This window comes from Lichenostomus cassidix, chromosome 1 (assembly GCF_008360975.1).
Source record: "Lichenostomus cassidix isolate B80296 chromosome 1, HeHo_3.0, whole genome shotgun sequence".
Classification (NCBI taxonomy): domain Eukaryota; kingdom Metazoa; phylum Chordata; class Aves; order Passeriformes; family Meliphagidae; genus Lichenostomus; species Lichenostomus cassidix.
Genome location: NC_139479.1, coordinates 103820555 through 103877029, shown reverse-complemented (window position 1 = coordinate 103877029; position 56475 = coordinate 103820555). Strand labels below are relative to the sequence as shown.

The 56475-nt window shown below is 42.0% G+C and overlaps 1 protein-coding gene across 2 annotated transcripts; it reads right to left on the bottom strand.

Annotated features, from left to right (window-relative positions):
• Positions 1 to 31602: 31602 nt before the first annotated feature.
• On the bottom strand, positions 31603 to 50792 carry C1H21orf91 (chromosome 1 C21orf91 homolog). Of its 2 annotated transcripts, none has more exons than XM_085074770.1 (5): positions 50498 to 50792; positions 49963 to 50092; positions 36934 to 37449; positions 33685 to 33747; positions 31603 to 32631 (listed from the first exon to the last, which is right to left on the bottom strand). In XM_085074770.1, exons 2-5 carry the CDS (start codon positions 50084 to 50086, stop codon positions 32471 to 32473), a joined length of 864 nt encoding a protein of 287 aa, XP_084930896.1. In that variant the 5' UTR covers positions 50087 to 50092; positions 50498 to 50792; the 3' UTR covers positions 31603 to 32470. The 2 variants fall into 2 exon arrangements, with proteins under 2 accessions (XP_084930896.1, XP_084930904.1); XM_085074778.1 differs by lacking the exon at positions 50498 to 50792 and adding an exon at positions 50466 to 50485.
• Positions 50793 to 56475: the final 5683 nt, after the last annotated feature.

Here is a 56475-nt window from a genome sequence, read left to right as displayed (position 1 = left end):
AGTTAGACTTTAGTTCTAACAAAAAGTTGGACTTAGTTCTAATAAAAAGCTGTAGTAACATGCAGCTGAGGCACTAATATAGTTTTTGATAGGTTTTAACAGTTGCAATGAGAAACGCTGTATTTATAGCATCTGTACACACACTGTTGCCAGGATTGAAGTACATACTTCTACCCCTTTTATTTTAAGGGATAATAATTTATTATTATCCCTTTTATTTACCAAAAAAATAGATGTAACTATTGCCCAATTGACTAGTATGGACTAGAGCTGAGAGCTACTCATTAAAATATCAATATTCTTCAGACTGAAGTTAAGGTCACCAACAATGTCTCTTCATTTGCAACACATTTAGGGGAAAAAAATCCTCAGCCTGATCATAAATGTGTCTGTTGGAATTTGTTTAGTAGCAAGACAATGAAAATTGTGATTCTTGTGCAGATAACCTACAGCTCTGATCTTTCTAGACTTGCATACTTGAAAGGCATCGAAGTTCTAAACATCAATTATATGTTTTTAAAATTCAGGTTATGTTGCTACTTGAAGTATTTTAGGTGTGTTATTTTAAGTGTGATCTATGCACATGTGAACTGGATGGGCAAGCAGGAATCTCAACCAACCCACTAAAATCCTTTATTCCTAGATGAAAGGGCTGGAAGGAGGGTTAGAGCCTTTATGCTCAACAGTTCCTTTTGTTGCCTATTAGAAATTAGCATAATTTCCCTGCCCCTTGTGTTACCGGAGCAAGCAGGGATTCCAGCTGACAGTGAAAATTGGGTCGTTACGTTATACATGTGAATTTAATTCTGACAACATCTCATGTCTGCGCCAACCATATGAGCCAGTTAATTTGCTGCTGGCTTTATGGTTTGTATATGGGGGGAAAATGCTGAATGTACAAAGAGGCTGAGGACATCCTTAATGCCTGACATGGCTAACAGGAGCTCAGGTACCAGCAACAAAAAACAACAAAAGAATCCCAAGGCAGAGGACTCTGATTAATGAGGTGGAAGATTAGGGTTGTTGTCTTGGCTCTGTCATGACTTAGCTGCGTGGTGGGGTTTTTAAAATTTTTTGATTTTCTATTGACATTTACATTTCCTCTTTGCATCACCTCTGATAGCTGTTAAAATGGAGTGTTCTGTTGACTCTTTGTGACTTTTGGAACCAGAGTTTCCCATTGCACTGTCATTTGTTTTTAAAGCTATCCTGAGTGAATCTTTTCAGTCTTCACCAGATTTTGGAATAGATGTATTTAAAGATAGTTATCTTGATGAGACCATCTGTGGTTGTCTCTGTCCCCTGCTGCTTCCTGTTTTTTAATTCTGTCCTGACAGCATTCATGCTTCCAGTACTTCTGGTGCTCCTTGAGTATTTCTTGGCGGCCTTGGCCCTTCCAGTAACAAATTATCTGTTTGGTGTTTCATACACTTTCCCTCTGCTTACAGCTTCCCACTGACATTGGTGCCTGACCTTCCTCTTTCTATCACACACTGCCTTTTTATTCCTGACTAGGTATGGATTTCACTACTGAAGCAGGACAGAGTTTTAGGCAGGTTTTTCCTTCTTTCTGAGTGTGGTATGTTGCTTTTGTTCATGCTTTTGTAGAGGGTCCTTCTTTTTACTGTCTCTTTCTATCATATTTTTGTTCCTAACCAGTTTCACTTGCTTCCCTCTGCTTTAGGCATTAGGCACTTTAAACTGCATTTCATACAGTGTATTTCAGACTGGCCCCTGGTTTTCCAGCTTAAACGTAATGGGGTTGTGATTGCAAGTACCTGGGCAGACAGTAGTTTCTGATTAACTGATAGTTTTCTTTGCACGATCCAAAGGACTTACCACATCTTGTTTATAAGTTACAACACAGGGGGGTGGACATTTTAATTTTTTTTTTATTATTATTTATTCATTCTTTATCACAGCTGCATGAACAGCCTCTAGCTGCATGGTAAGGTTCACTTGCCAGACCACATTTTTCTTTATTTTAATACTTTTTTTTTTATTGCTAGATATTTGCTTGGATGAGAAGGAAAGGAAAAGAAAATCAAGACTGAAAGTATCAGGGCAGTGCAGGCAAGGGAAAACAGATTATATTGTATTTGTTCTGGTTTGCCTTTCTAGCTCATTTAAGGATCAGATTTTAAAAAAACATTTGCTTTTCCGAACAATTATGGTATCAAGAAGTCTCCCCTCATCCCAGCTTGTCTCTGTGTGCCACACAGCAGAATTTTCTCCATAAGCAGGGTATGTTAATTGTCCCTTGACTCATTCATGAAATGGAGCAAAGAGGATGTGCTTGATGGAGAGATGTTATTACATGAACCCCTGCTTGCACACCTGCCCTATCCCTGAGAAAAGCTGGATGTATAAATGTTTTGGAGTGTAAGAGCGCTGTTTCTTCAGGCTCTTCCAGTAGACTGGGATAGGATGAACTGCCTGGAGAGCAGCCTGAATTTTATTTAGAAGGTCTATATTTGCTCATTATTAACTTGAGAACTATTAATTTTTGAGAGGTGGTGAATACGGAGCATTGTTCAATCCATGGTGCAAAGACAAGAATACAGACAGAAAGGACACTTCTGGCCTCAGCGTTCAGTCCCAATTAATGCACTTCTTAATACTCTCTAAAAGAATAATTATGTCAGCAATAGCCAGAATGAAGTTGTACAGCAGGTTCTCACGCCAGGTAATAGCTTGAAATAGAAAGAAGCCAAAGGTTGTGATTTCATGCCAAGCAGAACTTGGTGCTGATGGAGCTAGGCTTCCAAGCAAAGTTTTGGGGAGGCAGTCAGTTCATTTTACTGTCACGTGCAACTGGAAGACCCATTTGATGTGTAATTCTAATTGCAGTGTGACAGTGTGTGAGGAAGAAAGTGAGATGTTGCAGAAATAGCCTGAGTCAGTTGTTTTAATTACTGGCCTTACAGAGAAACTATTGTGGCATTGAGGCACGTCTTAAAAATCTGTGAGGATGGGTCTAATTATACAAAGGCCTGTAATAAGCTAAAATTAGGCAAGAAAATGAGATGTTTCCAGTGAACATGATACATCCATATACATTTGTGGATTATTAGTTAGGAAGAGTTGTCTTCTGGTGTATTATCATGTTTGCAGAGTTAATATTGGTGACTGTCAGCAGTGTTTAGGTACAGGCAGAATGCAGAAAGTACATTTTGTAGCATGGAGTTGTGGCAAAAATGCTGAGTTATCATTTTTCTTACAATACCAGTCTTAGAATATAAAGTCAAAGAATACAGAGCTGATAGAGGACTGTAACTAGAACAAAGAATTATTTTTTATTATCTTTGTACAAAACACTATCCCCAGCAAAGTCAATAACAATAGTCAAAGAAGTAGAACTCCTAAGGAAATGGTGAAATGAGCAAGTGTGCAGATTGGAATGAGGCACTTTGAGAAAACTCAGTGTTCATAGCAGTAAGCAACAAAACTGTGTGGTTCTTTGACAATTCAAGTTACTGGTATGAAACTGAAGAAAGAGACATTTAGTGGATTTTGACAGGTATTTTAAAAGTGCATTGCAGTAGGTATGCACTGGGAAATCCATGAGATGCTGAAAATTTCTTGTCAAGTTAAACTTACTTCATTATTTATAGTCCACTGATAAATGCAATTTCAATTTGCTGCACCACTGCATCTTTTTGCTGTCAGACACTGGTAAAAACCCTAATCAGAATGACCACAAGTTGGGTGATGATCTAAACAGTGCATTTAATTACTGTACATTACAGTAGCCTCTTGTTGATATAGATTAATAATATTCTTTCTTTTTGTAGTATGACATCGCACACAAGATTGGTGACATAACAGTGGTATAAACATGAAGAAACAGGCATCAATTTTTGCATGACTTTCCAGTATGGTGAAACTGAAGTACATAATGAAATGAAGTGCTGGGGTTTTTTACTTGATCTCACTTTAGATTCAAGATTTTTAAGTAGGCTGTATTCAGTTTTGTAAGTACTAAATTTTTTCTTTTTCATATTTTTAATGCAAAGTTTACAAAGCCAATCCTGACATTTTTCTTTCTACTTTTATGTTTTGAAAAATGTGCACCATCACTCCTCTCTGCTTCCCTCACCCCATTTCCTGGACACGCAAAAAATTGTGAACTTAACAAAATCAACTCAGGTAGCAGAAATATAGCCTTAAGCACTGGGGTGTTAAAGAGATTGTAATGTGAAATAGAGTAGTTTTGGGTTTTCCTAGCTTTCTGGTCTGCTGATTTCATAGGAAATCACTGTGTGCAAAATACCCTGTGTTTTGAGATTGTATATATTTTATAACACTTAATAAAATATGCTTGAATGTTACAGTTATGTGCTTCAGCATAATCTGTTAATGCAGGTGGTGTGGTAATTCATGACTGTGCACTTCCTTATTCCTCCTGCTCCCCAGCTTACTGTGCAGGAGTCCAGAGGGAAGAAGAGTGTGCTCTGTGCTCTTTAAACCAGGCTGGTTAAGGGGCTCTGTTGCCTCCTGCAGCATGGAAACTTTTGGTATTGGTTTCATAATGAAAATATTAATTTACTTAACCACACAAGGATGAGACCATTGTAATCTGATCTAATGGACAGGAATTTACTAAATTAATTTTTGGAGTGTGGTACCCCGCTGGTACTTGGGGCCATTTTTGCTAACTCATTGCAGGTTACAGTCCACCTAAATCAGAGCACACTGAAGGACACCTGGAATTTAGGCAGTAGCAGTGAGCATATGCAGACTCAAACCTGTCTTTAACTGCATCTGTCTGTGCTCTTGAGAAATACTGGTGCTGGTTTCTAACTACTGTAAATACTTAGATATTAATTTAAACCCCAATCTAGGGCCATGTGTTACACTGTGGTCTGAAGCCAATCACATAATCCCTTGTGAAACTGGTAGTTATAATGCGGAAAAGTGTGTTACTTATTAAATTATTTTTGTTTCTGTTTTTGAGATGAGCGCAGCTAATACTAGAATAAACTCAGATGGTATCAAGCAGAAGTTCCATAGAAGTAGTTTTGTCATGGCACATGAATACTCAAGTAAAACCATCTAAGGAAGTAGGAATAATTTCCTGAGAAAAATGGAAGCATGGAGGATTTCTAAGTATCACGGGTTCAAGTAGACAATTAAAAAATTAAATTGTTCCAAATCTAAGTTCAATGTTGTAATTACAGAGAAGATACTCTGCCTTTAAGAAACATTTGTTTTTATGCCAAAATATTGCATTCCTCATTCTTCCCTTTGACTCCATGCTGCCTAAACTTGTCTCTGAGTGAATCTGGCAAGTAATTAATCAGGGTAAAATTCCACTGGGATCAGTATGAAAGTTGTCTTGTCAAGAAGCAGCAACGGCCTGTTCTGTTTAATATGTTCTGTAATGTAATGATTTGTAGACAGAATTTACCTTTTTTGCTACTGTATGCTCCATATAAGATGAGTCAGTGTCTTTTCCTGCCCTCAGAGATCACCATCATCTAAGTGTTTAATTGCTGGTGATTAAGAAGGTGGGAGAAAGGTCGGAGTAACTGTGCAAGCTTATAGTTTTGTTTAAAAAGTGAATTTCATAGAACTCTTATTCTGAAGAAAAATTTGCAAAGCTTGCTTCACCAAAGTATGTTCTTAAAGGAATAAGTGATATAAACTTTTTTGTACTTAAATTCCTATCTAAATTAACAGGTATATGTTGTAAGTAAAAGATAACATACAACTGCTGTCATTGAAGATAAATGTGTGTCAATTTTGCAAAGAAATTTGCATTTTTTTCCCCCAAGAAATTAGTAACTGTAAAACTTCCTTGTCATCTCTCTAAGGAGTTGCGTGGCTAATCCTCATGTTCTCACCAGATGTCCAGATACTGAGTTTTTTGGAAGGTACTGTGTGTTGCATAGTTAGTCCAGAAGTCAACCCTGCATGAGGTCACCGAGTAAGTGCTGTTAACTTTATGTTGCTGTGGTGTAAGCAGGACACAAGTTTGAAAGCTTGTCTGATGCCACACAGAAATCTGAAGATTTATTATCATCCTCACTCTTCTCTGCCACCTTCCTCAGGCATGGAAGATGCGATGATGAAGCCTGGGGGTTGTGCCTTTGTAGATTATTGTGACTAGGTGGCTGTTTGGGACTGGTTAGAGATGTCAGGGGGAATTTTTACGTGGTATAGATTATTTTTTCAACCATTTATCCTTTGTAATACACAGAACAGCTTGGTCATGCATGGTCAGCTAGTGGAAAACTCCCTGACTTTTGTGCCAGCACTATGAAATGAGGAAAAGTAGTGCATTTCACATACTTCTTGCCAGGGCTTGCTTGTTACAGGAGAGTTTAAGCATGTGTTTGTTTGGCAGCTGTGCTCCTCTCCACACCCAAAAGAATCTCATTTGATGTTTTGCATGCAAGTCAGCTGGCCTGGGCCTGAAGAGTCACAAAGCCTGAATGTCACCTATAGCAGCTGCATCTTTGCTGCAAAGCAGATTAACTTGCAGTGCTTCCCCTCCATCGCTGCATATGACATTGTTCTATCAGATGGGAGTTGTGAGATTGAGCTGATCCTTCTCTCTGGTTAGGTCAGACCACTTCAGTTCTGTTTCTCCAAAAGCCATTATAATTACAGGTGTCTGAGGAGCAGGGCCATGCTCAGCCAGTCTCCCACTTCCCAGGATCTTCCCAAGGTGGCCAAGCCTTGCAGGCATGTGGAACTTTGGAAAAAATGTGTTGTTGGTTGGTTCTGTGGGCTCAGGCTGCCTTGGTGTCATCTTGCCTGCTCCATAAGGTGTAGGGCGAGCCAGGCAGTTCACTGGGTGAACTGTCCCATGGTTGAGGGGGCATTTGGATTCAAACAGTGCCCTGCAGGCAGTATGGCTGCAACAGGCTCAGCAGCTGTGCCAGTGCAAGGCAGTTTCACATTGCTACAGCTGCATCCATGTCTGAAGTGGTATCGTTGTAAGTATTTGCATAAAATTAAGCAACCTCAAACCGTGACTCTGGCGTGTGCATTTTGAACGGCAGCGTTCGGCAGGCTGCAGAAAGATTTGGCCCAGCCTGTCTTGACTCTTCTTTCCTGGCCTTGGGCTCCCTCCTATCTCATCAGCATGAGCTCTGGTGCAGCTGCCGTGAGCCACATCAGAGACACGATATGGTTTAAAATTGCTTACATATGGTGAAGTGTAGTTTGAACTCGGGTGCATTCATCACTCAGTTCAGCAGACAGCTGCACTGGTATTTGTGCTGACAACAGGGGAAGGAGGCAGTGTGAAAGTGGAAAGAAGGATCAAAGTACAAGAAAAAGGCAGACAACAAACAACTTTCATCAGCAGGGCTAAAAGGGCTCAAGGCACTCAACTGCCCTGTTCTGCACAGGGACTTGGCCCAGGCAAACTTCAGAGGAGCTTTCCAGCTTCAGTGTTCTGTGATCCTGCAAAAAAGATGCACGTAGCCAAATTCTCTCTGCATTGAAAAAAGGGTGATTCTCAGCTGCGGTGCTCAAAGGCTAGAGACTCCTCAGCTTTTGGCACTGGTGTTTTCAGGCACTTCTATCCTCCTACATGTGCAGTAACCCTTTATTGTGAGTAGAATGCACAGCTTTTATTGTGCATCCCAATGCCTGCCACACATATGGACCTTCCTGAGTGTTCATAGGTATCCACAGCATGTTCCCAGGGCATCCTGCTCCAGTCAGTGCCGGGACAAAGCAGGCTGGCAGCATTGCCACTTTCCTTTTAAGACTTAAAGGAGATGGTAGTTGATAATGCTGATGTTGTCATCAACTGTGAGCTTGCAAAAAATGTATGCAGTTATTTCATGTGACTCTGAAGTAATTCCGAGTTTCTCCCTAAGGCATCTTGTGGAACATTCACATGGGCAAACCACCTTTGGCTTCAGCAGCCGTGCAGTGGGTGAGTGGCACTGCAGTTCCCTCTGAAGGCTCCAGGTCTCTTGTGTTACTGACAAAAGTAGGTGGGTCAAATACAAACAAAAGGGAATAATTTACTTCAATCTCAACTCCAGTAGCATGTGGAAGGTAAAGATGGAAATCATTCCTTAAAAGGAAATGCCAGCATCTTTCACTATAATTCAATGCCAAGTTCAAGATTGCTTGCTGAAATCTGCACACCAGAGACCCAGCTCACTGGATTTTAACAATACTGTTAATATAATGTAGCTGCAACTTTAGTGTCGTTCATTCCAGTTCATTTCTATTCCTCACATGACTTTCATTGTTTACAGGAAAATGGGAGACATTAAAAATCTCAAGTAATTTATTTTGAATGGCTTGCTTATGCAATATAATGCAGGCTGCATTAATGTTCAGGAGGCAGCTAGACGTGAGGTGACACTGAATATGCAAAAATATTTACAATGCACTATATGTATCATGTTCTTTATAAATAATTTACTTGTTACAAAGTAAATTACATTAATTACAATTATCACAACATAAGCCATGAAAGTTTGGGCTGGCAAAACTATAATGGGATTACTGCCTTTTTTATTAACACTGGGTCACTGCTGCATTTTGCCATCTCTGAGTATCTAACTTGACGTCTTCTCTCTGTCCTCATGATTGAGTCATTATTAATGCAATGTGAATTTGCTATCCTTACAGAAAAATTGTGTTCCCTTCACATATGTTTTTCTGACCTTTTTCCTCTTGTCAGAAATCAAACTTTTCCGAAAGCTCCAATAGTCCTACTTCTGAGGTTAACAGAAAAGAAAGTGGTAATTCTAATAAATCTCACATCATGCACTAACGTGGAGATGAGATGCATGGAAGCCTTGCAGGACTCCTCAAAGCAGTGAGTTGCTGAAACTGGGAAAGGGAGCACTAACACACCAACTCCTGTCCTATGACAGACAAAAACGTTTCATACTTTGAAATCCAAATTTTTATACATGTTTTTATAATTTAAATTGAGAAATAAGCATTTCCATGATGGGTGTACTTAGAAGTAGCTAGGCTGGTTTCTAACTTTAGAGCAAAATTTTAAAAGATTAACTGTCTTTAACAGTGAGCATTGCCTGTCATAATCCCTCTACATGCAAAACGTTGGTCTGTAGCAGTTTTACCCTGGATTAGCTTCCAGCATGCAGTCCCAAACCACAGACACCATGCCCTGTAGTGCTGGCTGCCATCCCAGGTGGTTTTAATCCCAAAGGTGAAGGTGCAGTGGCTTGAAAGCTCTTGGGCAGAGAAACCAGAGCTGAGGGGCAACTTTTGTTCCCTGCCCTCCCCCAAATCAAAATCTTGGCCTTTTGTGAGAAGTTTGAGTTGGCACACAGTTCTAGACTCTTGGTCTCTTGGCCTGGACTATGTGCTGCAGGAGGCTGGGGAGGTGGGGTGATTACTTTCCTAGGACACAGCAAATGTCCTGTGTTTTTCTCAAGTTTTTTGGGGGTTGCATTTTGAGATTTTTTTCCTTAAAGAAAGAGGAATCCTGTGTCATCTCTCAATGCCACATTTCAATGACCCATGTTAGAGTGTCTGATGGCTGTTTATCATTTTAGCACCTCTGCTTTGGCTTCAGTGCAAAAAGCTAATGAGGATGGATTAAATGAGCTTGGGTAGGCTTTTGCTGGGGTTAATTTGATGTGTGTGAACAGTTTCTACTATGCCAGCAGAACAGTCTGTCAGCAGAAAGGTGGGTAGGTAATACCTTTAGCTGCTCCATCTGGATACAGAAGAGGAGGAGATGCTGTTGGGAATCACCCGGGTAGAACAAAGGTGTGGTAAGCAATGGGTCTGTCTTGATATCACAAGACACATTCTAATGACTGCTGTGCAGATCTCTGCAGAGCTGCTCTTGGCCCAGTTTGTATGGTAATAAGAAACAGAAATGCTAACATAAAAAAAGAGCTGTTTTTGTAGTATGAAGAGTTACTTTTCTACATTGCTGATGAGAAGAGAAAATGGTAATAGTTTAGTCGTTCTTTAAAAAAATTTGAGACATGTAAGAAAGAAACTACCTTGAGTCCTGTGTGCAGTTTTGGGCACCACAATATAAAAAAACCCTTAAGCTGTTGGAGAGTGTCCAAAGGAGGGTCACGAGGATGGTGAAGGGCCTTGAGAGGAAGCCATGTGAGGAGTGGCTGAGGTCATTTGCTCTGTTCAGCCTGGAGTAGAGGAGACTGAGGGGAGACCTCACTGCAGTTACAACTTCCTTGTGAGGGGAAGAGGAGGAGCAGACACTGCTCTCTTCTCTGATGACAGTGACAGGACCCAAGAGAACAGCTGGAGCTGTGTCAAGAGAGATTTACTTTGGATATCAGGAAAAGGTTCTTCACCCAAAGGGTGGCTGGGCACTGAACAGGCTCCCCAGGGAAGTGGTCACAGCACCAAACCTGACAACTCTGCTCTAAAAAGGAATCGAGGTGCATGAGCTGCAGTCCAGGTACTGGACCTTTACCCTCTCAGCAGTTCGTGTATAGCCTTGGTATCTGGCAATTTCATTTTCCTTCTGGCTAGTTGATCATGAGCTTTTTGAGAATGCCAGAAGTGGCAGGAAGGCAGGTGGGTGCTTTGGGCTCCTCTGCCACCCACAGCCAGGGGACAGTGGTGGTATGGGCCAGAGAGGGATCCCGCAGGGTTTTGAATGTACTGTGGTGTCAGAGTTGCCTGCAAAAGTGAGGTTTTTCAGCTTTCTCAGACTCCCTGACTACCACTGTTGTAGATGGAGAACTTGTGTTTTGCTTTCTTAACTTTTAGTGCCAGGATAATGGCTGCACAGCATGGAGCTCCAGGGGACCAAGGGGAAAATGGGATTCAGAACCACTTTCCCTGACTCCTAGGGATCAGAATCCACTCAGGATCAACTCCACTGGTCTTTTTAGTTGGAGAGTTAGCCTGACTGTTACTTGACCTAAAACATTGCTATTACTATTCATAAAATTCATTGTACGCAAGTAAATTGTTGTCCTATTGTATTACACTAAAAAGCTGTATTTTGGCATGTCAGTGAGTTGCCTGAAGCAAGAAAATGTATGGAAGAGAGGATGAGAGTGGTACACTGAGAGTGGCGTCGGGTTCTCTTCCGCTGCGTCCCCCGAATGTTCTGGCTCGGCACTGCGCTGCCATGCGGAAGAATAAGGATTAGGTTTGTCCTGCTGTGAGATGATTCATGTGTGGGGAATGTGCGTGCTCAGGAACATAGAGGTTTCAGGAGTGCATCACTGAAGAGAGGCTTGTAATAAGAATCAGTGATAAAACAGTAGCTAACCAGGGAAAAATGTGTCTGATAAAAGGAATTTAAAGTTGAAATCTTAAGCGGTTAGGATTGCTTGTCTGACCATTTCTGCTAAAGTTGTTGTTCTTCATTCTATTTTTAAAATGTCTTTAGATACACCATTTATTCTTTTATTTTAGATGTTCTATACATATTTATATTACATATTTTATGTGTACATATTTTTATAATATGCACTCTCTGAGGTGTTTTTCCAATTTTACTACATGATTTTGCTTTAATGCCATGTTAACACTTACATTATACTAGAATAGGGCTGGATATTTTAAGTTAATGTAACAGCAACTAGATGTCAAACTGTTATTTCCTTTATCTAAAGTGTGAAGGATGTGAACTAATATTTAGCAAAATAAAAGTGTTTTCCAACTTGGATATTATTCATGCTTTCCCAGAGATGTTAACATAACCCTGTAATTGGCATGAATTCTATCCAGCAATGAGCACTGTGGGAAATGCACTTTATGTTTGTTGCTTGTTTTTAAGGCACAGTGGAAATTCATAGGATAAAACAAGCTGTGCATTTGAGTGTGGCTGATTTTCTCTCTGTACAATTAATTTATTCTGATGGGAAAGGTAACATCAAGCTTAACATATTTCTCAGTAGAGAGCTTTCTCTGAAAGACTCTCATTGGGGTATAAGTGCCTGATTTCCAAACAGCATGTTGTGTTAAACAGACACTTTTAGATAATCTGCATTTGAACTCTTCCCTCCAGAAAAAGAAAAAAAAAACCAAAACAGTTCTTTTGCTCAGATTCCAGTTCTTGTCTTCAGTGTGAACAACCGAGGCATGACAACATGGTTCTGGTATACAAGCCCTGAAAAATAAGATTCATAAAGCAAAACCACAACTCAGACTGGGGATGTCTTTAGCTTGTCAGTTTGACTGCTGTCTGAGCAGAGGAAAGGCTCCTGCCATGGGAGAACTGCTTGGAAACCCTGTGTGAAACTTGTTTATGCCACTCATCTCAGTCCCCCCTGGCCAGGTAGCCTCACCAGAGAAGCCCTTTCTACCATGCACTGCAGACACAGACATTTTTGTTTCTGTTGGGGCACAGTTTAGGTAGGCAGTGAATCTATGGGAGATAGGGCTAGAAAAGCACAGCACCTTTTGCTGAGTGCCATGCTGCTGGTTTGACTTTTTTTTCTTTCCCCATTTAATTTGACTAGAATTCAGAAACAAAGAAAGCCAAATCCAAATCCAAACCATTGTTGCTCAGGCAACAAGATGTAGCTGAGAATGAAAACTGCAGCTTCATTAAACGCGATGCAAAGGATGTGATGGGGTTGCCTGTGGAAATTTCTGTCAATCAAACCTGGGTGCTTTATGAAAACATCAATTTCAGTCAGATTCACTACATAAGCAGCTCAACCTGCCATGAGAATTTTGCATTTGTTTATATTCATTGGAACTGTTGCTCTTTGGAAGTTACAATGTTTTTGGCAGGCACCAAAGAGAGAAATGTGGTTAATAGCCTCTTGCCAATTATCAGTTCTGCTTGATATATCATACAGCTACCTAAGAAATCTGACAGGCTGCATAAAATCAGCCTCAAGCTAATTAGTAATGCCAGTGTTTTTCAAATGGCTGTTGATATTATTGCTGTACCTCATCCAGGGACCATCACCCTGTGTATTCATGAGATATGGCAAAGTGTCATAGCCATGAATGCAAAACTTTCTGAAATCTGAATGTATTTCTGTCCTTTTATCTCCTCTGTACTCCTCTATTCCCAGTTTGAAATCCTGATTTATCTTATGGATTTAGTTAATGTTAACTTAATCTATGTAAAAGAAGAGAAAAAAACACATGGCAAAACTTCCTTCCTTAATGACTTGATATATACATTCATGATAATGAAGTGGCACATACAACTATGAAGAAAGTGCTATATTCTGCAGTCTTGATTTTGTTTCATTTTAGTCTTGGACTGCTGGAATTATTTAATGAAAGGCCAATTTTGTGGGGAAATATTTGATTAAGAATATGGAGCAATCATAGAAAAGTTAAAAACACCCAATAAAAACAAAAAAGACTCCCACAGCATTTTCTATACAAAACCCCATCACATACACTTATTAACAAGTGAATTGTTGTTAACCTTTATGGTGTAGATAGAAAATAGGAATGTAGTAAGGCAGAAACCCAATAATATTCTTCTTTCAGGTGTCAATTTGGTTAAAATATTAAACACACTTATCACTAGCAAATAAAGTCATATTGCTATTTTTGTGGTAGGCTTGAGTCGAATGCTCTGACCCAGACTGGCCTCACTGTGTTAGACACTACAGGCAAACAGCAAGAAACCTGTCCTACCACATAGATCTTGTAGTCTAAATAATAAATACAACCAAATGCTGAGAGATGAAGGAATGGGCAGATGGTTGTCTTTATTTTACAGAGGGGGAACCAAATCAGCAATTAGTTCAGTGAGATATCACAGATCAAAGAGGGGCCCTGCAACAGAAAAAAAAACCCAAACCCAAACCAGGTTTCCTGTATCTTGGCATGTGCAATTATTTCTTATAAAATAAAAAATTTGCTTATGAAATCTTCCTGTCCCTGCACATCATTCCAAGTCCAGTATCAAAGTCCAGAGCATTCACCAGGTCAGAATACTTCCAGCAATGAGAGCTGTAGGAGCAAAAGAAGAGAAAGTATACCTAGGCATTAGTGGGAAAGGTTGACAGAATTGTGAGTCATTTGGTAAAAAGAGGAAATGGGAAACTGAAGGATAGGATTATGGAAAAGCTAAAAGCAAAGCTTTTAATCTACAAACCTTTCCTTCACAGACAGTTGAGGTATGACTGCCAAAATAAGATGTTTATTTTAGGTTTATTCCCCTTAGGGAACTTTGTAAAAATGTGTGGATCATATTTTTTTTCAGTTTTATTTCATCAGCTGTTGGAAAGACTGTACTGTCTCTTAGTTTCTGGAGATCAAAGTGTAGGCAGTGAAAAATAATCTAATCTGCCACTTTGGAATAATTTGCCACAGCAGGCATTCCCAGTGCAAATCAGAGTACAAATCAGATGGTGAATTCGTGATCTCAAAAGAGGATTACTTTGGATTAGCTGTCCAGTGAAGCAGGCACTTTGTACAATGCAGCAGACAGCTCCAACGTGAGCCAATTCATTGCTTGTTTTGCCTTTTCCTTTTTTTTTAAAGGAACATTAGTTTACCAAATGGATTCTCATACACTAATTAACAGTATTTTGACAGCATTTGTGTCTAGAAGACAGATTACGTGACATATTGCTAAGCAACTAAAATTTAATGTCCAGACTTTCAGGAGAGGGAGGAGACTTGGTAGGAAGCAGCCCAAGCTGTGTTTTGGTTGACAGCAAGCACAGGTTTAAGCAGTGCTTTGAAGGTTCTGTCCTCAATGGCCATTTCAGCTTAGAGCTTGATTTTTGAGACAGGGAGGAGACAATTGCATCTGGCCATGGTTCACTGCTTCTCTAGTTTAAGGATGTTATGTTTTGGTGATGCTTGAATTATAGAATCATAGAATGGCCTGGGTTGGAAAGAGACCTTAAAGATCATCTCGTTCCCGCTCAGGGACAGTTTCCAGCAGACCAGGTTGCTCAGAGATCTAGCCAACCAGGCCTTGAACACTTCCAGGGATGGGGCATCCACAGCTTCTCTGAGCAACCTGTGCCAGTGCCTCAACCCCCTCAGAGAAAATAATTTACTCCTAATACCTAATATAAACCTACTCTCTTTGGTTAGAAGCCATTCCCCTTTGTCCTGTCACTCCACGCCCTTGTAAATAGGCTCTCTCCATCTTTCCTGTGGGATCCCACAGGCCACAATTAGGTCACCCCAAAGCCTTCTCTTCTCCAGGCTGAACAATCCCAGTTCTCCCAGCCTTTCCTCCCAGCAGAGCTGCTCCATCCCTCTGATCACCTAGGTTCCTCCTCTGGCCTGGCTCCAGCAGCTCCCTGTCCTTGCTGTGCTGGGAGCCCAGAGCTGATGCAGCACTGCAGGTGGGGTCTCAGCAGAGCAGGGCAGAGGGGCAGAATCTCCTCCCTGCCCTGCTGCCCACGGGGCTTTGGCTGCAGCCCAGCACATGGGGGTTCTGAGCTCCCAGTGCACACAGCCAGGGCATGTCCAGCCTCTCACCCACAGCACCCACAAGTCCTTCTCCCAGGGCTGCTCTTGCAGAACTTTCATGTAATTTTACTGATAGCACACATCGCTAAATTAATCTGCTTCTCAGTTTAATGGGACTGTTATAAGTAACAAAGTTGTAAACACTACTTATCCTTTTATGAACAGTGCAATACCCTGTTTCTTCAGGTTAATGTTTTACTCCATCGTGCTGCAGCTGTGAGATCATTATTGTACACAATCGTTTTGCTGCCTCCCTGTTTACCTGGGTTCTGGTCATTTATTAAGAGAGATAAAACCATTCTTGGCCATGTTTCCCACGTCACAAAGTTGGCTTGGATTTCCTTGGATTTCCAAAGCTCAAATTTCCTGGGCAATATAAAATCCCTTTTGGAAGAAGAGCAGAAGTAGCCAACTGTTACTGTGAGGGTGGAAATAAACCTGTGCTAAAGCTTGAGATCCAGGCAGCTTTACATTAAGGCAACTCCAGATCCAGCAGCACTATTGTTTCCTCTGTTTAGACAGTAACAGCTCTAGGCCACAATCCTGGTTCTGCCCCCACTGCTTGACAGATGGGGAGAGGTGTAAACAGCTAAAATTTCAGGAGTCACTGGTGAAGAGTGACTTTGCACCATTTTTTCTGCATTCAGACCAAGCCTGAACAAGCACTGGGAAGTTAGATCCCTGCTCCAGTCAAAGGCCAGCCCACTGCTTCTGATTCAGTCCCAAATTGGTTGTTCTGTCACAGGTTTCCTCCTCCATATCCTCAGCTCGCTCTCTCCTCCGGACTCTGCAGCAGGCTAGAAGTAAGCCAGAAGAAGAAAATATTGCAATTGCTCTTGAATCTTCTTTTGAAATGGGTAAAAATGTTATTTCCCTGGTGCCCACTGTCCTAGGTGAGACACTGGTCTCAGCAAAGAACAAAGTACTATGAAAAGTGACAGGGAGACTTACACCTCTAAACTGCTGGGATGGAATGAGGTCAAGTTTGGCACAGTGCATTACATCAGCTGGGGGAATCCTCCTTTCAAAGACAGGCCTTGCTGGCCACACCAGATAAATGTTCTACCCTGCCTGTGCAAAACCACCACTGAAAGCCTCTTTGTCCACCAGAGCTGTGACAAAGATGTTCAGGTATGTTTCTGCAAGAAGCAGTATAAATAGTTACTGTCTTATGTATTATTGTAATACAGCTCTGTGTGCTCTCAGTCATCCACAGCATGCTGCTCCTGGAGCACACCAATGATCCTCTGCCATAAAGCAGAGGATCTGCCTTTTTAATAAAGAAATACTTCTTCAAACACATGGATATTCAGGCTTGCAAGAATTGTTAGGACTATGATACAGGACACAAGTTTCTTGGTTTCTTTAGGAGTGTTGTAAGTCCACCCGTACTTAGAACACATTGTTACTTAACAGGAATGGCAAACTTTAGAAGGATAACAAATAAGACTTAATGAGTTTCTCTCATGTGGCAGACATGAGAGACCTGTCTATGTGTCCATGACACAGACAGAATCAACACCAGATTCTTATAAAATATATTTGTCTTAAAATTCTTCCAAAACATGACAAAGTGCTAAAGACACTTTAATCTTGGCATGTGCAATTATTTCTCATGAAATAAAAAAATTGCTTATGAAATCTTCCTGTCCCTGCACATCATTTCTAGGTGCCTAGGTGAGTGTAAATCTAACCCTGACCATTACCCTAACCAAGAACCTAAGCAAATGTTTCATTTGTACCTATGAACAGTTCTACTGAAGTCACAGGTCTGAAATTCTGCATGCGATTTTCCCAGTCATGTGTTAGTTCATTTCACAGAAAGCAAAAATATGTATATTGCCTTATAATTTATTGCTAGCTGCACTAATACCATCCTTATTAAACATAAACCTTCTACTGATGTGAACTGTACTCAGAGAAATCAGCAGCAAATGATACAAGCTATGGCTATTCTGCCTCCTTTCATTCCCAGGGCATTAACTTACTTGTTATGTTTCCACCTTGGAAGTGGCAAGTGAATTTAGAGTGATAGCTGCTCAGCAGTCAGCACTACACACAGAAATTGGATTTGAACATAAGCGTGTCTGCTGCTCCAAGCACTCTTCTGGGGCTGAAAAAGCAGACAGATTATATTTTGCTGTGGTAAGAAATTGTACCTGTAAGAATAAGTAAATCATTAAAAGCTGAGGCAGATTCTATGTCCTGAGCTCCTGGATGTGTTTGGGGTTAATGGTATGGATGAAGCACTCATGAATGACAAAATATGGGAATTTTCTGACCTCACAGCTTTAGATATAGTTTCCTGCTCACCACCTATATTCTTGTCTTACCCCAAGTATGTTCAGCTCTATTCAAACAGGACGATGTGCTACTCCCCGTTTGCTCCAGCTCCTGGTACACCTTGGGGTGGGTCCATCAGGTAAGGGAGGGACAGCGCCGGGCTGCTCGGAGCGCTGGGAATGGGAGGGAAAGGAAAATGCAATGACTGAAATGCACCACCAGAGAGAGCCTTTGTCTTGCTGACGTTATTAGGGACACTGCACACACACACACACCCACACCCACACACACCCCTGCAGCTCTCGGCTCGCAGTGGAAGTTTTTGTAAGTGTTTAATTGTCAGGTGGAGAGCAAGAACTGAAACTCACAGCACTGATAGGAAATATAAATGCTCTGTGTGCGTGCACAAGCACAAGTCATTTTAACTGCACACTTGGCCCTTTGGAGAGATCAGGACAAGTGGAAAAACTGATGCCAGACAGGGGAAAACTGCTACGAACTGAATGTCTCACATCTGCAAAGGCCCTGGTCTGATGCTGGTTCCTCTGATTTTGGCTGGTACAATCTAGAGAGCGTGGGGCACTCTAGGAGTGATGGAGCTGCCCTTGGAGTTGAGGGGGACCTGTACTCCAAGTCTCTCCTTTACTAAGAAATCATAGATTCATAGTATCATGGAATTGCACAGGTTGGTAAAGATCTCCAAGATCAAGTCCAACATTTGATCAATCAAGCCCAGGTGTTATCTTGCTCCACACAATTGCAAAGTATCTGTCAATATTTGTATGTGATCAGACCTTCACTGAGATTTGAAAGAGTCTTTTCGATCACACTGGATTTCTTAAGTGGACAAAACCAGCTTCTATGAAATGGATACAACTTCAGAGAAACTTTTGTTTCATTCTTCATTTGTCTGTGTGGTAGAGCTTGGAATGGATTTTATCTGGTATTTGTGGCAAAATACCAGCGTTGGCTCAGGAGCAGCATTGGGTAGGTCGGAGCTCTGAAGCTATTTCTGGGAGGTGTCAGGACATGTTTTCAGGCTTCCTGGCTTCTTTCTGGGCATGCAGTGCTGCAAAGAGGATACCAGGCAAAATGGATGATAATTGTGATCCAGCATCTCCACCAACCTTGTGGTTTGAGAGGAATCACATCCCTCTCTGCCCTCCCTCACTTCCAGTATCCCTTCTCCACTTTTATTGCAGAAGTGTATTTGCAATTTTGAAGGTGAACGATGCCATCATCATCACGTAAGCCTCCTGAGACCTTTGTGAAAATGGATGGAAATCTTCACTGAGGCAACAATGTCCTTTGTTCTCACAGGAAGATGATTGTTATCATTTGGATCTTTCACTTAACTGGGCCATACCAGTCCTTCCCACACTAAAACTTCAGGGACTGCTGGGGAATAGGCATGTTCAGGCCTGTAAAGAAGCAGTTCTCACTGCAGGTAGAATAATTGCAGCTGGCTCTGCTCTCTTCCAGAAACCTAATCCTAAGAATGCCTGACCTAGGAATTTCCTAGTGTCTTTTAAATACTCCTCATTGCAATGTCCCAGTGTACTCAGTTTTTTGGAAAGAGATCAAAGAGCATATTAAATAGCCACCAAAGCAACACATATCCTCTGAGTAAGCCAGACACATGACCATACTCCACACAATCTAACTGTATGTAGACGTGAACATCAAGAAGCCCTGGAGAAAAAGACCATACCACAGGTCACATGGATTATTCTGGCATGGTGTGTCAAGCCAGCTTAATTATAGGTTGTCTTTAATGCCATGATCCAGGCTTTTATTTTCCATGTGTGTGTGTCACTAAATAAATAGCAACACTGACAGCCTAAATCTTTTGTGAAGTCCTAAAAAAACTAAGCTATTGAATTGGTTTGGGATTAATCTAGACAAGGCTTCAAACTTCAGTTGTTCCTCCTAGGAAAGGGTGACTATGCTCAAGTATCCTAGTACAGAAGCAGGCTCTAGTTTATTTGTGAGCTCAAAAAAACATTGTGTGTAGATGTATTCAAATGTAGTTTGCAAAAATTTATTTTAACAAAAATGGACCTCTTAAATTTATTCCACCCTAATTTTCACCCCAGAGAAATTTTCACTCTTATTTGTGATCATTGCACAAGCTGCTTGCTGAGAATCCTGTAGTATTTCAGGCCTTGGCATCAATGAGGACAGACACATTGCTGCACTAATTGATTGACCAGGTATGCAATCAGGGCTGATCATATTAAAAATTCACTATCTCCAAATGAGGTTTTAGAGTTGCTACAGTTTGAGATTTTGCTTTAGAGAAAAGGCAAAAAGTTGTCATAAATAATACAGGATTCGACCCTGCCAGACATTGTGCACCTTTGATAATATGTGAAGTTCACCTCTCAGCCACCTTCACCCTTCAGAATGAATGATAATAAAATAAGTCTTTGGACAGGCTGGACTGATAGGCTGAGGCCAATGGTCTGAAGTTCAACAAGGCCAAGTGCCAGGTCCTGCCTTGGGTCACAACAAGGCAGAGCTACAGGCTGAGGCAGAGTGGCTGCAATGCTGTCCCGGGGAAAAGGATGTGGAGATGCTGGTACAGCTGAATATGAGCCAGCTGTGCCCAGGTAGCCAAGAAGGCCAATGGCACCTGGCCTGTACCAGCAGTAGTGTGGCAGCAGGACCAGGGCAGGGATTGTCCCCCTGTGCTGGGCACTGGTGAGGCCACAGCTCAAATCCTGTGTCCAGTTTTGGGTTCCTCTCTGCAAGAAGAGCGTTAAAGTGCTGAAGTGTGTCCAGAGAAGGGAATGGAGCTGGGGAAGGGTCTGGAGCACAAGTCTGGTGAGGGAGCTGGGGGTGTTTAACCTGGAAAAAATGAGGCTCAGGGGGAACCTTCTCACTCTCTACAACTCCCTGAGAGGAGGGTGTAGCCACGTGGGGTTGGGCTCTTCTCCTAGCTGACAAGTGACAGCACAAGAGGAACTGGAGCATCTCTTAGCTGCACCATGGAAAGTCTAGATTGCACATTAGGGAAAATTTCTTCCCTTAAAGGCATCAGAATAGAGTGTCCAGGGAGTCACCATCTCTGGAGATATTTAAAAGATGTGTAGATGTGGCACTGAGGAACCACTTGGTATTGTGGGGGACTTGGCAATGCTGGACTAATGGTTGGACTTGATGATCTCAAAAGTATTTTCCAACCTAAATGATTCTATGATTCTGATTTTGAAACTTTAAACTGAGTGCCTGGCTGTGTCTGTGGAGCAGTTTGGCTCTTTTGCTGTTGCTCTACAACCTATTCCCATACACAAAGGGTAAGGGAATGCTCCCATACTGGAGGAGGGCATTGCCTAGAGCAGGGCCCTTCCCTCTGCCCAGCAGTGCATGTTCCCAGGACCAGCCCTGTGAAGCAGCATCAACTCAACCATTTCTCAGACCACACTGTGAGTCAGCTCAGGGAGCTGCTTTGGGTGGAAAAAAGCCAGCAAAACACAGTGCCCAGGGACCTGTGCCTGCCCACCTGTAAAGCAGGGGAGGCTTCATAAGGAAAGGGAGAAACTAGAGAAGGCATAAAGCCAGTGACAGCACTCTGACCCTCTGGCTGTGTCTCGGTAAAAACGAGGTTATGACTGCTTCCCTTCACGTAGGGAGGGCAGGGTGTGAGCTGGCAGCACACACCTCCTCAGCCCACCTCACACCAACCAGCTGAACAAACACACCCACTCATATCTGTCCTGTCTGACTGTCCTCCACCCTGCCCAGCCGTGGGTGCTGCTTGGGAGCCAGTGGGACTGAGCAAAGGCTGCAGCTGGTTTTGTGCCTCTTTAAAGAGCAGCTCCCAGAAGGGTCTGGAAAAGGCCAGAGCTGGCTCTGTGGCTGCGGTGGAGAGACAGCCCTCTGGTGCTGAACAAGGGGAGATGGGGCACAGGGGATGCCTTTTCTTGGCTCAGCTGGCTGGGAAAGCACTGCACTAGCACAAGGCTACCAACTTCTAGAGCTGCTGCACCTGGAGTCTGGATTGCCTGGAGAGCAGGTATTGGTAGAGTTCCATTACTGCTGACTGAAGGCTTCTGGACTTGGGCAAGAACAGTATTATGGCCTGGGTTGGAAAGGGACGTTAAAGATCATCTTCCAACCTCCTGCCATGAGCAGGGACACCTTTCACTAGGCCAGGTTGCTCAGAGATCCATCCAGCCTGGCCCTGAACACTTCTAGGGATGGGACATCCACAGCTTCTCTGGACAACCTGTGCCAGTGCCTCACCACTCTCACAGTAAAGAATTTTTTCTTATTATTTCATCTAAACATACTCTCTGTCAATTTACATCCATCCCACTTGTCCTGTCACTCCAAGCCCTTGTAAAAAGTCCCTCTCTGACTTTCCTGTAAGCTCCCTTCAGGTACACAATTAAGTCACCCCAAAGCCTTCTCTTTTCCGGGCTGATCAACCCTAATTCTCCCAGCCTTTCCTCTCAAGAGAGGTGCTCCATCCCCCTTGGACTCACTCCAATACATCCATATTTTTCTTGTGCTGAGACCCCCAGAGCTGGACGCAGCACTCCAGGAGGGTCAAGCATACTCCATTTGATAGTGGGGAAGACAAGCCCTGCAAACAACAGGGACTCTAGTGTTCAGGTTGTCTTTTCAATTACACTGTCATCCCCCAGTGTGCCTGATCTGTCTTGATTGATCTCAACACTTCCCTGAAAATGACTCTTCATCCTTTCTGAGTGTACCTTTGCAAAGTTTATAAAGGGAAAGTGACACAACAGATGAGTTGCTCTACACTGCTTTCATAAATGCTAGTGCTAGGCTGAGAGTTTATGCTGGAATTTGGAAGCAGGGGACTGCAAATATTACCCTTCCTCCTCTTCTATCAGTGTTCTAGCCCAAGGCTTCCAATTTCAGTGTATTTCTTTGCACAGGACATACCACGAGGTAAAATGTGGCCCCAAAGCTCAGCAGTTCCAAAAGGAAGTGGCATACAACCTTGTGATATAAAACAGCTGACTCAAAGCAAAAATAAAGGAATAAGGAGTATTTACAACTAATTTCATGCAGCAGTTGTGGAGGGAGAGGGTGGTTATCTTTATCTACAGGGCAACACAAGCAGATATCCCTCTGCAAGGGAGTGAAAAAGCCACCCTATTACAGGTGACCTGGCACCACACTTGTTTACCAATGACTTGTTCAGCAGGACTGCTTTAAATCGTGGGCAACAAAAGTAGTTCCCAGTGGATCTCAGGCAATTTTGAATTTACCAGAGCAAGGACTGTTCTGTACAAAACACCTTCTGTTTGTGTTTTGGGCTCTATATTTTTAAAATAAGTCTGAAGGGCCCTGCAATCCATTTCAGACAACTTTTGGGAGGATTAATCCTCCCAAAAAGCAGTGAAGCAGCGACTAGTGGCACTAGTGCATTACATGCTGCTGTACTTTTTTCTGTAATTTTCTCCTGTGGTGGTGTTTATCTTCTGGAAGAGGACACTCAGAGAAGATGTGGAGCATCCAACCTTTGAGATACTGAAAACCCATCTGGACCTGGTCCTGAGCAACCTGCTCTGGCTGGTCTTGCTTTGGGCAGGGTTTGGACGAGGTGATCTCCCAAGGTGCATTCCTGCCTCAGCTGATCCCTGATTATGTGTGTGTGTGTTTGCCTGAGAGAGAACAACAGTGAGTGCAAGAGCTGCTCAGTGGCCTGCAGTCAGTGCATGCTACTCATTTCTAGATTATCATTCAGTCCCTGTTTGTTGGGCAAACCTCAAGCCTGGTTAGGGAGTGAGAGAGCCCAAGTGTAAGCAAAGATATTAACATGATGTGTTTCTGGACAGATCTGATCTTGCGTCTGAATATGATGCAAGAAGGGAATATCTTTAGTTTTTCCTGTTTCAGTTCAAAATTTTGAAAAATGTCTTAAAGCCAGCAATAAGGCACAGCAGAAAATGCAGCCTGTGGAGCTCAGTTTGCAAAATGAAGTGTCCTGGTTTGCCATGCTGCAGTTAAAGTTAGCAGCGCAGTGTGGTTTGTCCCTTTGTGGTTAGTCATGATGAGACAGTCTTTGCTCAGACCATCACATATGGTTTTTCTCTGTGCTTTCCTCCTCCTCCCCCTCATTCCCACAGTAGATGGAACTCACTGAACGAGCAACCAGAGATACTGTCTTTTAACCCTGCTTGGTGTTTAACCAGCCTGTCTGCTCCTGCACTGAGAAACAACATGGACACACAGGGGCCCAACAAGCTCTGCTCATCCTGACCAGCTTACAACCTCATTTTGGGGTAATTCCCATCTGTGGTTCTCCTCAGCCTGACTCCAGTGCTCACCACATTTGGCCGCTCAGGGGAAGGGTTTTGCCAGCACGAACCTCTCGGGGAAGCTGGATCCATGGGCTGGGTTCTCAGGGAGCTGGTGCCGAGGGTTCCCACTCCCACTGAGCAGGGTGTACAGGAGCTCATCAGAGCTGCAGCTGCCAGCAGTGAGAAAGGAAGCAGACACCTCACCCTGAGGAGTGTACATCAGCAGTGCCAAACTAGCAACTGAGGGACACTTTGTGATCAGAGGAGTCTGAAATCTGCATTGCCGGGCAATGATATTTTCCCTGCTTATATCAGCTGTGTAAAATGTGTAATTTTTTTCTCAAGAGATAACACGCAACTGCAGACAAGTTTTCAGAAAAGATTAGTCTTGCCTCAATCACACCTTTAAAAAGGCCTATGATCAGCAAATGAAACTGAAATGTTCACAAAGCCCTATAGAAAATGGCACTGTGCTGAAGAATTGACGCAATGAAGTGGAAGGTTAATATAAATAATATAAATGATGACTAAGCCGTGTGCTTTCAGCAGGGTGAAAAGCTGCATTTCACAGTTAGCTACGCAGTGTCTAGGATCTGCCTCTCTGATAACAACATGAAGAATATCAAAGCTAAATTGGCAAAGCCTTGAGCTGATTTTCACCATGAATTAACATCCCTATGGTGACCTCCTTTGGAAATGCCTGCTCAGGCCTTGTTGAAGATGACAAAAAATGGGAAAAAACTTTTTTAGCTATGCTTGGGATAGGACAAGGAGTAATGGTTTTAAAGTAAACCAGGCTCTAGTTAGATTAGGTATTAAGAAGAAATCTTTTACAGTGAGGGTGATGAGACACTGGCACAGGCTGCCCAGAGAGAGGGTGGCTGCCCCATCCCTAGAAACATTCAAGGTCAGGTTGGATGGGACTTGAAGCAACCTGGTCTAGTGGAAAGTGTCACTGCTTACTGCTCATGCTCATGGGGTTGGAATGAGATGAGCTTTGAGGTCCCTTCCAACCCAAACCAATCTGTGATTCCATGACACTGAACCAGGTATCTCACTGTCACTGCTGGATCTGCTTTAAAACTCTTTGGCCAGACAGAACAATGAATATACTTGTGATTGAGATTCACAGACACACAGGTGTTGTTTTTACAAATAAATGCTAACTATTACTGTGTGTAAATTACCTGCTTTTAGAAGAATATTTTTGTCATCTGACTTTTCCTCTGTGGAAAACCTCAGCTGCTAAACAACATGCAGTATGAAACCAGAGCTAGAAAAGAGATTACATTGACCGTGATGCAGCACCAAACGCTAAAATGTTGAATTTAAACATTAGGCACTTAATTTTGATCAATGCAGTTAATTAACAGATTTGTTGCGGCTGTTGAATAGGGTGGCACAGAAGTAAGGGAATGGATGGAAGCATCTGGCCACTAGTTTTATTTTTCTGGCACTGAAAGATACCATCACATTACTGGGAGCAATAACTGGTCTGCTTTCCCTGTTGGATCAATGCCTTTCTTTGACCCACACACCAAAACTCCAAGGCTTCTCTCAGTACTGTGTTATTTTAACATGCACAAAAACAAGCACAAGCCAACAACCTTGGCCATTTGTCACAGTGAAAGAAAACAATGGCAATTGTTCACGAGCAACAGGCCAGGCTTGTGTCTCTGGCTGACCCCAAAGCCTTCTGGCAGCTCTGCTGTGGGTCACTGTCACCCAGCAGAAAAACACACCCTGGGGACAAGCTGTTCTTCACCCCCAGCCCTCTCCCTGCAAGCCCAAGGACGGGTGGAGGTGCTGGGAGACAGCACAAGGACAAGGCATGCTCAGCCCTGTTCCTCTCGGAGCAGAGGCTGAAGGGAAAGAGAGATAGGCTTGCTGCAAGAAACTCAGCTCTTGGGGCCTGGATGGGGCTGTCTCAAACCACAGAATTACAGCTTAGTTTGGGGAGAACTGGAAAAGATGTGTTTTCCTCCCACTCATCCTCATCCCCCACATCTCGGGGTGAAGTCTCAGTGGAGTCAGCTGCAGAGGTAGCTGATGCTGAGTGAGACTCACTAAAAGCCTTGTGTGGATGCTGACTGCCTCCTCCAAGGGCAGGATCCTGTTAGTTACTGCTGTGAGAAATCTCATTCTCTTTATTTAAAAAGCTAAAAAAAGAGAAAAAAGGCCATGCCTTTTCCTTCCTGTTCCTTTGGCTCTCAGTATAAAGCACCAGCACCTTGACTTCAAAAATTACCCTCCTTCCCTTGTCAAGAGTTGATTATGAGGAGAAAATACAATTTTTGAGACCTGGCCAATTTAGATGAAACTGCTGTAAAAGAAACCTTCATAAGTACATACAGTAATAAAAGAAATAAGTGCTCATTTGCGGCTGGGAAAAACATTTACAAGAGGATTTCAGGCTAATGAAGATGAGTTTGACCTGCCTGCTGGTTAGTGGTGTAGGTGAGTGCATCATTCCCATGACTGTATTGAACACTTTTTAAAGGCCTTGCCTTGCAACCCTTTCCTGTAGGCTCCCTTCAGGTACTGGAAGGCCACAATTAGGTCACCCCACAGCCTTCCCTTCCCCAGGCTGAACAATCCCAGTTCTCCCAGCCTTTCCTCCCAGCAGAGCTGCTCTATCCCTCTGATCACCTAGGTTCCTCCTCTGGCCTGGCTCCAGCAGCTCCCTGTCCTTGCTGTGCTGGGAGCCCAGAGCTGATGCAGCACTGCAGGTGGGGTCTCAGCAGAGCAGGGCAGAGGGGCAGAATCTCCTCCCTGCCCTGCTGCCCACGGGGCTTTGGCTGCATTTTTGGAGGTGCAAACTCTTTGAAGCCTGTACTGTGCTGAGGGAGAGGAAATACTGCGTGTTCCAAAGTTATGTGCAGACTGACACTGTATTATCCCTTCACTGATCTCCACACTGAAGGACCAATTATCCTTAAATACAGTCACCTGTACAAAGTCCTTGCTCAAGATTAACTACACAAAGAACTTCAAGTGATGGCACTTCAAACAAAGCTCTAGGCAGAAAGGAGCACAACTGATTTTCAGAAGTGCACCCTACATAAACATCTATTCAGGATCTCCTTTTAAAGCCATCTGGGGAGAGAAGTCCATAATTGTTTATTTCAATTCACAGCTCTACACAGAATAATTTGCAGTCTATGATCTTCTCACTTTGAAGGCTGGCTGCCTTGGATTTTGAATTCTAATTACTTTACCTACTGGAAGCCACAAAACCACTATTTCTCCTGCCCCAGTCCCCTTAAACTGTCTTCCCACAGTAGTTTTTTTTTTAAAGCAGATTAGCAAAAAACATTGAAAAGGTGCAAACCCTGAAACTATTTTTTGATAACTTCATCTTGCTTTAGGTGGATTAAAGAAGTCCTATCATTTAAAGCTGGTATTTGGCTTCACAGAGTACTTATTTTTTCTGCTTTATCAGGAAGAAAAAATATTTGAAAGAGGAATTGCTGGAAATGGTCTGCTCAGGACCCTGGACCAAACTGGTGTTATTAAATAAGACAAGAAGTTAGGCTACCCTTGGCTAATAAACCCAGTCTTTAGCCATGTTTCTTCACCTATGTAATACAGTAATCCATGCTTTGTAACATACACACATATGTATGTTATATACAGATATATTTTTTATCCTTAACAGAAGTCAATGAAGGCTGCTATGTGCTTGAGTGACCACGGAGCCAATACACTGGCTTGAAAGTATTCAGAATACACAGAAAAGCACAATAAATTTTCAGATAAGAGGCAGGAAGAATTCTTACCCAAGTTCTCATTACGGCTAGATGGGAATGTACCTCATCAATTTTGTGAGTATGGCCACACAGATGACCCACGTGATTTAGACTGCAAAAGCCACCTCTATCCCATAACCTATTTCTGCTTTGTCTCAGCATTGCACTCTGCTTTTGAAATAAGGATGAAGATGACGATGAAGATCCTAGAGTTGTTGCAATAGAGGTGCAGATATGAGTTGTTCCACGACCAGTCTCTGTAAGCCTCTTGTTACTGCAGGTTTTGCTCAGAAGCATCTTGATGTGGAGTCAATACAGTATCTCAGGAAATAACGTACTTGCCTTCATTTCTTTATTGTTCTGAGTAAAACCAAATGCTACAATGAGGTTTTCTTAATGCTAGCCTAATGCCAAGACTACACTTTAAAGAATTGGAAAAGACACTGTTTGACTCCTGAGTTACTAAGGTAGATGGAAAGAACAGGACAGAACAGCATAAGCCTTCCCTTGTTAGCCATTAAGTGATTATTAATAATCATGCACATTTTTCATCAGTTCTAAGTAATATCTCCCTCAAACCAGTTTTTGACCATTTTTTAGTATGCAGGTAGGCACTTTTTCTGCCACCTCTGGGTTTGACACCCAATTTCTTCCCGATTTTCTACCTTTTCATGTCCATGCTTTACTCTTGACTCCATGAGCTACCAATAAATTGCTCTGCCAACAATCCTACTTCAGCCTGCAATTTTGCCTCTGTCACAGCACTGTCTCATGCGGCAGCATCTTTTGTGACACCTGAGCTGGGGTTAAACGTCTGAGGTGAGTGAGGAAGGAACTGGGTGGTTACCAAGGGTGTTGGAGGGGAAGAGAGCAAATTTTCAGGTGTTACCAGTACTGAGACAGGAAACAGGGAAAGATGCTCCTGCAGGCAAGGACTGGGAGGTGTCTGATGTGGCTACCTTAGGAAAGGCCTATGAAAAGAATTAATTACATAACTACAACCAGCAAATTAATTTGTTCTCAGTAATTGAGCAAAACAGTCCTTTAAATAAACATTCAAGCAGATGGTATGTAAACAAGTGATTGCAAGACATTCCTGGAGGTTTAAGGACTTTATGGCAATGGGAACCGTATGGGACACGAATTAAATGGAGGTGACAAACCAAATAAAGTTCTGTCTTTCATTTCACCACAGGATGTGCCACTGGCTTGTGATATTATTACACTACCAAACAATAGTAATTTAGTAGCATCTTTGGTTTTTTCCACTATACTGCAGAATTTAATCTACTTTGAGAGCTATGGCCACTGGCATTCCTAGTTCCCTTTATTCCAACACACTGTCTTAACATACCATCCTTATGAAATCATTTTTTTAGAACTTGAATCCAAGCAATACTAACACATTTAATATTGTAAACTAAAAGTGAACAGAGGGCTGTTTCACACAACACAATAAAAAAGCACTTTTAAAAAAACAGACTTCCTTGCAGACTTTAGGAATTTAAACCCATTCTTTAGCCAGAAGCATTGTGATTTTAGGATGTTTTAGAACCACAGGTATTGTGTGGAAGTTTCCTTAACATAAAACCCAACCAACTTTAATAACTTTAATGTTATTTCTACAGACACAGCTTCCTTAGTGTAGTTGCAGTTACACATCATCAATTTTAAATCCAGTAAAAACCAGAAAAAACATTTTATTCTTTCTCAGAATCAAAAATCCTGGGGGAGAAAAAAAAGCAAGCAATCTGCAAATCTGAAAAAATGAAAGTAGCAGATTGCTTTATCACTTTTCCCTCAAAATTGACTACAGTATTTAAATATGTATATCTAGATCTCGTAGATGCAAAGAAAATTTAGATGCCCCTTTGTAATCTATTACATGTCAGCCACATGTAATTAGCATTTCCCATTTTGACAGTAACAGTTGCATGACCTAGACAGTGTTATCATAGAATCACAGAAAGCTTTGTCTGGGAAGGGACCCTAAAAATAATCTCATTCCAACACTCCTGCCATGGACAGGGACACCTTCCACTATCCCAGGTTGCTCAGAGCTCCATCCAGCCTGGCCTTGGACACTTCCAGGGATGGGGCACACACAGCTTCTCTGGGAAACCTGTGCCAGAGCCTCACCACCCTCACAGGAAAGAATTTCTTCATTATATCTGATCTAGACCTATTTTCTGTCAGTTTGAAGCCATTCCTTCTTGTCCTGTCACTCCAGACCCTTGCTAATAGTCTCTCTCCATCTTTCCTGTAGGCTCCCTTCAGGTACTGGAAGGCCACAATTAACTCACCCCAAAGCCTTCTCGTTTCCAAGCTGAACAATCCCAGTTCTCTCAGCCTTTCCTCATAGCTCCAATAGGTTGGTTTGATAGGTGTTCACAGCCTCAAACACCACTTTTGCAAATCCAAGCCTTCTCCCCTTGGCCTCGTTAAAGCCTGTGCAGTACTTACTCTCAAAATACATCCACCTCTGACCTCAACACCCTAAGATTCAATGTTTCATATACAGAAGCAACTCAAATTTCATGCAAGATCTAGACAAACAGCTCACATTTCACTCAATATTTACACCTCACAGATTTCCCAGTGAAAGTCAGGAAAGAATGAGGAAAGAAATCCTCAATGTATGTGACGGTTTGCACATTTTCCTATAGCCATGTTTGTCCTCTTGAACTCCTCTGGGCTACAGAGATGTGCTGCAGCAAACAGAGTTCAGAGCTGACAGACATTGGGGTGGGTACACGTTGACCCCCTCTGGAACTTGAGCTTGAGAAATAAAAGCTATATAGGTAATTTTTCAGCACGTATGCCAGGTGTACGCTTTCCTTTCCAAGTCACAATTGTATTGAGGCAAAGCACAAAAAAAATTGCTTCTCCATGGCTTATGTGTCCCCAAAGTCAGCATTCCTAATTGTAATTCCCCTTAAAAACCAAAGAACCCCCTTCAACCTTACCTGAATCAATAACCTATCTAATGTAAAAAAACCGAAACACCTCAAATCATAGCGAGGACTTCAAAGTGTAGATGTTCTGCATTTAATTCCCACAAAGGCAAACAGTAGAAGTGTTAAGTATAATTTAATTCTCCTCACTATTTGGTTGAACTGAAATTGACCCTCGTCAGTCTGATCAGGGATTGTTTGTTCTCCAGGACCTTCAAGTCCTTCTTAGTGACTTCTCTCACCTGACCCTTACATTGCTACTGAATCAACAAGGTTTATAGACTGACTTGCACAGGGACATTAATCCACCTTTTGACAACTAGAATTAGGGATTTTCTAATGCCCACTTACTCACAGGCCCACTTGCATACACATGCAATATTTCTTCCCCACCCCAAACCACAAAATACTCAGACAGGCTCAAGTCCCTTACTCATGCATTTATGGAGGGACTTTGGAACAGCTGGAGGATATGGAAGAAAACAATAAAAAAATAATAAAGACACAAATGAAACCAAACTGTCCTACGTCACCCAGTTATCACTATACATAGGCTAATCAATAAACCTACTCTGAACTTTGGCTTGCTTCTCAGCTTGAGTTTAAAATCAAACCTAAACCTTTCTTCATGCTAGTCATGGATTCAGCTCAGCTATATACTCCATCAGTCACTCCATTTTCACTTAAAGAGCTAAAAGCACAGAGACTTCTAACTTTTTAGTGTGTATGTGTGTATCTTCTATTCATCCCATCCTCCCCCTGATTTTTTCAGTGCAACTCAGCAACTTTCAGCTACTAAAATGCAGCTCTGCAGTATTTTTGGGAAAGACTAAGATTTCTTGTCATGGTAGACTAATACAAGTTTAAAAAATGCAAAGGCTGTTCTGATTTATAATGCATTATTACTGCTTGCATCTCAAAATTAAAACACTTTATCAGTCTGATCCAACTTTATAAAGAAATCATAACAAGGCAGTGTAGTATTACAAATTTATTGAGTTTCGTCAAAGTAGTTTTTCAGCATTGAAAATTTCACACATATAAAACAACTTCAACTTCTACGCATTAAAACCAAAGTATGGATTCTTTTTTTAGTTTAAAGCAAGTGCTGTGCTTTTTTCAAACATCTCATGAACCAAATTCTTCGGTTATAAAGCTGATAAAAATAAGTGATACACCACTAGAGTTTTTTCGTCAACATGTGAAATTCATCTCTTTGGGAAACAATACTTTTTAAAATTGTATCATGAAAGATACAGACCTGAAAAAGGATAAACAATCATATACAAGGCATAAACATTACACAGAGTAATTCAGACATTTTATAAAGAGATCTGGAAAAGTACCTAAAATAGTGATATTTATTTAGTATAAAATTTCAATAATAAAATATTGCTCATAATAAATAAGAAAACATGAGTTTCATTAATACTGTTCTCCCATTAAAGCTCTCTTGGATGTAACAGGATCAGACCTGATCAAAACTCAAATTTTAATTGTCCTCTGTATGAAGGAGGCAGGTTTACAGGCTTCAGGTCATTCTTTGCTAGAAACAATTTTATAATAAACAAAACACAGAATTCAGTTCAAGGCTCATGCGTAGTTATGGGGAAAAAAAAAAATCCCCAAATGTGAATAAACCTTATTACAGTAGACTTTAATACCCAAAATATTTGCCCTTTTTGTTAAACCCAAAGTGGAATAAGACTTCCAGTGGATTATGAATACAAAGAGAAAGCTACCCAAGTTTTCTCAAAAGCTTCTAAATATGGGTGCAGCTGTACTTAATGGTTATCAACACTGTTAGGGACAGTTTGCTCTAGGGGGGGATGGAAGCTGTCTCCCTTCATATGGGGACGTTGGATCTCATCCCTGCTCTTCCCATCTGCAGGCAGGGCAGCTTGGAGCAGTTCTTCAGCAGCTGCTCGATGGCGATGTGGCGCACGTTGAGCTCGGAGGCCAGCGAGTCCTTCTCCTGCACCTGCTGCGTCAGCTCCTCAAACACATCTGCAACAGCAGCAAAGGGTCAGTGCTCTTGGTCCCTGGGCTGACACAGCCTTAGGAAGCAGTGACAAACAACACTAGGGAAGAGGCACGGACATTTAAGTGGGATCATGAACCGAAACTACGCCTTTCCTGGTTCCAGCACTGCTTTGCATGCATTGCAAACTCAACAGGATCACTTAGTTTCTAGTTACAGGTGACCTGAGCCAAGGTGGAGCAGTTTGGAACTGAAAACAACTCCAACTCTGCCTTGGATCAGCAATAGTGCGGCAGCAGGACCAGGGCAGGGATTGTCCCCCTGTGCTGGGCACTGGTGAGGCCACAGCTCGGATCCTGCATTCAGTTTTGGGCTCCTCACTGCAAGAAGGACATTGAAGGGCTGGAGTGTCTCCAGAGAAGGGAATGGAGCTGGGGCAGGGTCTGGAGCACAAGTCTGGTGAGGAGCAGCTGAGGGAGCTGGGGTAGCTCAGCCTGCAGAAAAGGAGGCTCAGGGGAGACCTTATCACTCTCTACAACTCTCTGACAGGAAAGTATAGCCAGGTTGGGTCAGGCTCTTCTCCAAAGTAACAAGTGACAGGACAAGAGGAAATGTCCTTAGGTTGCACCAGGGGAAGTGTAGATTGGATATTAGGAAACCTTTTTTCATGGAAAGGGTTGTCATGCACTGCAACAGGCTGCCCAGGGAAGTGGTGGAGTCACCATGCCTGGAGGAATTTAAGAGACATGGAGATGTGGCATTTAGGAACCACTTGGTTTTGTGGGGGGACTTAGCAGTGCTGGGTTAATGGTTGAACTTGCTGATCTTAAGGGTAATTTTCAACCTTCACAATTCTATGGTTCTAGTCAAATTCTTTAAGAAAATACTGTGCCAGTTTGCAGCATCAAAGCAGATTACACCTTGAATGTCTCTATCACACACTTCCATGTAAAACAACAGACTTCAGTTCAAAACTTAATTGACAGGCAATCAAAATTTCTTTTTTAAAAACAGACCTTTTTTTTTTTTTACTACAAAGCACCAGAAACCCAAAATGAAAAGTATTGAAAAATTCTCACCCTGGATTTGCTTGAGCAGTTTTTCATTAAGTTGCTTTAATTCTCCTAGAGTCATTGTAGTCACTGCAACAACAAAATCTGTTATTACTACTACCAAAGTCACACAAGCATCCCGAAGCAGACTCCTGTTTTCTCAAGAAATCTCCCATTTGCATCCTAATAATCAACAGATGTGTAGCAGTAAGTCAGAGACAACACTATTTATCAGTCATCTGAAAAAAGTTTGAAAATTTTCTTTTTAATGTTGACACAGACAAGGATCTACTCCATTGGAAAGCCCTCTCTTCAATGTCAAAAAGGTGGAAAATCAAGCCCTGAAAACAGTAGCCTCCAGAATCAGAACTGCTTGGCACATTTAAATAGTTCACCCTCCTCTGACTGCAAAACGTGATTTCCCCAGTGTAATCCCTGAAAGCACATCTGTTCAATTGTGGGCAAGTGGACAATTCTGAGGTAAGTCCTGCAACGTTTCCCAGCCTGTAGAAAGCAGCTACCTGAGGGAAGTTTCAGCACAATGCTCCCTGTTTTGGCTATCAAGGTTTGTGCTTTATGCATACAGGAATAACATACACAGTTTCCACTGAGTACCTCAGTGACAAATGATGAAGAACAATCCTGGCTTGATATGAAGACCAGCATATAAAAATAAGTTTCCTTCTGTGACCCTGGTGAGAACTAAAAGATCCTCTGTATCATTTAAAAGCCCCTCTGTATCTCAGGTTGTGTGCACTGATCATCCTCACAGAAAATACACACTAAGCCTCAAAGGAGGGCACTGTGAAAGTATTCTTTGCTGCCCTTGATCAACAGCAGGGAAGCACTGGCCTGCTTCCTAGGATTCCCTCAACCCTGCAGTGGTGAACACACGTGGTGCCATGCGTGCTGCTGTGATGCCCTTGTCACCGTGGTGAAAAGTGACAATCTGAACACCACAGGGGGTACAGGGCGCTGGCACAAGCTTTAAGACCTTGAAATTTCAAAATACTGTTTTTAAACTCCAGCTAAGCTGTTTCTGCTGCAGCTTAGCAAAGCTCTCACAGTGTACTTCAGAAAAAACGATGCTGCAGCTTTTTTCCAGGGATTTCTCTGTGCAAAAGGTTTCGACATGGCAAATTTAAAGTCTGAAGTTCTGAAAAAGATGGGTTTTACCTACCCACTGGATTATTTGATTATCCTAAGCCTTCCCTTTCAAACTTTCTCACAGCTGGCAGTTGTGGGATGTTAAATTGCTGACAGCACTGCCAAACCAAAGAAGCTGGCAATAGCTAAGCCTTGGTACTCGAGACATAATCCCAGCTAAGAGTGAATCATATTCACCTCTCTTCTCCATCAGCCAGGTAAAATGGTGCTCCTTCCTACCTTCAGCTAACAATACCCCTGAAAAGTCCCTTCTTGCATCTTACCACTCTTTAAACACCATGAAAACCCTGACCAAACTTATTACAGTAATTGACAGCTAAAAATGTCAAGATTTTTCCCTTCTTTTATAACCAGTGGTAGGATATTACTTCCCCTTTTTCCAATGTTTTCATCAACATTTTGTCATCTGGAAGACAGGCTGGTTCACATATTTCATGTGTGTTTTGGGACAGGACTGTTCCATGTCACATTATTCCGATACACAAGGGAAAGGGAGAAGGAACAGAACATTGAATTTAAATGGTAAAATATTATTCTATCCACAGCTGAAGTAAATTATAAAGACATATTGGCCAAGCTATTTACAGTTCCATTAATACTTTTTTTCAGAAGACAGCTATATTGTTAGAGTGAAAGTATTGCAGTAAGAAGGTACCTAATTCTGGCAATCTAAGTTTTCATTTAACATACAAACTTTATATAATCATTGCGTCTCCAAATGAATGTCTTTTAAAGGTAAATACTGCAAAATAAAAGCAAAAATGCCTCAAAGCTCCATTATGTAGTCATAACAGAAGAAAAACCTGTTATTGTGCTCAATGCAGCTTTATGTTTCCCTGTCCCAAAATCAAAGATTGACGATAAATACCAAGTCACTAACTTCAGTTAGACAACCCCATAAACCAGGTCAAGCTTTCATAATTCCTCTGTTAACTGCGGTCCTGATTTATGTAATCCCAATTTATGACTCCAGCAGACAGGTGGTCAAACAGCCCAGTGTATCTGTTTTGATTTATGGCTTTAAGGCTACTAATTCACCACAAATGCAACATGACACATCATGCAGCAGTTAAGTAAAATCCTTTCATAAAGAATGAGAAATGACTCAGCTTCGCAAGGACAGATTTGTCAGTTTGTCAAAAAAACATGGGAGCCTAAACAAGCCAATTCCAACTTTTCACAGTACCTCTGACTCTTCTGATGTTCTGAATTCCTTGTTTTTCCATCACCTGTTTTTCCATGGAATATTTTAATCAGTGTTTTTGTTTTCTTTCTTGGGTCTTTTGAAATTCAGAAGCTCTCTCCAATTACTCTCCTCACCCACAGAAGTAAGAGTGGACATACACCAGCTCAGAACCAAGTACTGCCTAAAAGCAGGATGGTTAACAGCATCTACCTCTAGGAACCTATTCCTAACACATTTCATGCAGCCTGATCCCAGAGGCATTACAATACCCTAGATTTTTCTGAAGATTTCTTCTACTGATTTTCTTAAACAACAGGAAAACAATTTTTCTGTTATTTTCACTATCACCACAGTCATCAGAAGATGGCTCATGTCTTCTGCTACAGCCTTTATGCCATGGTGGCGTAAGGACCTTCCCATTTTCTTATGCTCAATAAACACAAGGAAAAAACAAATCCAGTAAAATGCACAAGGAAATGTCTGCTACTATTAAGATTGTTTCATAAATTTGCTCTGCTACCTGGACTCTAATTTCCCCTGTTGCTTAGGGCAGCTCTCTGTAAAACGTAACTCAGGGCACTGTACAGGTTCAGTAAGAGAGAAATTTGCAGGAGCTCAGTAACCTCCACCTCCACAAGCAGGGCTGTGCAACTCCCAGGAATGACATATTGATGTGACTTTTTTTTGGCTTAAATTATGCATGTCCTGTATCACATCGAGCTATAGCTAAAAGCAAAATTAGAAAAAGAAACCACCAGCCAAACCACCCTATTTTCTTAGCCATGTAGCCTTTTTTCCTTATAGATTTTTCAAGCTGGACTTCAGAATGAGAATGAATGCCCAGTAGGGACATGAAGTGGTCAAGAGGTATTTGCAAGAATGCCCTTGCTTGCTAGGCTGTGTGCAAATAGATGTATACTCACGTTCCTCCCTGCTGTGTTGAGGATGTCTCCTATGAACACTGGCAAGTGAATCACCCTCAGCTTTTTCAGCTTTCTGGACTTGGCTGCGGTTGGACCACAAAACGCTGCTGCAGCAGAAAGTAGCACCAAGTCTGAAATCAGTGGATTCTCTTGGTTCCAAAAGAGTCTGTGAGCAGCTTGAGATGCCTCCAGATTTCTCATCTATCCATTTTGCAGAGTATCTAGGTACTGGGGAGTCAAACTGTGGGAGTAATTTTCTATCAGTCTGATGTCTGAAGCTAAAAAGCTGGTGTTGGGATGGTTTTGAGCTTTCAGAATCAGAGTCTAAATCCTTGTTTTGTGCGTACTGTATGATCCAGTTAATTTTTTTGCTCAAGATATTTTTTACTTCTGCATATGGACTTTTAGAGAGCTTTGATCGTGGACAGTCCTGATTTGCTATTAAGTGGAATTTTTCAAAGCAGTCTCTGTGCCCCCTTAAAGATCTTGTATGTAGAAGATCCGACTTTGGTACTCCTGTAAAGACACAACAGAAAGAAGTTCACTTACTGTATTATCTGCTTATTTTTAAAAATCTTTACTCACAAGCAACCAGGAAAACACAAACTTAGTGGTGCTTTCCTACTAACAGTCTTATCACCGAAGCAAACAAGGGTACCTCACAGTCCAAAATTTGTGAAATTTCCCTTAGGCTCGAGTCCTTGGCATGCAAAGTGTTTTGCACACCACAATCTCTAGTGCAGGGCTTCAGTGTGTGCCTCCTGGATGGTGACAGAGATGAAGCAAACTGACAACTCCACACACATCGCATCACCCCTACACACAAATGTATAAGCTGCAGAAATAAAATAAACTCAACTATGTATCAGCAAGTTCTATAGAACAATCCTGAAGAGCATTTTGACAGCACTCACACAAGCTCCCATTTTCTATGCATAATGTTATGAGCCATCTGCTCAAATACTGCAGGGTGCAGGCTTGTCTCATTCAAGTGGTCAAACATAATAAACTACAACTGAAATCTGAGTCATTTTGCACTGGCAGAAGCCTGCAACCTAGCTAGTGAAGCAAGTTCTAATACTATTGACACTTGCCAACATAAAACTGTCCTGAAATTCATTTGAGGTGTGCTGGTTTTGGCTGGGACAGTTAATTTTTGTCACAGTCTAATGTGGAGCCATGCTCTGGATTTGTGCTGCAGTGTTTTCATCATCACTGAGCAGGGCTTACACATAGTCAAGGCCCTTTCTGCCTTTCATATCACCCTGACAGCAACTGGGCTGGGGGCATGCAACGAGCTGGGAAAGGACACAGCTGGAACAGCTGATCCCAGCTGACCCTAAGGATACTCCACACCACAGCACCATGCTCAGTGTATAAAGCCAGGGGAAGGAGGTGGAAGGGAGGAATGTTTGGAGCAATGGCATTTGTCTTCCCAAGTCATGGTTATGCACAACAGCCCTGCTCTCCCAGGGATGGCTGAACACCTGCCTGACCATGGAAAGCAGTGAATGAATTCCTTATTTTGCTTGCCTTGTATGGGCAGCTTTTGCATTCCCTCTGACACTGTCTTTGTCTGAATGCACAAGCTGAGATTCTCTCCCCATCCCACTGGGGTTAAACCATGACATCACACAAGATGGATGTTTATTCTCCTCTTTGCTCATCCTCCTTCAACGACTATTCAAATAGCTACAGCAGGTAACTTAAACCTCTAAGTAACTGCAAGTGATTGACAGGTTAAAAAGGAACACAATCTGTGAAGATCTACAGTTGGTGAGTGAACACAGATGGTATGAGAAATGACTATTCCAGAAAGTTAATAGTGCCGCAGTACAAAATTACTTTCTGCAACTTCAGTGGATATTTATTTTTCTTCAGATTCACCTACACAGTAGATTCAGAATCGAAGTCCAAAGTAATGAACAGTTTGCCATTTATCTCAATACCAAGTATGCTACTTGAGAGGTTCCCAATTTAATGAAAAACAATTCTGTCTAACGAGTTTGTCACTGCAAATAACAATAATATACCTGTGAACCACTGGTTGAAAGTGCTCAATGCCAAAGTATTCAAACCAACAAACAATAATGAAATTGGATCTTTGAATCTAGGCAACATGAACCAAGCCACAGCCATCTTACCTTTTAGCACATGAAAAGTGATTGAAGTAAAAGAAAAAACATGAAAGGCAACAGGTAACAAATACTGGTCACAGAGATATTACAAGGTGATTACAAAAAGCTACATGTTACAACAATTCTCAGTTCTATATGATTTACCCTCTTAAATTCTTGTGGTAAACTTTAACCTCCCCATCCGAAACTATCAACAAATGATACAGTGGTTTTTTTAGTTACTGAATGCCACAAAATCCCACCCTACTCTCAAAACTGCTCTGAAAAGGTAAAATTCTTAACATGAAACTGGTGAAAACAAATCCAAGCACTTCATTTTGATTATCTCACTTGTTGGCAACTGCTGTTTGAAGTTGGGGTGTGCACGCATCAAGAGTAGCCACTATAAATCGTTGATTTTCCACTCTTTGGGCAGCACTGAAACTTTAATGCATTATTTTCTGGTTGAGTTTCTGAGAGTGCACACCATTTACAGGGCAAAATGTCTAAAAAGTGGAAAATGAAAGAAAACAACAGTGGAATTAATTTTGTTCTTAGCAGCAGGGGAAAAAAGGTAAAGTCATGAAAACAGATGTTCCTTCTGTTCAACAGACAACTATTAGAAGAAACAAAACCCACATACTAACCAGAGGAACCTTTCAAGAATGAAATTTTGGAGTAAAGCACATGCTGTGCCCCCTTTCAGTGGGCAGTCAAGATTCTCACTCTACACCTCAAAATACTTTTCAACCTCTTTCAGCAAACAGATATTCACTAACTTTTCTTAAGATCTGCATGATCTACTGCCTACTAGCAATGCTATTTCCCTACCTTCACAGAGACTTAGAAAACCCCAATAATCATTTCCAGTGAAAACAAGGAAAGACAAGGCATATGTTTCGTGACTTATCAGCACTATTTAAATAGAGCAAGCCTGCTTAACTCAAGTAGCTTGATGAAAACCTTAAATCTTTAAGCCATCAAGGGAAAGCAAACACTGTCAATAGAAGTTATAAGGCAAACATATTCACAACATGACACACCCTACAAAACCAGAGTGATTTGTTCAAAGTTATCTGCTTTACCCAAGCGATTCTCCAACATTCTACTCAGCTGCTGCTCAATTCTTTTACTTACAGAAAACAATCAGGCAGAAAAACATGTTTTGCTCAATTTTCCACACAACAATGCTCAGGAACCCACCTAACAGAGACACCTGCACAACAAATGACAGAATAATGTGGTATCACTTAAAAGAAGAAATTCCTTTGAGGCTGCCTCATTATTTCAATGAGAATAAATGTTACTTGCCCAGTAGAAGGAAAGTGTGAGACCACATAAAACAGCCAACACCCAAGTTGTTACACAGAAAAAGAACAAGTGCAGCATGACTTTATGAAGCCCCAGCTGAATTATGCCCAAGTCTTAAGCTCAAGGTTATTCAAGTCTTTCCTTCTGATGAATTTATCTTTTAAGAGTTCTGAACATGGCTAACTTCCTCATTTTAGAGGCATGCTGCTCAAAGAAGTGTTTTATTAGAACTCAGTAATAGAGTGCCTGAAATGAGCAATTATTACAGAAGAAAAAAACACATGACTTCAAGAGTTTGAGCTTTGCCATTTATATGCCACATATTGGCCACAATGTCCCCATTTCTGAGCACAGGGCAGTTATTGTGGAACACTTCCAGTATACAAGACCAGCATTTGCATCCTACCCCTTTCTCTTACTCCACTGAAAAAAAACAACAGGGGTCTTATCTAAAGAATCTTGCATGAAGTAAGGAACTGAAAATGTGCAAAACCAAACTGCTTTTGTACTGAACTGCTAACAGACATCCTTCAGCTTTCATGTAACTGGCTTGGGCTTTTACTGTAGCAAACACACACAAAACTAAAACCATCAATCTCTCTTTTGTCCTAAGGTGACAATTAGTCCTTTCCTATGCAGAGAACGTGAGCCATAACCTTCTGGAAGAGCTGAGCAGGGACAGCAGCTGCTGTGCCAGCACAAACTAGCAATCACATATCAGAATTACAGCAAGTAAGGGTATGGTTCTTTGGAACAAATCCTTCTGTTGTGGGCAATACCATCAGCTTTATGAGGCAGAAAAGATGTCCATTTCTTCTTGGGAAGACTTCATACTCCACTCAGATTACTTCACGTTTTTCCCTTCATCACAACTGCAGAAAAAGCTACAATCTGGTGAGCTGGCATGGACTAAGTGATATATAAAGATGATGCATTTTCAGAATACACATTACTTTATTCAACACTATACACAAAGAGATGAATAAAGCATGGTAAGACTTCTGTACAAAAGAAGAAGCAATACTGTAATTTTGAAAAACAGCTATTGTGAGTTTCGGGGACTTCACAGCGTTTCAGTTCCATCTCCAAGTTTCTGTTTGCCAATATCAACCTCAATCTTTCTTACTTTTTGTCTGGTTCTTCAAGTCTGCAATCATAAAACCATCAACTTTCCCCCTCCCTGACATTTGCAGACGTGTACATTTGCCCCTTGTATCACTTTTCAAGAACAGGATTGCAGACTATGTCCAAGTACATCCTACACTTCATATTTATTTTTTTCAGAGAAGGAATAAAACCCTCAGAAAGCAACAAAAAGCCCACAACCACCCTGAGTAAAAAAGTTTAATCTGCAGAAAAAAAAAATCCCACAGAACTCACAAATATCTAGAAGACCGTATCTAACAAACTTAAGACAGCACAGATGCTATTAGGAGACAAACTCATGCCAGAGATCATTCCTCAAGTGCACATGATTCACAGGCTGATGCCAAACCTCCAGACAAATCATAAAACAATGTAAGTGCTTACAATCCGTGATTTGTTTCTGATTCTAGTAACTCATGTGTCCTGGATGAAATATGAATGTATCACCTCACTCAACAATATCTTTGTATATTGACTTGATCAGGACTTCCTATTTAAGTGCCTAATGTTGAGGCAAAAAAACCTCATTCCAAAACCTGATTATTTCAATTTGTAAGGTATGCAAGGAAGGCAGTCAACATGAGTCCTAATCTACTCCTACCAAGTAATTTTGTAAACGCATGACTGGCAATCAGACAGTTTAATACACATTTTTGTAACTTCTCTTTATTCATAACTGTAAAGTAGCTGAGAGCAGGGAGAATATTTACTAGATAACCAGGTGTGCAATCACATGCCAACAAATTTTACCCTATTTTAAGGCATTTGTACTTAAAAGTAAATGAGTTTCCATCATATTAAAGTTTTTTGCTTTTTGGTTTCTTTGAGGGTAAGAAACCTACAAAGACTTTATTTCTGCCGTCGAAAGTGATTCACTGAGAACTATGTATAACTCTTCTTCATTATAAACAAAAATAAATTGAAATGTTTGCTCATGTTTGTATAAAGATGGCAAGAATTGTCTTATTTGGAGATTATAACAGTAATCAACAAGCCCAGTTCAAAAGGAATGTTCCTGAATACCAAGATTATTCCACATCCCTTCACAAATGTTTCCATAGAAAAAAACCAAAACAGTGATCATTAGCCTGCTTGTTTATCTGCAACAGTGGAGATGTTTTCATTTGCTTGCTATTATCTTTAAAAAAACAAACCCCCGAACTTCTTATCTGGTCTTTCAGCTCCAGCAGCTGGAAATTACATTAAAGAAAACCTGCACTCTCTTCTCAGCAATTTCTAATGTAATGCTGGAAACTAATTGTTTTTCCAATGGTGAATAGCAGCTGAGATAGAAAATTCCCCTGAATTTAAGATGAACTAAAAGTAACAAGAATACTTCTTGACACATGAATAGTCAATTATAAGTTTGTATTATGCCATTAGTTAATTAAAGCCCCTTTAAAGAATTTACAAATACTTATGGATATGATTTATACCTTACCATATTTTCTGTCTCCAGTTTGAGTCAGTTGTGGAGACCTGCCTTTGCAGCCAGTGAAGAAATGCTTCTCAGGCACAATTCACCTTCATCTGAAATAGTTAACTCCAGAGATTTGTGACAGACACCTCTGCCCTTCTCCTTTAATCCTAGATTAAGCAAGAACCCTTGTCTGTGGCTGCCCACTTGAGCAGCCCTGGTCTTCACTCTGTGTTGTGAAATGTCCCAGCTGCTCCCCTCAGCTGTGCACCTCAGGAGCACTCTGTAAACAGGGATGTTCAGCCAGCTCATGGAACAGCTCCCAGACATCTGCGAGTGCCCACTAGGAACACAGCGATGGGATCAGCTCCAGTGTGATTTACCTGGAGTGCAGGGCCAAGACCTGCAGCAGACAGAGAGCTGCTTCTCAAGACATTAAATGTTCATGTCTGTCTATTTTAAGCATTGCTGCATAGGCTGTTTACCAAGAGTGCTCAAGGAGGGGTGTTCCCAGAAAAGCAGATCCCAAGACCTGTTTGAAATACCTTAAATGAAAGCAGCCCATGATAACCTAAGACAATAAGTTATTATCCATATGTCTAAAAGACAGGGGGTGGGGTAAAGTGATACACTTGAGCTGTACAATTCTGCCAACACTGAAAGGCAGGATCTTTAGAGATGTGTATCTCCAGTACATCTGCCTGACGAGACGTAAAGCCAACTGCTATTTTTAAGGGTATACAAGCAATCTCATTTGAGAATTAAATCTTGTGATTTATTAGACTGGCTGGAAGGAAAATGCCAGTGCCATTCATTAACTTCTAAAACCAGACACTTTGTAAAGACTTGATGTTATCTTGTTCGTGAATTAACGTTCTCTCCTCGCTTTCCTACGATAATGCCAGTACATTCCATACATGAAATGTGCACACAAATCACCTCCCACTTCATTTCTATCCGCTCATTTGTATTTTAGCACAGAGCAAAGACATATTCTATCACACAGAACAGAGATCCAGTCAGACATTTGAATATATTTTCCAAAATCATGTTCCTTATAAACTGCTTTACTAAGAAGAGTTTGCTTCTGTGTTAAACAAAGCAATGCATTCAGATGAAAACTTTACTACCCAAAATATTATGTGACATACTTGGTAAGAAAAATCACTTAAACAGACCTAGAAGAGAGTGGAAGTCATGAGCCAGTATTTCTGTAGTCTGGATGATGCCAGGTAACATAAATACTCAATTATCTTGTTTGCATGGACAATCTTTCTGAATTTACACATTAAGAACACAAAAATATACTTATAGAACCAGCCCCACAGCTTGATATTACTTGATATTACAGTGGTATTCATACAGCATTTAGGGTAAGAATAATATCTCCAACCATGTTCAGACTTGATTCTGTAGTTAAGAGCTTTAGTGGAAACTGCAGCTAATTTCACATGTCCATTCAAGTTTGCAGAAATGAGTCATACCCCTGGCCTGTAAATGCTACCTTTAAACATTTCTTAAACAAGTTCTCATCTGTCTAGTCTAAAGGGCAACGATGGAAATTTTTAGCTTTTGTTGCCAGAATAATCTATTTTACTGTTTATCATTTCATCAACACTGAAAGAATAAGGATATGTAATATTCTGGAACAGAATTAAACTAAACAGCAGTTTCCAATTCTTTAAACTACACCTTACAAATCATTTTAATTCAGTGTGACATTCTTCTCCCGGGTGTAAGAAGGAAGAAAGTGAAATTCAAGTGCTTACAGTTCGCAGCAACTAAACCCACTCCCTCCTTTTTCTTTTTTTTTTTTTTTTTTTGAACACAGAATAAGGATATTATACAAGATTTTATAGACCTTAAGAGGAAAGAAGCTATGTGGTAAGACAGACTTATTTATAATATCCTTGTCTGAGCCTGAAGACTAAGATGCACTAACCTGATGCTGAAATTGCCTCAAATGCTGAGTCTATCAGCACTTTAAAGGGCAATGGAAACCTAACTATCCCAACATAAATGAGGGGAATGGATGCCCAGTATTTTCACTGTCTCTTATATTACAAGACCTGGGATGGAAACTGTCATTTGCTATTCAGCTGCTCAGCTCTAAACAGAAATGGAAGTGAGCCAGTTTGCCTGTCAGCCAGCATTTTCCAAGATGTTATTGAAGTTAGCAGCCCCAGATAAGCAAAAGAGTAAAAAAATCAGCTCAAACAATCAGATTTCTCACTTCTATTACTGTTTGTCTGCATTACAATCCTTGAATGTGAGGAAACTCAGATTTTTCAAGAGCTCTGCATTAAGAAATACCAGCATAAACCCAGTTAGACAGATACACTATGAAAAACAATGTAAAGGTAAGTTGTAATCATTACAGACTTCCAAGTCTAACACCTTCAGAGACGACTCTGATGTTGGAACACAGAGATCTTGAAGCTGGGATTTCCACAGGTGTCCAGAGGATCCCAGGACACAGCTGCTGCATGCAATGCCTTCCCACGGGAAGAAACCTGAACACCTCTAAGCAGCACAGTAGGCAGGACAACCACTCACCCCTCTGGCTGCGGCTGTGTGAGGGTGAGACATGGGATACACAGAGCCACAGACTGGTTTGGGTTGGGAGGGACCTTAAACATCATCTCATTCCAACCTCCTGCCCTGGGCAGGAACACTTTCCAGGTTGCTCAGAGCTTCATCTAACCTGTCCTTAAGACACTTCCAGGGATCCACAACTTGGAAACCCTACAACTGGAGTTTCAAAACACCATATTCAGGCAAAGGAGTTTTGTTTTGTTCATGTATACCATTTACAGACAGTTTTTATACACATACATGTATGTATTTTTGAGTGCTCATGCATTTCTCCCCACCCTTGAGGTATCACTGCAGATCTGTCGTTAGTACTGTATCTCTACTGGCAGAGTTCAGTTAATCGTTTTCTCATATTCTAATGAAATTAAAAAGAAGAACTTCTTCCCAACTAAAACACAACACGTGATTTCCTGGCTTATGCAAACCAGTCACGTATGAATTTAAAACGTTTCCTGTTTCAATCCACTGATTATTACTGTGACACCTACTCAGAAAAACAAACAATGCTCAATCCCTGATATTCACTTCATCTGCACAGGCAAACAAAAGCCAACATGAAATTCCAGCAGATCCACCCCACCAAGATATGCTAAACCCCATCTAGAACTTTAAAAACACTGTCCAGAATCAGCTTCATTTCTCAAAATGTTTAGTATTTCACATGTAAGTACTTTGCATATTTTAAACTTTAAGAAGCACATCACTATTCTATTAAATCATCTGACAATGATCCTTCAGACACAAAAGCTAGTTTGGCAACAAAAGTATTTGTGTGTAGCTTAGTCCACTCAGATTCCCTGAGAGTGAATCCTCAAACTAAGTGAGGTGGATGAGCCAGTGCAACAGGAAGAAATAATACTGTCCTTTCCAGAGACAACACTTCTCAACACTTCTTTCAGACTGAAGACCAGAACCACTCAACTCTCCTGAGTGTATTGCTCTTTCCTCGTTCAAAGAAGGCTGATGACATTTAATAGGGTTAAGTTTAAACCTGCATATTGGCTTTAGTAATTCTAATGCCCACATTCTCTTTTCTGATATGCCTGCCACCACTCTTTCAGTCAGCTTCAGAGAAATAGATACTATAATCCCTACATCTCATTCCTGAATAAATTCTGGGACAGACACCACAGCTGGTCTCCCAATTACACTCAAACCAGCAGTTTCTGTGAATTAACTGAACTTAATAAGAAGCATAATCACAGTTTAGGCTAAGTGATAATTTTATTTCACTAAAAGACTAAAAATCCGCTATTAAAAAAAATCATGAAAATCCATTATTAAAAAAAATCATGATGGACACCTGATATCTCATAAAAAGCAAAGGTTTTATGACACAGTCACTGACTTCCTTATTCAGAAATTCAACTGTTATTTAATCAAGATAGACCACAGATTAAACTTTCTGTACAGCTCTATTCTCTGTAAGACTACAAGAAAAACTCAATTTTTCCCACCCAATTATGTAATGTTACCAAGCTACTGTCCAAACATAATAAACACCTCAATGTCAGGAAAGTTAGGGCTGAGCCATGTCACAACACTAATCCAGAAAGAAGTCATTATTACAGACGGGGGTGGCCTCCAAATCACTCATTTCTAATTCCTCCTCTTACTGACCCAAGACAATCAATAACATCACCATCGAGACACAGGCAAACCTGTACAGCTGCTGAACTCACAGATGCCAAGAGATGCAAAGATCCACCGTCACTAAATTAAGTGCACACTGTAATTAAGTGCAGCTAGTTAAATTATATTTCTGTTTCTCTAAGTAAATTATATTTCTGTAGTGTTTTGTTCACATACACTTGAGAAAGTCTGCTTCACGGTGCGTTCAGCTGCATCAGTTGCCATCACATGGATTTGTCATGCTTTAAGCAGTCAGATGCTGCTGGCACGAGAGGAAACAGAATTGTCCTCATCAGTTTTGTTAAAGCATTAGATTATGGCACCCTGCTGAAAAAAGAGAATTGGGAAACCTACTTCCAGAATTTCAAACCTAGACTCACAAATCAGAATTATTTAGGTTGGAAAAGACCTTTAAGATCACTGAGTCCAGCTGCAAACCTAAGATTGCCAAGGCCACTGCTGGCCCTTGCAAATCCATCTGTAATGCTCCTTTCTATCCTGACCCAGCTCCTTAGTGCAGGCTGCACGGTCAGGAAAGATGGAAGAGGTGCCATACATTCCAATTAAGCCAGACAGCACTTAACACATGGAAGTTAACAGGGTGCTGCAAACAGTGGGAGTGCACAAGCATCCTGCAAGATGCTGAGCTGTGACTAATAGCTTGCCTGCTCTCCAACAGCAGCTATTTCCTGCTTCTCTGAGAGATCAGTTCCACATGCACATCAACACCAAAAATGAGCAAGCCTGTCCTAGCTGTTGCATGAATATCTTTTTAGAATAGCCTAGTTCACTTCCTGAAATAGTTAATATATGTATGGGTTTTAATTGCTGACAGTTTTAAATATGATGCTAAATAGAAAGGCAAACAGCGAGATCAACACTTATTTGTAAGTGTGGGATAACACATCTACAGGGTTGATGCAACTTGCAGCTGATTCTCTTCAACAAGTTATAACGCATCTGAACTCTATTAAACATAACCAGGAGGTCAGTATGAAATCTTCCAGTATAACACAGTGCTTTAGTGAATTATCCAATTCATGCTGCACTCTGGGCTGCCAAAAGACTTATTTTAGACATATAAAAATCAATCTTTGTCACAAAAAAAATACAGGAATGCAGAGATATGTCAAAAGTAGGAAAAGCGTGACCACAGGTATGGTAAAGAGCTGACTCACGCAGCAATTCAGCTAAAAAGTCTTACACTGACTCTCTATAAAACATCACTGGCACGGTCTCTGACCCCTTTAAGCCTCCCCTCCCAATGAGGGGTAACAGTACATCTTTTCAAAGTGGCACACAAAAGACAGACTATCAGAAATTGAGGCATTTTGATGGTACAATGATCAAATAGATGCATACTTTTATTATGCAAAATAAGAGAATTGCAATGGCCCAGGTAACTTCAGGGGAGCTCTCATCACTATTCTATTCCAAGCAGCCGCATTTTAAAATTAACTGAAAATTTAGGAGATTATGCAAAGTAGTCTGCTTTGCACAGATTAAGTCTTTCCTACCATCAAGGCTATTTAGAGCCAAAAAAACCCCAAACTATTCCACTTAAAACACACAATCATTTTGTAAAGTCACAGCTGTAACAAGTAGCTTTGACAAATCCACAGCTTATCTCAAACAACAGAGCACAGGAACCATCCAGCAATTTTTTAACGTGTTCTATCACTTTCAACACTTTCAAAACAAAACTAGATTAGTAATGTAATGAAAGTACTTAATTCTCATTGTGTTTTTAAAGCCTAGAGAGAGAAACATCCTCTCTCCATATTGAGAGGTCTAAACCTAACATTCTAAAGCAGTAAGTGAACTCAGATTGACAGGCTGTCTTAGGTTAGACAACTGCTCTTGAGCTGTAACAAAAAATGTAAGTACAAAGGCATGTCTCTGCTAAACAAAAGCACAAAGCATGGCAGTTACTACTGAAGTATCAAAATACTGTTCAGATTAACATACACTGCCTCTACCAGCAACAAAAGTCTACTATCTGTTATCAAGAAATAGGACTAATCACATAATGCTGTTGAGATCTTCATATTCAATTGCCTCACAGCAACATAAATTACTCTAGGTAGTCATATCCACGTACAATTGACAAAGAACACTCTACGTAAGTGGAACAAATTACTTTGTTGCTCCAAAGCCAAGCACTTTGACTTAAAAAAGAGTCAGAGATAATCCACTGCTTGTTCATGCATGAAGAAAAGCAACAAGATGGGAAAATTCTTTACCAAAAAGAAGTTTAAAATTTTAGAAATTCTATTCTGGAGGCCAAAATGGTTTCATTGGGCTTTTAAAAGATGGCCACAAGTCCTACTCTACAATTTGCAGACTTTAAGAAGCTTGCATGATGAACCCCGTTTTATCATTTTACACATATTAACATTTTACAGAAAGAAAAAGAAATAATTTCAAGTACTTCTAGTGTGAGCAAAGTGATCTGCTTCCAAAACCCCCAACTGCTTTAAAATTTTCATTTTAAGCTTGTTTTGTACACAGAGCCCCTCTAATTACCGAGCAAACCCGCTGAATAAAGACAGAGCACGATTCAGATCCCCAGTTCAACGCCAGAAGATGGAATAAACACCAGGGCATTCCAGAGCCTCTGGAAAGGGGGACTCACCTTCCCACCTAGAGGAGCAGCACCCACCTTTACTGGAAACGAGCTAGGAAACAAACTGGTTTAAAACTTTCTACAGAGACACGTTTCCAACCCTACGGCTGGACGGAAGGTTCCGGAGGAGCTGGCTGTGCCCTCAGCCCCCGTCCGGGCTGGCCCGGGATCTGCTCCCACCTCACCTTCGATGTTGAGCTCAAAACAGACGTGGCAGAAGGACAGCGTTTCCTTCTCGGTGCCCAGCTTGCAGACGCTGCAGATGTTGTCATCGTCCAAGTCGATGCTCACGAACTGCTCCTCGTTCATAGTGCCCTGGGGAGGGGACGGCGGCACAAGGGACGGCAGGGTTATTCGGGAGCCACCCGGGCGCAGCTCCGCGCCGCCGAGGGAGAGCGCGGGGGCGGAACGAGGGCGGGAGCGTCCCGGCAAAGTTTTCCCTTCAGAGAAACCGAGGCCAGGCCGCACAGCGGGGCCGGCAGGGACAGAGACCTCCCCATCCCTCCCCTGGCGGCTGCCCCGTCCCATCCCGTCCTGCTCCCCCGCAACTCCATCACCGCTGCCCCCTCCATCCATCCCTGGCTCTCTCTCTCCCTCCCTCCCTTAGCGCGCCAACGGCGCGGACGCCCCGCCATCGCCAGTACCGCGACACCCCCGGCTCTGCCCCATCCCCTACCCCTAGCTGTACCCCAATCCGACCCCCGGCCCGTCCCCGCTCACCGCCCACCCCAGCCGCGCTCCGCTTTGTCCGCCCGCCCGCGCCGCCGCCGCCGGAGCTCTCGGCGCCGGGCACCGCCCGCCGCTTCCGGCCGCCACCACGGCCCGCCGGGACGGGGGGCACCGCGGGGCCCGAGCCGCGCCCTGCCGCACCCGAGCGCCTGGAGTTGGTTCGGAGCAGGGCGGCGAGGCGGCAGGAGCGACCAGCTCCGGTTTTGCCGGCCCTCCGAGCGGTGCCGGCGGTGATGAGAGGCCGCGCTCCCCCCGCGGCAGTTGGTCTGTCCCGCGCGGGCGGGGTGTGCGCGGGGCGGTGCGCGGGCGGGCGCTGTCGCTGCTCCTGTCGCTGCTCCTGTCGCTGCTCCTGTCACGACTGTGGTGCTCGCCGTGAGTCACCCGCAGCGCGGCTACACCTGGTGACAGCGGGAATGCTGAGCGCAGAGCACGCCTGGCGCCCGGACCGAGCAGGCTCTGTTGAGGTGGGGGGGGAATAAGTGTGCAGTGATGGAATATCGATTCCTGAAGCCGGCCAGGGCTCTGCTGGCGCCCCGAAGGTGAACAGGTCATAGAATCACAGATTATGGGGACAGTTGGAAGAGACCACAGCAGGTCATCTAGTCCCTCCTCCCTGCCCAAGCTGGGTCATCCCAGAGCACAGGGAACGGGATTGCGTGCAGACAGCTCTGGAATATCTCCGGTGAGGGACACTGCACGCCCTCTCTGGGTGATCTGCCCAGTGTTCAGTAAAGTTGTTCCTTGGGTTCAGGTGGAGGTTCTTGGGCATCGATTTCTGCCCTTTGCCTCCTTTTTGTGTTGGTTGGCACCACCGGGAAGAGGTCAATCATATCGTCTGGGGTATTTCCACAATTGGCGGAAATTACGTACAGCACATTCCTACATGTCAGAATGGGATTATTTATGGAAGAGCTAAGTAATCTTCCAGAAGTAATCTTCCAGATGTGTCGAAACACATCTCTGGAGTTTTGATTGCTTCTTTCGTTGTGTTTTCTTGAGGCGTTTTCTTTGATTTTATCAAAAAAGACAAAAGGATGGGATGCAATCCAGAGGGATCTGGACAAGCTCAAGTGGCTCATGGGAATCTCACAAGGTTTAACAGACCAAGCCCAAGGTGCTGCACCTGGGTCAGGGCAACCCCCAGCACCAATCCAGGCTGGGGATGAGCAGATCCAGAGCAGTCCTGGGAGAAGGAGTTGTGGGTGCTGTGGGTGAGAGGCTGGACATGCCCTGGCTGTGTGCACTGGGAGCTCAGAACCCCCATGTGCTGGGCTGCAGCCAAAGCCCCGTGGGCAGCAGGGCAGGGAGGAGATTCTGCCCCTCTGCCCTGCTCTGCTGAGACCCCACCTGCAGTGCTGCATCAGCTCTGGGCTCCCAGCACAGCAAGGACAGGGAGCTGCTGGAGCCAGGCCAGAGGAGGCACCTAGGTGATCAGAGGGATGGAGCAGCTCTGCTGGGAGGAAAGGCTGGGAGAATTGGGATTGTTCAGCCTGGAGAAGAGAAGGCTTTGGGGTGACCAAATTTTGGCCTTCCAGCACCTGAAGGAAGCCTACAGGAAAGGATAGAGAGAGCCTATTTACAAGGGCGTGGAGTGACAGGACAAGGGCGAATGGCTTCAAATTCACAAAGTAGGTTTATATTAAATTTTAGGAGTCAATTCATCTGTGAGAGTGGTGAGGAACTGGCACAGGTTTCCCAGAAAAGTTGTTCCATCCCTGGAAGTGTTCAAGGCCAGTTTGAATTGGGGTTTGAGCAATCTGGTCTGCTGGAAGGTGTCCCTGCCATGGTTGGAACTGGAATATCTTTAACGTCGCTTCCAACCCAGGCCATTCTATGACTATGATTTTCTGAAAAAAAGAAATCCCATCCTGTGCTAGCATGTTGTCCTTTACCACTCTTAGGCAGCAAGTTGGCTTTAGATTTGCTTCAATTGAGGGACGATGGAGCATATTTCATCACAGAGCTCATTTGTTTCTGCCACAAGCTGAGAACTGGATCTGGAAGAGGGGATTTCCTTCTCCCCTCATCATCTGTTTTTTTTTATACATATGAAGGGTAGCAAAGAAGCAGCACCTTGACTTCATTGCGGAAGAAATATTAAAACAGAAAAAAGGACATCAGCCTGGGGTGGAAGATTTAGAAATAGAAAGGAGAGACTGGACAAATGATGGTAGAGCTTTATAAAATCTATAATTATTGAAGTATTTTCCCCTCCAGAATCTGATGTCTATTGAGTCTCTGCAGCCCATCGCCACAGTGCAGCAGCAGCTGCTGTGAAATCCAAGGGCAAAAAAATCATGAATCTTGTTAATAAATGACATGTGGGAGACAGTATGGCTCTCAGTAACTGAGCTGCTTTTCTTGTCAAATATTGCTCTAAAATATAGAGGTCGTTGCAGTAAAAATAGTGAAGGAGAACTAATGTTTCAGGCACAAATTTCTGAAATAAGCTAGCAAATACCAAGATGAAGATTGTGCAATGGTAACTCCTGCCCATGGTGTGGTTTATATGTATTCATACACATTTGTATTTCCTCCCTTGGTTTATCAATGCATGTGATTCTAGCTAACAGTTTACTTACATAGGAAAATTATTTCAGTAGGGAGAAAATCTGTTCTGTCTTTCTATCTTTCTTTTTCCCTACTGAGTTTGCATTTTCTTTTCAGGGAGGCTTTGGCAGTGATCTTGTTTCAGTAATTCCCACTGCTGCACCTTCCCCCAGCTGCTTGGTCATGTTCCCACACTATTTTCTCTCTGTGTTTCTGTGTTTTTGAGGTGATACAAGGGACTGGATTGCTGATTTAAAGGAAGAGAGTTAATTCTACCTCAGATTGATTCACTGGGGTTCACAGTGTAGCCTTATAAATGCTGGGGGAAGGCAGCTGAAGGGGTAATGCATAGATGAAAATGAGTACTCTGGATTCTGTATCGTAAAATCATGCTTTGAGCTTCATCAGGATCTTCCCTCCAAATACTGAAATGTTGGAAATCAAAGCTTGTGGCAATGTTTTATGGACATACTTAGTTGCAGTTCCCTGAACGAAGGTTTAGGAGTTCTAAAGCTAAAAGGCATTTTTGCTGAAAAATACAGTGCTAAACAGGAGTCCAGGGGGTGGTGGGGTTTCCTGGGCATTATCAAAAATACTGCAGTAGAGATCCCCAGTGGAGAACATGAATAATACTGACACTGCCCAAATGAATGTATCTGTGTAGGACTGTGTATTAAAAGAGACACAAGAAATGAGAAAAGTTTGTAAAAAATTTGAATTTTAAACTCAGGCTAGGTGAAGTAGGTCTGCTTCCCTGAAAATTAAAAAGTGACATATTGAAATCAGCCTAACTTCTTTGTCTTCCCTCTGCTCTTTTCCTTCTGCTCTCCCCTGGGCTTGGGGATATTTTTCCCCTCGGTAGGTCAGGCGACTCTGGCTTTTCCAGGCACTTTGGCAGATCTTCATGTTCCTCAGGCTGTTCTCTGTCTGCAGTTAATAAGCACATGCATTTTCTCCAATTCTTCGGCTGTTTTTTTGGTTGGCTGGTTGTTCATTTTCTCCTAATTTTTTGGGGGTTTTTGGGTTTAAGGTTTTTTTGTTGTTTGTTTTGTTTTGTTTTTTGGGTTTTTTGGTTGTCTGGTGGTTTTTTCCCTAGTTTCTTTTAGTTGTTGGTGTCCATTTTTTACAGATCTCTTGTTCTTGGGTTCTCTAACCTTTTCCAGTTTATCTTTCACCACTGGAAGACAAGTATAGATAGGAATCATTTGCTGTACTCCCTATCCTGTACCCACTCCTCTATTTTGTGACCTGCTACCTCTTTTTATTCTCCCAGTCCTCTTTCAACTCCACTCAGTGTGCAACCTTTACTATAATGTCCTATTTAAAATCTTTGTTGACTGGTCTTTGCCCCTTTAATGTGTGGCACAAAACCTAATTGGAAAGGGGTAGTTCCAGTTTCCCTCTCCCTGCTGTTTCCTTTGTGTTGGATCTGGTGAACCCATGGCTGCTTCAAGGTGAAATGAGTCACTGAGGTGATACAAAAGGGAAGAAAACAAAATTGAAAGAAAAATAAAAGCCTTTCTTCATCAGCTCATTGAAATGGCTGCATATTTAGCTGTATCACTGCTAAGGGGGTAAGCATTTTTGGGGGCAGAATGCCACTGACCTTTCAGCAGCCTGAAATTGCATCAAACTTGATATAACCACTAGTTTTACCTCTTAGTCCTAGTCCCTCTGTTCCTTTATCCAGTCCCTTTGCTTCATCTTCCCTCCAGGCTATGATCCCATGATCCTCTTTTTGGCAGCAGTGCCAGCTGAAGAATTCCCTGCTTCTACTCATTTCTCACCCTGTTTTTTTAGGTTTTTTGTAGGTATGTGTGCTGAAAAGTAACCAGCATAAGTCAGATTCCGGTCCAGTTTTCTGCATGATTGCCCAAACCCTCAAGAGAGCAGTAGTAGAGTCAATTTAAGCCAACTGCCTGAATACCTGGGTAAAGACAGCCCAAGTCTTTCTTCTCTTGCCTTTTTCTAGTTTTCTCTTCTTCCCCTTGAGGCTCTTTTTCTCCTGTCCCTTTCCTCCATGTCCCTGTTCTGCCATATGAAACCACACAGTTTCTCTGCTGCTCTTTTTGTAAAACATCCCTGTCTGTGCTGTGGCACACCACCAGACTTTCTCATCTTTTCTTTTTCTTCTCGAGCTCACTGAACTGCATGCCTTTATTAAATGGAGATCTCCTATGAAAGTTTAGTTTTGTTCATTAATCAGTGGCAGAAGGTACAGGGCTCTTCAGAACACAGAAAATTTCAAAAGCTTATGATAATACCACTGGTCTAATTCACAGATGTCATCTCAGCAAAACAGCGAGAAAAGGATGGGTTACTCATTGGTTTTTGGCTTCATGACTGGTCTCTGAAATGAAATACCAAGCTAGCGTGAAAAAGTATTCCTGGGAAAGTCATGTCCTGTATTTTTGGGGGTTAGAAAAACAAATCTGCCACTCATCTAATAGGCCACAAAATAAAGGAAGCTGAGCTAACCTAAAATTACACCTGAGTCACAGCACACAAGGGTGGGGCAACAATCTGTGTCTTATAAACAAAGGCTTGTAGCAGGTTGCTGGCTACATTGGATCAGAGACATGATGGATGAGTATCTGGGTAGTCAAACTAGTCATGAATGAGAGACAGAGGAGGGGAGTTCCTTCTCTGCCTTCACACTCTGGTAAAAGACTTTCTATTAACTAGTTTATCTGAATTTTCTATTCAGAACAATACACAAGATTTTGTAATCCTAACAAGATCTCATTGATTAATTGTAACGATGAAATAGCACTTAATTTCTAAGTGTTTATGCATTCCTTTTACATCCGTAGATTTAAATATCCTTTACAATGCCTCTTGCCCCTTTAACGATCAACAATGCTCCTTTAAAGCTCTTTACACTTCTTTTTCCAAGGTTAATAGAATGTGTTGTCCACTGCCTCAGCCTTGTACCTGGCACAGCCTCATTTTCCCTCTTGATCATTACAACAAAAAGTTGTGGATCTCTACAAGTCACAGAAAGTGCTGTCCCAAGCTGAGTATGCCTTCCTCCCACCCAAACCTCAGCCTCTGAGTCCATCTGGGTCTCCCTTGACCTCTCAGTATCATCTGACAATGCAAGTCATTCCATCATTTCCAAAATCAAGTTTTCATTTATTGGCTTTTGTGTTTTGTCCAGTGTGCCTTCTAATTCTTGCCTATTTCTTTTAAAGCAGCTGATTCTTGTTAATGAGCTTTTAATCAGGATCTGTGATACATCCCCCGAAGTCCTCATGGCTCTGAGCCCTGTCTCTAGGTCTCTTATCTATGAATTTGGCTTTGACTCATATCTTACTGTGGTGATTCACAGCTCTTCCCTCTGTTGCTGGCCTGCCTTTTCACACCCAGTTAAAATCAGTACCTTTTTGCCACCTCCTTGAGGGTAGCTGCCACAGTTT

Excerpts from the sequence above, each read along its gene's own strand:
- C1H21orf91 (XM_085074770.1), bottom strand. The coding sequence starts at position 50,086 with ATGAACGAGGAGCAGTTCGTGAGCATCGACTTGGACGATGACAACATC. Across the intron at positions 37,450-49,962 it reads TTTTGAGCTCAACATCGAAG|GAGTACCAAAGTCGGATCTT; the intron begins GTGAGGTGGGAG and ends GTGTCTTTACAG. Across the intron at positions 32,632-33,684 it reads ACTGCTCAAGCAAATCCAGG|ATGTGTTTGAGGAGCTGACG; the intron begins GTGAGAATTTTT and ends CTGCTGTTGCAG.